Source organism: Homalodisca vitripennis, chromosome 5 (genome assembly GCF_021130785.1).
Source record: "Homalodisca vitripennis isolate AUS2020 chromosome 5, UT_GWSS_2.1, whole genome shotgun sequence".
NCBI lineage: Eukaryota > Metazoa > Arthropoda > Insecta > Hemiptera > Cicadellidae > Homalodisca > Homalodisca vitripennis.
This window is the reverse complement of record NC_060211.1, coordinates 170,618,534-170,679,481: the sequence shown is the minus strand read 5'-3', so window position 1 is coordinate 170,679,481 and position 60,948 is coordinate 170,618,534. Positions and strand designations below refer to the sequence as shown.

At 37.3% G+C, this 60,948-nt stretch overlaps 1 protein-coding gene across 1 annotated transcript; it reads left to right on the top strand.

The window, feature by feature from the left end:
- Positions 1 to 2,174: 2,174 nt before the first annotated feature.
- Positions 2,175 to 22,997, top strand: LOC124363151 (peroxisome biogenesis factor 10-like). The gene is made up of 5 exons (XM_046818291.1): positions 2,175 to 2,262; positions 5,366 to 5,507; positions 9,423 to 9,577; positions 13,508 to 13,750; positions 21,774 to 22,997. The coding sequence occupies exons 2-5, from the start codon at positions 5,393 to 5,395 to the stop codon at positions 22,122 to 22,124; spliced, it is 864 nt and encodes a 287-aa protein (XP_046674247.1). The 5' UTR covers positions 2,175 to 2,262; positions 5,366 to 5,392; the 3' UTR covers positions 22,125 to 22,997.
- Positions 22,998 to 60,948: the final 37,951 nt, after the last annotated feature.

Genomic DNA, 60,948 nt, shown 5'->3' with positions numbered 1-60,948 from the left:
TTTTGGTGGTGAATTGAGTAGCTGCCAATATCGTAAAGCACAGTATATTGATAGACAGAAGCCAATGAATTGAAGACATTCAAATAGAACTTGCAACAACCACTGTTTAAGGAAAAATATTAGGTCCCGCACAACGCAAACAAAATGTTCTTAACGTTTTGGTGGTGAATTGAGTAGCTGCCAATATCGTTAAGCACAATATATTGATAGACAGAAACCAAGGAAAGAAATAAATTAACCTGTATATAGAATTAACATCAACCACGGTATAGCAAAAATATTAGGTCCCGCCCAACGCAAAGAAAAGTGCTTAACGGCTTTGTGGTGGATTGAGTAGCTGCCAATATCGTTAAGCACAGTATATTGATAGACAGAAGCCAACGAATTGAAGAGATCCAAATAGAACTTGCAACAACTACTGTTTGAAAAAAATTATTAGGTCCTACAAAAATAATGAGATCTTCCCTGAAGTTGTTGGTAGTGAAATTAGTAGCTACCATTAGTTTTATATGAATTATTGTAATTATTATCAAGAACCCTAACCCTACAACTAACTACCTCATACGCCATACTTAACCCCGAAATATACTATACCCGACTTTCATCACCTCATATCTTTAGAAAAGAATCCTTCTACAACCAGAACATGCTTAGACGATGGTAGTGACCACACAAAGGAAGTGTCGCTGTCATGAGCAACATGTTCTCCTCTCCATGACAACATGGTTTATTGAAGTGGTAAAGGGACACACTTGTCCCTCAGATTGATATTTAGATTGAACGTATATTTAGATTGTTTATAAAAATACTCTTTACAGGTCTTGAATTAAGTAAAACATTAATTAACAAAAAGTAATTTTTAGAAATTGTAAATGTTTTACAGCCATATTTTTCGTCATTGTTTATTGTATGGGAATTGTTTCATAACTGACAGAGTGCAGTGTACATACGGCCCTTCTTATCCCATACATGTGTTAGCGTAAACATTTCCATCCACGAATATTTTAATTGTTTTGCTTAAATCATGGCCTTTAAATTCATTCACATACTGTATCATACATGTATATAGACATTTCTGTAACAGTTTCTGCTATTGATGTTCGTAGAATAGGTCCATAGTTGCATGGCAGAGTAAAATTTGTTGGTGTTGGGTATTTGTAATATAAATTTAAAATACATAACATATGTTTTAAGGAATTGTAATAACATATTCGTTGGTATTATCTTTTAAGTTTGTACCCGTTGAGTTCTAGAGTCCAGAGAAGAAAGAAGACAAAAGAAGAAAGTGGCGTTTTTTAGTGGGTATGCCATCAGAATACTATCTGGTGGAGAACCCCACACTTGTTCGCTTGGTTACGGTAAGACCAAGCGTTCGTGCAGCAATGCATTTTTTCACCACCTCAAAAAAAAAAAAAGTTTGTGTAGGTATATAAAATATATAATCTTACTTTTTGTTGTAGTACTCATTATTTTAAAATTTCCTGACTACATGGAAAGACAGTACGAGCATTGTCTGCTAAAAAGGTAATGTATTACTTAAATAAGTACAAAACACGAACAAATTCAAATTTATTACAAATTCTGATTACCCAAATGGTCTTTTGACGGTCGAAGACTAGATCTGTGTACAAAGTTTTAATGCGGGCACTTGTTTGGGTTAGTCTCAGGAGTGACTTTTATTCGTGAACACACGTCTTACGGTGCATGTAATTTAGACTATAGGACCTCTGACGACTGACACCACCTTTTTGACGTTGGTATATTAAAATTCAGCATACACAGCATCTGTGTACAAAGGTTCATTGCGGGCACTTGTTTGGTTTAGTCTCAGGAGCAGCTTTTAGTAGAGAATGTTGTGGCCCATTTAACATTTAACATACATTTTCTACGGCTGTGTTATTATATTTGGGATTTTTATTTATTGTGCATTTAACGGGAAACTTTTCTTGAAAATAATAAATACGAAAATCTGTGTAGATTTTGTGTAAGATCTCTTTATAATATTTAGCTTCATAAAATATATTATCTTAGTTTTTGAATTTTTGTGAGCGCCTTCAGATTGATAACTGCAACATTTATGCACGGAATACAAACGGACGATAACTTTACGGTGTGGACGATAAAGGGACGTTAACTTCACGGTGGTGTGTTACTTGAGGAGCTCATCTTTGACATTGACTTACTGTCTGTTGACTGTTCGGCTCACGATCCCGGTCTATGAACGTAACTTAATGGAAATTGACAAGTTACTTAAAGTGGAAGGTATGGTAATCAATCGTATTAGACAATAATTTTAAATTCATGATAAATGTGTTTATGTTTTTGTTATTTATTATTGTTTTGAAATTAACTAATAGTAGCTTAGTATATTAGACACAGGTAGTGAGAATTAGGTTATGTTGACTCATAATTTTTATAAATCAACAATAAATACACCATAGATACAGAATTATATCAAGCTTTAACTTTCCAGTCAAGAATATGGAAGTGAACTGAGTAGTATATGAGATGAGCAAGTTACAAGTGTAAATTTCTGTGTTAGTCTGAAGTAGGCCTAGGAGGTGACAGATTCCTAATACCTAGTAGATTTAGGTTAACTGAGTATTTCCTTTTTGGACCAGGCAGCATATATTACTGTATAATGTAAGCAAAAAGGGTAGGGTAAGATAAGTGGACCTGGTTTTTATATCAAAGAATATAATCATCGATATCTAATATACGCATCTGAAATCCTGGACTCGTCAATTGATATAAAAGTATATATAGTCCTGGGTAGGGTACGATAAGCGGACCCGGTTTTTTATATCAAAGAATATAGTCATCGATACCTAATATTCACATCTCAAATCCTATCCTAGACTATCAATCGATATAAAAGTACCTATAGTCCTCAATAACAATCATATGTTTTAAATTAAAATATGAATTTAACCCTTTGGACGCCAACGTCCGGTTGATCGGACCGTCGAAGTCTAATCGAAAAACGCCAACGCTCGATCGATTGGACTGCCGAGGTCCGGGCAAAAAGCGCCAACGTCCGATTGATCAGATGTTTGTTTATAGTAGTCTGTTTCGTCCGAGAAATGCGCTAGTATCTAGGTAGGCTAACATTTCACATTTTTTTACGGATGATTTTAAATTTAAGTTATATATCTTATATAAAAACAACACGGACAATCCTGTATCAAGGCTCGATTTTACAATTGCACTGCTTGAAGGACTTGCAGCCGAGTGGCTTGGTGACCAAGTGCCAGTTCAAGTGCAGCGCGTGGGTGATGAACCGCTTGACAAATTGCCCAATTCCAAGGAACGAAATTGTTCTGTGTGCAGTAGACTAAGTACAGTTCAAGGTGGAAAAAGAAGAAAAACAAGATGTTTTTGCACAAATTGTAAATAATGTGTCCACCCATTGTGTTTCCCTAAACACACATGTTAGAAGTGTCGGGGACAAATATATATATATATATATATATATATATATATATATATATATATATATATATATATATATATATTTGTAAATAATTATTTTTATTTTTTTGACAAAGATTTTTCTTACTTTTTTGAAGAAAATCTATGATATAGACTTATAGTAGTGAGAAGATGCTCTTATTTTAATACTATGTAAGTATGTACAACATATTTCCTACTGTAAAATTAATTCTAGTTACAGTAAATTTTTTCTAATATCAACACTAATTAAAAGTATTTTTTTGTGAAACTATTTTTCAACTTTCAGTTTTGAATTTTTGTGAGCAGTCTTATATATAATATCTGTAACGAATAAAAATATCACCGATAGGTAAAAATATTTTTTTTCGTACCAATATTTTGGCCTGAAGTGAAATTTTTATGTAAACAAATGTTTTGGTTAGGCATTACCACATCATAAACAATGGAGTTCTATTCTAAATGCTATTTATAATAACACTATTCGATAGCACATATAATTTCCTACAAAATAAAAAAAACATTCAATTAACATAAAAACTAAGGATAATACAGAGCAAAGCGTAATAGGTTACAAAAACCTCAAAACAGGGCTGGCGGTTTTGGCTAGTACAGTTGGTTCGGGCGCTAGCGTGATGGGTTAGGGCGGCAGCCTTGGGCGTTGGCATCCAAAGGGTTAATATTTACAGTGATCAAACAAATTATTATAACCAAAATTAGGAAAACTGAAGACGACCATATTTACTCCTCTCACAGTTAAGTTACAGTTGTTTCTTTCCCACAAATTTCACATAATGGGTTTTTCGGTACAAGTCCAACATGTTGAAGCCACGAAAAAGCAACGTCGTGTAGTTTTCTAAAATTGATTGCCATTTTTAATAATCAGAATTACTTATGTAAAATTGAAATATTATCTTACGTGTATTATTTTAGAGTTTTTACAGCTGTTGATATAGATTATTTAGGTTAGTAGTTCAAAATAATTAATCAGTATCGATTGGATATATCGATGGTTATGATTAAGTAATATCATTTGCCAATTTCGATATAAAAAAACTGGGTCCGCTTATCGTACCCTACCCAACTTGTGTGGGTCAATTTTTGGCATAGAATGGAATTATCGTAAGCAATGTATTGTTTATACCTACATTTGAGGAAAATAAATCATTCTTGATTCTTGATATTTTGAAAGTATTGTTGTTAGACTAAAGTTGAGTACGATGTTTCTCAAGGTTTAATACTGGGATTTTCATTATTTTTAATCTGTATTGACATCATGATTTGCCTAATATTTCCCTAAAAAATAAGTTATTTCACTCTTTATTCTTAATATACTGCTAGAAGAACATTTTGAGAGACGCAGAATTTGACAACAAGCATATGCATGGCTAAAGTATGACTTTATATGATCCACGCCGGTAGCCACGTGTCAGAAATTTCTGCTCGCGTAATCCGCGTAAGTTGCAATTGAATTCATGTGATAGCATCACAATGCTTTATACAGCATGGTCACTGCTGCTTTGTATGATGCTGGTTCATCAGTGAAATAACAGCAGTTATTTGATAATGAAATATGACGCTGTGAGTCTGTAAAGATGTACTAACTTGTGTGTCATTGACATTCAGGTGGTAAATGGAGTACATGTCATGTTTGGTTTGCAAGTTGCAGAAGTAGCCTGGTTTTGAGGTAACAGATCATTGAGGTTGGCTATGGCTGAAAATTACAATGTCAAGGCCAACTACTTAATCTTTGATGTAAATCGAACATTTAACAAGTTTTAGGTACCCTACTACTACCTTTTTATAATATAATTCATATAATAACATAGTGATTCATACTTATCTGTTACTGTATTAAAGTACACTCAGCCTAGTTTTAATATTTTTGGTTTTCAACATATTGTTCTTATTACAGAAATTTAATGAGAACTGATCCAAAACAATGAAGAACTTTACCTCGGGTGGACCAGCAGAAATTGTTCGAGCAAAGCAAAAAGATGATATTTATAGTGATAGACTCCAAAAGTTGTGGCTTGATGTTTTACTGAAATGTGGAGGTAAGGATTTATAGCATTTTGTCAACTGTATATTGTAACCCATTAATGTAATGTTATTAATTAGTCTACTGTAATTTATTTTATAACATTAATTTGTCTAATTAAATCCTAACAGAAGCTATATAATATCATACTTGATTTTGACATTTATAAAAAGAAGTTAATAAACCCATTTCCATAAAATTTCTGAACGGTTAAAATAATATTTACTGTTAATACGAGGTGTGTTCAAAAAGTATCATGAATTTTGAATTTTCGCGGGTTACGTATATTCGAATTTCGATTTTTTTGTGGCGTTATGTTGGCACATATGTCTCTCACTTATGTTGAAAATTTCGGCCATTTTGAATGTTCAGTTAATTGTTGACAGCTGCTTTGCTTGCACGTGTTTTGGTTCGTCTTCGATTTTTACCTATTCAAAAAAATGGAACAAAGAACCTGTATCAAATTTTGTGTGAAAAACGAAATTAAGTGCGCGGATGCATTCCGAATGTTGACTGTGGCATACGGAGAAGCTACTTTGGACAAAAGCAACGTTTATCGGTGGTACAAAATGTTTTCAGAAAGCCGAGGAGAAGTGAACGACGAAGAGCGTGCTGGACGCCCGAGCACTTCAACAACAGACGAAAAAATGGATGAAGTAAAGAAAATGGTATTGGCCAATTGTCGAATCACCGCTAGAGAAATTGCCGAGGACCTAGGCATATCGATTGGCTCGTGCCATTCGATTTTAATCGATAATTTGGGCATGAGACGGGTCGCCGAAAAATTTGTACCAAAATTGCTCAATTTCGATCAAAAACAGCATAGTATTGCTAATGAGATGTTGGAGTCTGTCCGCGACGACCCGAATTTGCTCCAGAGGGTCATAACTGGTGACGAATCGTGGGTTTATGGTTATGACGTGGAAACCAAAGTTCAATCATCTCAATGGAAGCTGCCGCACGAACCAAGACCGAAAAAAGCACGCCAAGTTCGGTCGAATGTGAAAGTTATGCTTACAGTTACAGTTTTCTTTGATTGCAGGGGCGTGGTGCATCATGAGTTCTTGCCACAAGGTAGAACGGTGAATAAGGAATATTACCTGCAAGTTATGCGCAATTTGCACGAAGCAATCCGCCAGAAACGCCCTGAATTTGTGGAAAAACAAAAATTGGCTTATGCACCACGATAACGCCCCTGCTCACACATCGCTGCTTGTACGCGACTTCTTGGCCAAAAACAACACACTAATGATACAGCAGCCACTGTATTCCCCAGATCTGGCCCCCTGTGACTTTTTCTTGTTCCCGAAACTGAAGAGGCCCATGAAAGGACGATGCTACGTCACGATTGACGAGATAGAGACGGCATCGAAGGAGGAGCTGAACAAGATACAAAAAAAACGATTTTTTGAAGTGCTTCGAAGATTGGAAAAAACGTTGGCACAAGTGTATAATATCCCAGGGGGATTAATTTGAAGGGGACAAAATAGATATTCACAAATAAATAAATAATTTTTGAAAATACACAAAATTCACGATACTTTTTGAACACACCTCGTATTTCATTTACTTTACCTGTTACACATTCAAATCCCATTAAAACACTGATTTTCATACAATTTTAAGCAATTACACTGTTATAGGCAAACCGTTTACAAAAAGATCCTGGGTGATTTGAGTTCACGCAGGAGGGAGTAGATACCCCTCCGTCGCTGTTATGCCGCCCTCTTCCAGTATCCTCAGTCGATCTTGTTCACTGCTGCGATTCGTTCAGTCGAACCAGTCAGTACACAGTTACTGAGCCTTCCCGCTTGAGCGTGTTATACTGGTCATCGTGTTGACCGAACAAAATGAATGAATGAATGTAATGACCGAGTGAAAAAAAGGATCCGCTTGTAAAAAATTGTTTGAATAGAGGAAGAAACAGCATATAGTACAGTGAATGGATAGATATATAACAATAAATGTATCGTTTCAGGAATCTAGTAAATGTAAATATAGCCTATCTATTAAACTGATTCAAAAAATTGTATTGTAAGTTACCAGATACATTACTAAATATTTTAAATGTTAATACTTATAATCAATGGGCTTGGTTGATTGATATGCCTTTAATTTATCATAAGTAAGGTTATTCCCTTACAAATGTTTGAAATAAATTACAAAAAATTAAACAGAGACATTGCTCGTTTGAAAATAATTTATTTTTATGAATAAAAAGATATTTTATATCCAACCGATTAACTTCCCATCACTTTCCATAATATTCAGACTCCCTACTCCCTCCGTTGATTTATAAGATTACGGTTTTATTGTTAATCGGTTAGCAGTGAACAAAAGGAACGACTGAACAATTTTGGGGAACTAGTTTTTTAATGCATAAACTTTATAGTTTTAGTTAGTTCCATATGAAGTTAGGCTATTTTTCATGGATAAGGGTTTTAAAATGAACTTGATCATAAGTTTTAACGATTATGAAAAATAATATATCTGATTTGAAAAAAATTCAAATTTATTCAGTAGGTTGGAAAAAGTGAACAAAACATTCGAGTTGAACGGGTCTTTTGAAACACTCTGATCCGGATCACTCGTTCACTTGACTGACCTGTTCGAATTGAACTGCGCGGCTTTTATGCTTAGACTGCGACACTTGTATATGCCTAAACACGAAAATAAAATATAGTTGTAGAACAGGTAAAATAGCTGCAGTGTAAACAAAACTGTGCAAGCGATGTTTATGATTTAACTCATCCTCGACTAATATCTTAAGAATGTGCACCATTCTTGGCACCATTGAAAAGAGAAACTCATAATGTTTGTTGTCGGCTGTTTGATATTGTCAACAATGTAAATTATATCATGAGTAACCTTGATTACAAGAAAGCACTTTGTGTGTTACATTTTCACATCAACCAATCAATCAGTTGTTTTAATGAAGATACTACTGTACCAGAAATAAGCGCTCTATTGTTTGGAAAAGTGAACAAACATAATGTCGGAATATGAGACTTGGAGAAGCCCCACACCTATATCACGCGTGTGCTTGATTCACAAAAAGTTAACGAGTTTTTTCTGTTACACACAACCAATTGTATGGCCCATTCTTCTTTGCACAACAAACAATATCTAGAATAAGTTTCTCGTACATTTTAATGGAATGGCTTTTTCCACAATTAGTACAAGATTCCCTGAATCTCATACTCAACCAATCAAATACCAGGATTTTCTGCTCTAACCTTCTATTTATTCTGTGTTTCCTTTTGTTGATTACTATATAGATATTCTTTATTAAAGTAGTAACATAAACTACTACAATATGTTCCTCTAAAATTCTAATTATTTCTCATATAGGATGGAATTGTGTACAATGATTTGTGATTATTTCTTATCTCGACCACAAACTGAGTGTTAGGAGAAACTCTAATTTTTTTGTTACTATCCCTAATAATAGTACAAACAGTGGACGCCTTTTATAAACTACAAAATGGACAATATGAAGTCTATATACTTCTGTAGCACTTATCTGTATCACTTGTCTACCAGCCTACGCATGTAGAAAGTATTCTTTAAATATTTAATCTCATGTTAAGCAATTATCCAAAGCTACTGTTTATTTATGAAGGTAAGCTCTATTTGGAAAAAAGAATACCAAGCATTTAGTTTCTGTGTGGAATGTAATGAAATTCATTATTTATCTGGTATTTTGCTAAGATTAAATTATGTATGATGTTATTTTAGCTGTTGCCACTTACATGTATTCTAACAATGTCAGAATAATATTTTAAGTCTTATTCAGGTAAATAAGAATTATAATTAAAAATGTAATAGGAAAATTTAGAATTTGATCCCGATGAACACCACTTTTCAACTGCTCTGAAATGCCTTGTTAAGTTGTCAATGTTGTTTTATGTAAGCTCCAATAATGTTTTAGGCACTCAACTGTGGATGCAGTTAAGGACCACCATACCTGTTGGACATTTTTTATATGGGGTGGCAACTACACTCTCAGGACTCCAAACTCTTGGGGAAGAATACACTGGTATTGTTCAAGTAGACTCTACTAAAACTGCTGTGCCCAGATTTCTTGTAAGTAATTAATTTGTGTAACTCAGCATTAATATATATATGCTTATTTTACCTTCAAGACCATCCATTTTACACGATAAATGAATTTTTAAACAGAACTTTCTAACCTGATGTAACGAAATAAAATCTGACGATTGTACTGTTCTCTAAGAATATGTTCAATAAAGAATAATAATAATAATGTGTGTAGTATAAGTAAAAAGTAAAAGTAAAAAAAACTTTTAAACAGAACTTTCTAACCTGAAGTAACAAAATAAAATCTGATGATTGTACTGTTCTCTAAGAATATGTTCAATAAAGAATAATAATAATAATATGTGTGTAGTATAAGTATAAAGTACATTGTAAAGTTTAATGCATGCCACCCTGTTACCGGTTAGTATGTAAGGACCATATTGGAGAATCAATCTACTCTAAATAAAATCTCACCTGGCAGTAATAAATAAACTCATGCAAGGGCATCGCAAAATGGTCATAGCTTCAGCAATTATATCATTTATAAATATAACAATTTGGTTTGACAAGCAGGAGTAGTGGGGTCCTTTACTGACAACTTTTATCTCGGATACTTCTCATAGATGCTAAAGTTTCATCATTGCCCTGAAGTAATGTGATTGTTTCAAGCCCTCCATGTAAACACAGTAAGCAACTAGTGATGTGAGATATTCACTGCCCTTAAGTTTTTGGAAAATTCTTCAACCAAAATCTTTACTTTCACAAACGTCTCTTCACATCCAGCTAATTCTTGATCTAAGTTGAAATTCCCTGCGACTTTTTCAATAATGTTGGTGTTTACGTCACCCGGTTAAGAGCTCCTCCAATAATTAATATTATCTCATTGTACGAGGGGTATCCAAAAAGTAAGTTTCCCTGTTCTGTAAAAAGACGCGTACGTAACACAGCGTGCAGCTGTGGGCGGGGATATGTAGCGCGGTTCGGTTGGCAACAGGTGCGCCGGTCACTGGCCCATTGTCACGCTTCTCAGTCAGTTGCTGCCCAAACATCATGGAGACTCCACTGCGTTCTGCCGCCAGTTGCGAAGTCCGTAGTGTTATTCGTTTCTTGACCGCCAAAAACGAAACTGCCGTTGAAATTCATTGTCAGTTGTGTCAAGTGTATGGTGAACATGTTATGTCCGTTCAGATGGTCCGTTGTTGGCGTGCAATGTTTTTGGAAGGAAGAGAAAATGTTCATGACGATGAGCGTAGTGGCCGACCGGCCAATTCTCGGCAACCTGACGTCATTAATGCTGTACGAGCAGTTATTGACAATGATAAGCGAGTGACTCTCGATGAAATTATGGATAAACTGCCGTCAAGTGTTGAAGTTAGCCGGTCATCTGTGCACAATATTCGGACAGAAGATCTTCAGCTTGCAAAAGTGTGTGCAAGATGGGTGCCTCGCTTATTGAGCAATGCCCATAAACAACAACGAATGGCTGCTGCCCAGTCTTTCTTGCGATTGTTTGACGATGAAGATGAAAACCTTTTAAGTAGAATAGTCACTGGTGATGAAACATGGATTCACCACTCAACTCCAGAGACCAAACGCCAGAGTATGGTGTGGCAAAAAAAAGGAGAGGCAGCTCCTCAAAAAGCCAAAGTTTTTGAGTCGGCAGGAAAGGTAATGGCTACAGTTTTTTGGGACTGCTGTGGAGTGTTATTGATTGAATATCTTCCTCGTGGCGAAACCATAAATGCAGAAAGGTATTGTGAAGTTCTCACCAGACTTCGGCGGGCAATACAGAATAAACGGCGCGGACTTTTGTCGCACATGGTTCTGCTTATTCAAGATAACGCCAGACCACACACGCTGCTCGTGCAACAATGGAACTTTTGAGGAAATTTAAGTGGGATGTTTTTGGTCATCCTACATACTCACCAGATCTTGCGCCTAGCGATTTTCATCTGTTTCCGGAGCTGAAAAGACACCTTGGCGGTCGGCGATTTGCCAACAGCGATGACCTTCAAAATGAGGTGGATACTTGGCTTAAAAATTTGGCGGGTGAATTTTGTGATGCTGGAATAAAAAAAACTACTTCCTAGATACCAAGAGTGCTTAGAAAGGGATGGTAACTATGTAGAAAAATAAGGTATGATGTAAAAAGTTGAATAAATGTGTTTCAGTTATTTTTTGAGTCTTTTTAACTTTTTCATAATTAATGGAAACTTACTTTTTGGATACCCCTTGTATTAGTTACACGGGAGATAAATCTTCTTACAGACAACATGTACTGAAGTCCAGTGCTTTTTCAAATGCACCACGTGACGTTTATTTTTACCATTCATTCTTTATTACCTGATCTTTTTCTTCTTCTAAGGGGCGGCCTATTGCTATGCCAAGTCTCAAGGAACCTTTGCACACCCCGGAAGTATACCATGAGGCCGACCAGTCTATGGTTTCAGCAGTTCTACAAACCGCTGTAAACAACTGATCAGGTCCTCGTGGAGAAATTCACCACCCCTTGTCCAGACTACCAAAGGTGGCGTACTACTCCCTTGCAATTGCAGGACAATCAAGAGCAGGTGTTCAGCAGTCTCCTCCTGTTTGTCACACATTCTGCAGAGCGGATCCTCTCGAAGAATGCTGACTCTGTGAATATGCTTCCTCAGGTGACCGTGTCCCGTAATTGGACCCAAAACCTGAGAACACACAGATCTACTTAAGGAGAGAAGGCCCGATACCACTTTAGGGGAAGGTGACTGCAGGACCATTCCGCTCATTCTCAGACCCGGATGCAGTCTTCATTTTCTCTGATGTTCAGCGTGAACCCAATTCGAGACAGCCCCAAAGAATTTACACCTAGAAATACCACAGAACAGTTGTAGTCCCGTCGTGTTGGACACTGAGTCCAAGTTGGCCAGGGTATTAGCTCGTTCATTCCCAGAGATCCCCCTCATGTTCAGAAACCGCCCCCCCCCCCAAAAAAAACAGTCACATTGTTGATTCTGCCAAGGGAAGAAACGATTTGATAGCAATCTTAGACAAGTTTGGAGGTGAACATACAAGAGTCCAACATCTTTAATGCTGCCTGTCTATCTGTGAAAATGCTAATTGTCTTGCTCATATACTGCAGACGAAGCTTCTCAAGTGCACATTCCGTAATGGCTGTGACTTCTGCCTGAAAGACTGTGGGATAACGACCCATAGGGACCATCAGCTCCCTACATGGTCTCACTACCACAATTCTGGCACCTGTGCCACTTTTTGTTTTAGAGTCTTCCGTATACCATTCAAGCTCCGCTGGTGGAAAAGGTTTCTTTTCCTTCGACCGAGCCTAATTTCTTTTACACTCTGATATTATTAACACACTAGAATAATATATACCTAAAACATGCCTATTTCGGCTTTAAATCATCATAAGGCTCCATCATATTACATTCTAAAGGTTTTTACTATAAAAGTTCCGGACTTTTAATTTATTATTCCTTCAATCTGCCTGCAATATTTCAAGTGTTACTAAAATCAACAGAGATATTCTAAAAAATATCGTGGAATGTTGCAGAGAAACCTGATTTATATCATTGATACTTATAAAAACAGTTTTATTCTTTGAATTTAAGGTTTAAATACTGCTCTTTAAACTTTTCCAAAAGTCCAATTATTTATTTGAAAATGAATCAGAGGATTGGAATATCTTCCAGTGGCCACCACTTATTACATGAGTGTTTGGTATGTTTGTATAATTTGCTTATGGAAAACGTTCAAACGTATCGTGTAATTTTGTACATTTACTTACTCATCCTGTTATGGGAACAATGAGTGTACTCCAAATCATGTTGCAGTTAACTAAACTGATTTATGTAGCTACATTTACGCCCAGTGATACTACAATAATGTACAATCACATAGCATAACAACAGCCTACTAACAGGTTATTCTTATGTTATTGACTATACGTTACAATTTAAAGACGTTGCTTGTTTTCAGAACCGGTTACTTATGTTGGTCCTGGATAATTTTGGGAGCGTACTTCTCACTTTCGGACTGAACAAGTTGGACAAGTTTGTTCAGTCGAATCCGAATCTTCAACCACAAGCAAAGAAGGAAATTTCTGAGACAATCAGAACATTGAAAGCCATATTGCCATTTCTGGAGCGCTGCCACAGAGCGCTGTTCTACTGCGGTGGCCTTTACTACCAGATAAGCAAGCGCTTCACCAGTATACAATATGTGAGTACGGGACGTACTTGGTTTAAACTGAATACTATAAAAGTAGATAAGATTCAGTCCTGGGCAGCCATAATTGTTTAAGCAGGTTTGTTTGTTTAAGAGATGCTTGCTTGTAATTTCACGTTGATTCTTCATAAACCTGAAGGGTGTTGGAAGTAGATTGCTGGGAGCAGCAGTATATCTACTTGATTACATAAAGTTCACATTTATAGATACCTCTATTAGTAAGTGAATAAGCAGAATAACAGATTTCTTAATCATGTGATCCATAATTTTCTTTTGACTATTACTTAAAGAAGCATTGTGTCGTATATATTTAAATAAGCAGTAGTATATTTATATTTCAATACAATATAACGAAATCTACATATTTAAATTGTGATTTTTCGTGCCTTCAGACCCAAACAATATATGTTTTTACAGAGGAGTCTAAATAAAATGAATTTATTTCTCAAATGATAAAAGACTAGGTACTTATAACAAGCTAAGCAGTTTGTATCATCAAAGAAAACATATGTGCATTGTTCATCATGTCAATTCAGAGTGTTGTATAGGATAATAGGATAATAATATAAGCTTTGGTAAGTTACATGCAAAATTTTAATTAAAGAACTCAATTCTTTTTCTTCATGTGTCTTGTGGATAGTTAGGCTACACTGGCACTCAACCAAACCCCTTAGAGGGAAATATATCATCATTGAACTCAATCTTGTTTATGCAGAAATGAGGTTATGTAAAGATCGTCTATAGCTCAATTCTTTCTAGAGATATCTTGCAGATAGTTAGGCTACACTGGCACTCAACCAAAACCCCTTGGAGGGAAATACATCATCATTGAACTCAATCTTGTCTATGCAGAAATGAGGTTATGTAAAGATCGTCTATAGCTCAATTCTTTCTAGAGATATCGTGCGGATAGTTAGGCTACACTGGCACTCAACCAAACCCCTTGGAGGGAAATATATCATCATTGAACTCAATCTTGTCTATGCAGAAATGAGGTTATGTAAAGATCGTCTATAGCTCAATTCTTTCTAGAGATATCTTGCAGATAGTTAGGCTACACTGGCACTCAACCAAACCCCTTGGAGGGAAATACATCATCATTGAACTCAATCTTGTCTATGCAGAAATGAGGTTATGTAAAGATCGTCTACAGCTCAATTCTTTCTAGAGATATCGTGTGGATAGTTAGGCTACACTGGCACTCAACCAAACCCCTTGGAGGGAAATATATCATCATTGAACTCAATCTTGTTTATGCAGAAATGAGGTTATGTAAAGATCGTCTATAGCTCAATTCTTTCTAGAGATATCTTGCAGATAGTTAGGCTACACTGGCACTCAACCAAACCCCTTGGAGGGAAATATATCATCATTGAACTCAATCTTGTTTATGCAGAAATGAGGTTATGTAAAGATCGTCTATAGCTCAATTCTTTCTAGAGATATCGTGCGGATAGTTAGGCTACACTGGCACTCAACCAAACCCCTTGGAGGGAAATATATCATCATTGAACTCAATCTTGTTTATGCAGAAATGAGGTTATGTAAAGATCGTCTATAGCTCAATTCTTTCTAGAGATATCGTACGGATAGTTAGGCTACACTGGCACTCAACCAAACCCCTTAGAGGGAAATATATCATCATTGAACTCAATCTTGTTTATGCAGAAATGAGGTTATGTAAAGATCGTCTATAGCTCAATTCTTTCTAGAGATATCTTGCAGATAGTTAGGCTACACTGGCACTCAACCAAACCCCTTGGAGGGAAATACATCATCATTGAACTCAATCTTGTCTATGCAGAAATGAGGTTATGTAAATATCGTCTACAGCTCAATTCTTTCTAGAGATATCGTGTGGATAGTTAGGCTACACTGGCACTCAACCAAACCCCTTGGAGGGAAATATATCATCATTGAACTCAATCTTGTCTATGCAGAAATGAGGTTATGTAAAGATCGTCTATAGCTCAATTCTTTCTAGAGATATCGTGCGGATAGTTAGGCTACACTGGCACTCAACCAAACCCCTTGGAGGGAAATATATCATCATTGAACTCAATCTTGTCTATGCAGAAATGAGGTTATGTAAAGATCGTCTATAGCTCAATTCTTTCTAGAGATATCGTGCGGATAGTTAGGCTACACTGGCACTCAACCAAACCCCTTGGAGGGAAATATATCATCATTGAACTCAATCTTGTCTATGCAGAAATGAGGTTATGTAAAGATCGTCTATAGCTCAATTCTTTCTAGAGATATCGTGCGGATAGTTAGGCTACACTGGCACTCAACCAAACCCCTTGGAGGGAAATATACCATCATTGAACTCAATCTTGTCTATGCAGAAATGAGGTTATGTAAAGATCGTCTATAGCTCAATTCTTTCTAGAGATATCGTGTGGATAGTTAGGCTACACTGGCACTCAACCAAACCCCTTGGAGGGAAATATATCATCATTGAACTCAATCTTGTCTATGCAGAAATGAGGTTATGTAAAGATCGTCTATAGCTCAATTCTTTCTAGAGATATCGTGCGGATAGTTAGGCTACACTGGCACTCAACCAAACCCCTTGGAGGGAAATATATCATCATTGAACTCAATCTTGTCTATGCAGAAATGAGGTTATGTAAAGATCGTCTATAGCTCAATTCTTTCTAGAGATATCGTGCGGATAGTTAGGCTACACTGGCACTCAACCAAACCCCTTGGAGGGAAATATACCATCATTGAACTCAATCTTGTCTATGCAGAAATGAGGTTATGTAAAGATCGTCTATAGCTCAATTCTTTCTAGAGATATCGTGCGGATAGTTAGGCTACACTGGCACTCAACCAAACCCCTTGGAGGGAAATATATCATCATTGAACTCAATCTTGTCTATGCAGAAATGAGGTTATGTAAAGATCGTCTATAGCTCTATTCTTTCTAGAGATATCTTGCAGATAGTTAGGCTTCACTGGCACTCAACCAAACCCCTTGGAGGGAAATATATCATCATTGAACTCAATCTTGTCTATGCAGAAATGAGGTTATGTAAAGATCGTCTATAGCTCAATTCTTTCTAGAGATATCTTGCGGATAGTTAGGCTTCACTGGCACTCAACCAAACCCCTTGGAGGGAAATATATCATCATTGAACTCAATCTTGTCTATGCAGAAATGAGGTTATGTAAAGATCGTCTATAGCTCAATTCTTTCTAGAGATATCTTGCAGATAGTTAGGCTACACTGGCACTCAACCAAACCCCTTGGAGGGAAATATATCATCATTGAACTCAATCTTGTCTATGCAGAAATGAGGTTATGTAAAGATCGTCTATAGCTCAATTCTTTCTAGAGATATCTTGCAGATAGTTAGGCTACACTGGTGTTCATCTAAATTCCATGGAGGGATATATACCTCCATCAAATTCTTTGTTATCTATATAGAAATGAAGTGTCATGCAAAGTATGGTACTTTGTTATTATTCGGGGGCAACTATTTTTGAAAGAGTTTTCTCATCAGGGACTTAAAATAACTATATGATGAGAAATAACAGACTTTATTTGATTGACTGTAAAAATTACAAATGTCATTATAACAATCAGTTCGTTTTCTACCTCCCATAAGTAACCAATGCCTTACGAGTCTCCAGTACACACCGAACAGTATCAGCTGAGGCAGCACAAGTATTGAAGGAATTGCACCCATCGACCTACAAGCTGAAGAACGAAATAGGAATTATAAGAACCATAGATAGGCAAGGAAACAGAGATGATCTTTTCAGCGCATGGCAGGAAAGATGGCAAGGGAATACTGCAGGAACGGCGCACAGGACACAAACTCTCATCAAGGACACAAGAAGTTGGACAGAGAGAAAGCATGGAGAAATCGACTTTTACATGACTCCGTTTTACTACATGGCAGCTATCTGAAGAGATTTCACCTGATAGATGACGATGGTTGCTGGTACTGTGGAGAGGTGGACTCAGTATACCACACCTTCTTTCTATGCCAACGATGGGAGGAAGAATGGGAGCACTTGAAGAACATGACTTCAAATCATCAACTAGCCCCAGACAGTATTGTGCTCCATATGTTGAATATATTTTTGTAAAGTATCAAATGTAGTTAATTGCATTAATTTGTTTACTAGTACTTGGTTTCAGTGTGGTTAAGGAGGTCTAGAGGGTCCACATTTACCTAGACTCTAGAGAAATAGTAAAATTTGTTACTTTTAGTTTGATGTAAAATATTTTGAATAAATAAAACACTGTTTATAATATGTGATGCGGAAAGCGAAAAGGGCCCTTATGTTGGAAATTTTCAAATCAAATCTGTTTTATTGCTGAGATAATAATTACATCGTATGGCAAACGTCAATTAATAATGATATCCTAAAATTTCAGTCATTCATGCTATAATTTACATACAGACATACAATCTTTACAATCACACCTCTTTCATTCATCGCCAATGCAACCCACTTTGAACAGCGGGGTCAGTCTTCTAGTTAGGCAGCCTCCCAGTTGAAAGCCAAAAACTCATTATAAAATGCTTGAGACACCAAGAAGTGTTTTAGGCGAGTCTTAAATGCCTTTGGTGTTGGAGCATCTTTGATTGAATTGGGCAGTCTGTTGCAGAAAAAGTAAAATAAAAAGCAGTAAAATTAAAAATTGAGTAATTGTTATATCCGAGTACAGCATAAAATTCTGAACATTTTGACACTAAACATATTTTGATACGATGCAATTTGACAAAGTTATGGCAAGTTGTTATACAAACATTCGGAAACTAGGTTATTAAGAAAAACTCATTTAAAAGTTCAATCTTTTACAAAATCTTTAATTTCCATATTTAAGAGCTCAGACACACATATTTTTTTTTTATACTTTATAGAATAAGGAAAATAAAACATATAGTTACTTAATCCAACGAAATAACGTTGAAAAAATACTTAACTTTAAGACAATTACAATGTTTTGGCAAATTTACTCTTATATTGCTTAGACTGAGCGCTTCCGCTTGTTGCGTCTGGCTTTTGTAGTCTCCTTCACTTGTGCTGCATTTTCTGCCGGCCCATTTGGATTCCCTTCCTCTTCTTGACTGGCATTGTCAGGAACTTCTGGGCAAATAATATACTGAAACTGTTCTTCGCAATACTGACGGATATTTTTGAAAAGGTATTGTTTCCTCTGCAGAGTCAATCCATTTGGGAAACCTTCCAGTGTACGAAGTTCTGTCTCATCAGTTGTAGTTGGAAATATATTGTGTACAACAAATATTTCCATCAAGAGTAGTTTTGCAATTCACTACTCCTTTCTTTGAATTTAGAAATTCAAAGTGATTGTAACTTGTTAAACGAGGGACTTTCTTACATCCTTACTCTGCAAGAAAACTTAACCAGTCAAGTATCGGGACATGAGACATACCAGCTTTATTACAAACAGACACAGCTGAATTAAATTTTGATATTGGCGTTGACTGTTCAATGGTTTCAGTTAAATCACTCACTGAAGATACATGACATGTTCTGAACCTTTTCTTCAGAAGGCCAAATCCCCAGTGGCAAGAAAATTTGGTGTGTCCAACTGGCATGACTGACAGAACAATATTCTTATTCATATCATGAAAAACTCTCCAGGTTAGGTAACCTATCATTATATTGTTTTTATTTCGTCCCACACAATTGTCTGCGTGAACATACATTGTATCCTTACCATGGCTGAATTTACTAAGGTAGTCATGAAAAAGGTGCAAGGACCTGGTTGCATCGGGACACTTGGAATATGGACTTCCTGTACCATATCAAAACTGTAGTGCACTACTTTCTTAAGAGCAGCACTATTAGGTTCACATCTTAGATTCACATCTGTCTCAAAACTACCACGTGACTCTTTAATAGTTTTGTGGTAAAACCCTCTTTCTTGCGACACAAGTTCAAGGTGACTACTCATTTTTTGCAAGTTCTGCATTTTCTCTTGAACTGTTGCTCGTACCATTTGTGCACCTGATGTGTATTGTTTTCTACACGCCTCACATATATCAGATCTTGGTTTCATCACAACAATGTATCCACAGGCCTCCCTCCAAATATTTAAAAAAAATTCTGTAGGAAACTGGATTTTCATTCATATCATTGGTAAAAGACGCAGTGTATTTGTCGTAAACAGAACGTTTAGTTTCATTGGAAGGCAACAACTGGAGATTAGCATTAAACAGTGCTTGCTCTACAAAGCAACAAAATTGCATTCTGTTCTGAAAAATTTTGGAGAAATTGGACAACAAATAGTGCTGACTGAAAACTCGTAACGTTTTTTGCTACTTTTCCAGCATTGCCATGTTTTTTTTCCCCCTTGGGGCGGCCTATTGCCATGCACTTAAGCCTCAAGGGCTTTTTGCGCACCCCGGAAACACACCATGAGGCCCACCAGTCTACATACAATGCCAGGTCACGATACATTTTAGTTAGACGCTTCATTCGTTTTTCTTTAACATTTTGAGCAAACTTAAAAGTATTTTTACATACTTCCTCCCCTTTTAGTAAATAAGATGCTCTTGCCCGTTTTCGTTCAGTTTGCTTATGTTTTGATCGCGCAGTTTCACTGGAATATATATAATGCTAGAGAGCGAAGCTGACTTAAAATAACCTGTTCAAGTTTGTTTACGTGAGATTCATACAAATCTAGTTCTGCAAATTCTTGGCGTATTATTACTATATATATACTAGCAAAATCTCAACTTGACCTTATCTATAGAATCTGTTTGGAACCCAAATGTTAATTTTAATATTCTAACAACTGTGAATGTAAACAAAATTTCGAATTGAAAAACATAGTTTTTCACATATTTCCCTGATTAGGCTACAAGATTTTTAGCTCTGTTTCTTAGCGAGCACAAATATACTTTTGGATATTTCCTAATGAATCAGTCAAAGGCATTTAGCTTTTATGTATATAGATAACATGAAAATAGACAATAAAAACGTTAAAATATTTGGATTGATATAAGCCTGTTGGTGTTGTAAAAACATTATTCATAATGGGCGGTTCATGTACTAACTCCATATAATAACACAGTAACAAATCTTTTAAGATATATCATATAAATTGTCTTAACATTAGCAATGTAATAGTAATAATAGCTGTTTCCATAGAACTATTAAAATTTTTTTAATAGATGAAATGGCTGTTTTTAGTGCATTATTTCAATAAATTTTCCGGAGATGTGTCCCTGGATTTTTCTTTATCTGGGGATTATTCCATACTCAAAGGACCTCCGGCAGATCCCTCAAACACATTTTTTTTCTTCATTACTGCTTGGTTTATTACCGTCGTTTGTATTATAGTTCTAAGGTCCTTGAGAGGAATGTATAAAAGTGATTGTCATTTTTTGTTTGTAGTTGTGAAAGCTTTAGGTTTTTTTTTATCTGGAACGATTTTAAAGAAATTAACCTAACCTCAAAGTTTTTAGATACAAATATCTCATGATAAGTTGTTCATAAGCCTACGTTATTTATTCTGGTCACACTTGCAGTTCTTTTCAGACCAAACAATTAACTTCATGGAACTGTAACTATTCTTCACAATATAAAATCAGTAGTAGTTGTAGTTAATTTGAGCAGTAATGTAAGATTTTTGTAGTTTAGTTGAAAACATCAAAAAGCAAGTTGAGATGTTTAGTTGAAAACATCAAAAAGCAAGTTGAGATGTTACAAACAGCTGGTTGCAGTTGTTTGTATGGAATTAAAACAGTTAGACAGAGGAAAGGAAATTTTATTGTAATTGGTCATAAATGGTGAATAACAGTTTGTTTCAATAAGTACATTTCTGCAAATCCCACTAATATAGGTGAATTTTTACACGTTTAAGCTAAATTGAAGTTTTATTGTAAAAAAGTTTGCTCTCAAATTTATACTTTTTTTTTAGTTTGAATTTGCTAGTTAATAAAATAAAAATGTTAAAAATATTATTTTAAGCTTGTAATTTCTCATCAAACATGCTTTACAAATAATCTGGATTCTCCTTTAGGTACTTGTACGCAGATGGTTGAAAGATTACCAGTCAATGTACGGGTTCAAACTACTCGGCATCGTTACAGCTATTCATCTGATAGGCACGTCCATGCATGCAAGCTGGAAGTGGTTCTTCACACCGAAGACGAGCGAGTTCGCCGCTGTGGAGGAACCTGCGTCCCAGTGTGCTTCGGCACGGAAATGCCCCTTGTGCCTCGAGGAAAGGAGAAATGTGAGTGCCACACCTTGCGGACACCTCTTCTGTTGGTCATGTATCCTGGAGTGGCTTCAGACACAAAACCAGTGTCCTCTTTGTAGAGAAAGAGTAGAACCTTCAAGGATTGTTCCTCTTAAAAACTATCTGTGATAGATTGTTGTTATGTTGCTAATTACTTAGAAACTGGAGGTATTTATTACACTTATGGTAGGCTATTCCACCCAAGCTAAGAATTAAAATTGTGGAATTTTTCATAAAACAAGATGGTTGAAATGTATTGTAAAAGAAGTTTGTGATATTTAAAACTGGTAGAGTATTTGTTATTTTTCTAATTTTATCTTTACATCATTATTAAATAAAGCAGTTATATCTACATAAGTACTTAACCTCTTAGGTCAATGTTATGGCGTTATATGGATGCTTTATGTGGTTTGGCGTCCGTATAACATGCAGTTATGATGTGAGTAAACAAAGCAGTGATATTGTCTTACTGGGATGTATTTCTAGATTATTTATGATAGTAAAATTTTATTTTTGTATTTCTAGGAAAGTGTTTTATATTGTGTTATGTCATCTGAAAGCTAAGATAATTTGTCAAAAACAGCTCAGGATAGTGAAATTGATTGCTGGATGGACAATTTTATTAAAAGCATTCAAAATAATACATAACAAAAATATTGTATTAGATTTATTGCAGATTTCATTATAAGAATTTGTTGAAAAAATCATGAGATCTGACCAAAATTAGCTTGGTAAAATATTGAGGCTTTGCTATACCTTTGAGTGTTCATACTAATTTTGTCCAAAAATGTCCTGCTGTAGCAGATGCTACCCTTGCCCTATGTTAAAGGGTTAAATGCCTAATGAAAATGTTGACTGGAAAATTGGATCTGTGAACGGTTTCATATTCTTGGCAGTACTACCTCAGATGATAAACTTTGTTAAAGTCAAACTATTAATATTGTTAATGTTTTTTATATTTTATTATTGTTCTTATTAAATAAATATACTTGATGAAACTTGTGTTACTGGGTTCTTAAAATGTCTATTGTACTTTATTGCTTTAAGTATATTTAGATAGAAAACTTGATACACTTAAGAACACATTCTTGAAAGCACTCATTGGTAGAATAATGAATTTTGATGTTTTAACGTTTTTTTATATGAGTTTTTCAATGTTTTTTAAAGTAGTAGAAATGTAGGTAAGTTTGATTACAAATTGATTATGGCGTTTGTGAGTTACATTATTTTTGATAACTGCCCAGTTTGATTCACGTCAAGTCTAAAAACAGATTTTGCTGGTTTGGTGTAGAATTCCAACGATTGTGAAAAACACTGAAAATTGCACTAAACCATTGATCATTAGTCTACTTTTCTCCAAACCAGATACTGATTCTTTATATTATCACATTTTGAATCATTGGCTACAATGCATATAAATGTATACAATGCTTATCTAAGCTTTACTAATCTAAGCATTGCTTTTTTTCTGTACATTTTCATAAAAACAACAAAATCATAGAAACATGTATTATATGTTTTATCAGTTTGGGTCATTAGTGCTTAACATTTATTGTAATTTCTAAGTAAGTTCTTTCAAAATGTGTACTTTGGTTACCACATACTATAAGTAATTACCGCTAATCTGAATTCTTTCCTGTTGGTGAATTATATAAATATGTAATTTACCAACAGCCCCCAATCGTCTTTTCTGTATAGTGTCTTCGTCTGTCTTTCCAAGTATAGTGCAACATCGTTAAGTCGGACCTCCTTTTGTCGGGTCTCTGGGTAACCCAGATCAGTTCAGGAAAATTGTAAATTAGGTTTTATTGTCCGCCCAGACTGAAAGCGCGGGAGGTCGGATGTTTGTTTATCAGTAGACGAGGAAGTCAATGAGTCAGCCGGAAGCACAACAACGTGGGGTGAGGGAAGGAATAGCCTACCTGCTCAGTTCAAGTTGTCACTTTACAGTTTACGTGTCCTGATTCTTTTCACTAAAATATTGTGCCAGTTCAGTTTGTGTGTGCGTTCATTTATAACGCCAGTAGCTTTTCTCTGTTATAAATAAACTGCAGATAACAACTACAACTTTTGTTGCAGTTCTGTGTTTTTAAGCAGTGGCAACAAAATGCAAAATGTTGTAACTATAGAAAAACGGCTCGGAAATTTTGGACAAATTGATAAAGGTGAGCCATCAAAATTAATTGCATCTGATTACGGAGTTGGAACTTTACGGTCTTAGCCTGGAAGAAAAATAGAAAAACATAGGAGAGTTTTGTTTTAAAATTTTGTCCAAAGACAGTTTGGATAATAAGCGCAAAGCAAAGAACGCTAAAAATGAACCGCTGAATGAAGCATTACTCGTTTGGTTTTGTGCAGAAAGGTAAGGTGGTTTACCATTATCAGGTCCCATTGTACAGCGAAAGGTTCTTACTTTGAATAAGTATTTGCCAGGTTTGATCCAATATTTATTACTGGCTCGAAAGGTGGAAAAAATACCATGGTATTCACCAACTTACTGTAACTGGCAAAAGCTTGTCTGGCAATGTTGAGGCAGCCGATAAATTCAAGGAAGAGTTTGAAGATTTTGTAAAAGTTGGAGAATTTATTAGCAGATTAAATTTATAATGTTGATGAGAACATTGAAGGAAGGGAACATGAGAAGGAAAAAGGATTATTCCGGATATTTTACATCATTCAGTAATACAATATTGATATTGTATCACTCAAAGATGGAAAATATCCAGAATAATCTTAATTTCTTCACAATCCTTCCATCGTCAAAAACAAACTTTAAACAAAAAACTATGATCATGTCATAAAAAATAAAAGATACAAGCTGAATTTCTTTTTCGAGTAGATATTGTTACGGAGTGATTGGGCTAGAACAGTGCACATAAGTCGGCTACCGCAATGGAACTATCTCAATAGTGAAAATGTTCACTTCAATTGATTTTGTGTGTAAATTGGAAATGTGTGTACAGTATCATTTTAAATGCATGATGATGTGTACCACACCAAGTAATTCAGCTTGTATCTTATATTTATTGACAAACACTTATCATGACGTATCACAACGTTATAACCAGGTTGTAGCTTTTACAACTGAATCAAACTGAAGATGGAATGAAGTAAAGTACTACAATATCAGTTTAGGGAGGCAGTAACCAATAACAGTGTAATTTCAAAAACAGGGTTTTTTAATGAGAAAACATTTGAAATAACAGTTGTTGGCCATAATCTTCTTATAAATAAAAATAAATGGCGAAATGTGTTGGTAAGCGCTAATCTCGATAACGGCTGGACCGATTCGGTTAATTCTTTTTGTAAAATGTCCATTGAAATCCCAGGAAGATTTTTAAGAAGAAAAAGTTAAGAAAGATGACCTGGAATATTTTGGAATTCAGAAAAAATTGTAGTTTAACATTTCATAATTCAAATTAAACTGGCACTAAACAGCTGTTGACAGCTATAGTTCGACAAAATTTCTGAAACATTTGTTTACATTTAAATTTTATCAATAATAAGTAAACAGCGCTTGATCGGTAGTGTAATGCAGATAGTAAATAAAACATTAATATATAAATTTTACTCCAGATTGCGCCAGTGACGAATTAAAATCATCTAATGCATTAAATACTGTTATAAAACTAACCTTAATGAACAAAGTTATGAATGTTTTCACATAAGTTACTTTAAACTGGTGGGCTTCCTTGACATTATGATATTACATTTTAACATTGGCTTATGGAAAAACAGAGAAATGAATACTAACATGCCTCAACGATTCATTCTTTCCCTGGCTAAAGTCCAAAAAACAAGTGTAAGGCAAAACTTTAATAACGATTATTTTGGAATGTTGCATAACCTTAATAAGGATTTCCCCCTTATACCGAAAGTACATAAGAAGTAGGTAGGACTTCCCCCTAGGTCGTAATAGGCTTTTCAGTCCTACTTATGTGTGTATTTTCTTCATCAGGACAAGGCAAACTCAATTATGTCAACACGATTTTGACCAAAATAGATTTCCGAGAACTAGATAATCGAACGTATATAGTATTTTGATCAAGGCATTATGGCAAGCTAAACTGTGACATAGTAGGTAAGTGAATTTAAACAGTCTTAAGTAGGCACTTTTTAACCGAAGTAGGCATTGGTCCTACGTAAGTATATATATTTTTACTTCGTAAGAACAAGGCAAACTCTACTATGGTACTGGAAATATCATAGACCTGAAATATATGACAAGGACTGGAAATATACGCTTTTTGACCGAAGTTTTCCGAGACCTGTGTGATCCGAGATTTTTTTTCCTTGGTCGGGATGACAAGTCAGATTCAGCTGTGACATTATGTATGTAATTAGAACCAAAAATGCTCCTACACATGCCAAACATGATATAATAATTAAGTTAAACTCTGATACTATTTACCATGAACTTAAATAATATCTACCTGATGTATGCCTATACTTACGTTTTAAAATTTTTATAGGACTCCCATCATATTACATCATAATTGCTTTTACTAAGTAATATAAGGACTTCGGTTCTAAAGATTGTGTGCTAAGCTGCGGGTAACAGCTAGTATAAACTTAAAGATTATCACTGTAGTATATTAAATGAAATATATCTCACCTGCCTTTACCTTTAATTCAAAGAAGGTAAAGAAAAACAGGTAGATAAGCTTTAGAAATTATAGGTAATTATTACAATTATTATAGAAGTGATGGGTGGATGGCCAATAAACTGACTGTAGCGAAGCAATGTTGGCTTTTCCACCGGATTAATATTTTAAACCTCATGCATTTTATGCCCTTAGTTTTAGTCGCGTTTTTGAACCTCAAAAATTGTCCTCCGCCCATCAAATCGGCTTCCATTCAGTTTATTTTTGGGAACAAATAAAAGTCCCAAAGAGCATATTAGGTGGGTTGTTGGCCCTATGTAATTTGATACTTAGTGTAAAAACTACCGGACAAATAGTGATTTGTGTGAAGCATTATCATGACAGAGTTGCCAATTGCAACTATCATGCTTTTTGACCTGTTTTAACAAATGGTATCCTGGCATAACACTCACAATAATATTCTTTAGTAACTATTAGAAACATAAGGTGAACTCATAGTGGAAGATATGTGATTAGATATTGTGGTGCCAGTCCATTATCAAGATACCTTTAGAATATACCTCATAAATTCAAAATTATTGTTAAAAAATTAAAGTTTAATTTGTAGCTCTCGAAAAACTACTGTGTTGTCAATAGTAATGAAGAGAGAAGAGGAGTATTAAATTATTAAAATATACACAAAAACCAGTAAAAAAAAATTAACCATACCTATTCCACGTTTAGAGGACAGTATTGTGTCACATATTATACGTCTCTAGAGGTCAGCAGTGTGTCCACTAGTCCCATGTGTCTCTCGAGGTCAGCATTGTTTCCACCTGTCCTATGTGTCTCTAAGAAGTCAGCATTGTGTCCACCTGTCCCATGTGTCTCTAAGAAGTCAGCATTGTGTCCACCTGTCTCATGTGTCTCTAAGAAGTCAGCATTGTGTCCACCTGTCCCATGTGTCTCTAAGAAGTCAGCATTGTGTCCATGTGTCTCTAAGAAGTCAGCATTGTGTCCACCTGTCCCATGTGTCTCTAAGAAGTCAGCATTGTGTCCACCTGTCTCATATGTCTAAGAAGTAAGCATTGTGTCCACCTGCCCCATATGTCTAAAAAGTCAGCATTGTGTCCACCTGTCTCATGTGTCTCTAAGAAGTCAGCATTGTGTCCACCTGTCCCATATGTCTAAGAAGTAAGCATTGTGTCCACCTGCCCCATATGTCTAAAAAGTCAGCATTGTGTCCACCTGTCCCATATGTCTAAGAAGTCAGCATTATGTCCACCTGTCCCATGTCTAAGAAGTAAGCATTGTGTCCACCTGCCCCATATGTCTAAAAAGTCAGCATTGTGTCCACCTGTCTCATGTGTCTCTAAGAAGTCAGCATTGTGTCCACATGTCCCATATGTCTAAGAAGTAAGCATTGTGTCCACCTGCCCCATATGTCTAAAAAGTCAGCATTGTGTCCACCTGTCTCATGTGTCTCTAAGAAGTCAGGATTGTGTCCACCAGTCCCATGTGTCTACTAAGTAGTCAGCATTGTGTCCACCTGTCTCATGTGTCTACTAAGAAGTCAGCATTGTGTCCACATGTCCCATATGTCTAAGAAGTAAGCATTGTGTCCACCTGCCCCATATGCTACTAAAAAGTCAGCATTGTGTCCACCTGTCCCATGTGTCTCTAAGAAGTCAGCATTGTGTCCACCAGTTCCATGTATATCTTGAGGTCAGCAGTAGTTCTCAAACTATAATTTGAATATGAATCTGATAAGTGGTTCTTGGAATTGTTCTCAATGCTTCAGCTATAGATCTTTAAGTCAATCACTGCTGGTAGGTTTATGGTTTATCGTAGTTTTTTATTGGCTGTGCACGAATGTAATAAAACAACCCTGTTTTATCGAGTAAAACTTATCAACTGGATATAAATTCTTTATTGGAGACAATCATTGGCTGAGCTTTAGCAATGTCTTGAAAACGAACTGAACAATAGACTTGGAAGTTGTGTTTTTGAGCTTGATTATGGGGAATTTCACATCATGGGATTTGGCTGGACTTCAGTGAATATTTTTTCATCGATGATAAGGGTAATAAATTAGGATGGCAACAAGTATATAGCAGAATAAATACATTTGTAAACAAACTCAATATATATAGGAGATTTTAACAGTGGCACATGTAGCTTTATTAATCAAATTCATCTAACATCATTTTATGTTGACTTGGTGTGTAAACTTTTATTATTTAAGTAGTAATATGAAACCAAATTTAACGAAAAAGTGTGAATGTATCCTATGGCAAGATAACTAAAGAAATATTTCATGTGTACACTTGAAACTTTACATGAAACTTAATTTTTATAGTAAAGTTTCATTCATCTCAACAAGATGATGGATGGACAGATTCATGAGTTCTATGATGGTGGATGTCCAATCATGCAATTTGGCTGCTGAGCATCATTGAAGGCTCAGGAGCGCTTTTTTGTACTCAGGAGGCTGACACAATTTTTATTTTGTTTGCTGCGGGATCTAAAGATTTCATTGCTGTGTGTTTTCTCATTCTATCTGTCAATAATGAAATGAGCTAAAGACTTGAAATTTTACATTGAGCTTCAGCGAGCCTGTTACACGACGTGTGGTGTACTCCTACTTTGTTAAATAAAAAAGTACTAGTTTCTTTTTTGAAAAAAAAGAGCCTTGAAACCTTTAGTCCAATATTCAAAAGAAAGCCAGTTTTAGCTTTCTCTCAGCATTTTTATACAACCCAAGATGGCCGACAAGTAACATTTAAGTGAAAGTGACCTCTTAAAAAGTGTAGTATTAGTGGTGTTTTAACCAACAAATATTCACAACTATACTCACATCATTTGCAACTAACAACTGTAAGTCTGTTCCATAAGTATATAATAACAATTACTTACCAAGAACTCTGTAAAAGATAAAAATCATAACTTCTCATTCAAGTCAAGAGAACTGTTTCATATTGTAATTATTGCAACACTCGACACCTGAGCTACACCATTACCAGAGTAGCACAGCTGGCAGACAGACAGGACAGACACAATCGCTGACACTGCACTAGTGGCTCACATACCTACAGAGCCTACCTCAAACTATCCCCGCATAAACAACTGCCTACTGACTAACAGCTCTACACTGGCTGTTCTTACCATGCAATAAACAACAAAAATTTGCCTCACTCAATTCAATTGCTTCATTCATTTGGAATAAATTAATGCCAATCTGACAATGTTTGAAAACCCAATATAAATATATTTTTCTACTGTATAAAATGCCACCAACTAAGTATCCTTGTGGTGTATGTAGTATTGGGGTCAAATTTTCAGGAATACAATGCACAGGTCACTGCAAATTGTGGTAACATGCAGGATGTATAGGTGTATCTGATAAAAAAACTTATAAAGATGTGCAAGTCAGATGTTGAATCCTGGATTTGTATTGACTGTAAAAACAGTTAAAGTTTCTGGAAAACTCCTTGGCTAAAGACAACTCTTATTTATTGATGAATAACAACCATTCGACCTCAGAGCTTGAGGAGGTGAAGTCAAAATTACAGGAACAAAAAACGCTAGATGAAGCTGACCTAGAGACTTCACTTACTTTGGCTGCAGAGGCTGGGAATGCACTATTACATGAAAATAACAAACTTCGGCAAGATATCCAAAGCAAACATGAGTGTAACTCCAAACTAGAGATTTACCTTGGCTAGCATGGAAGCCAAAATGGAGGATCTTCTAGCAGCTGAGGAAAAATATGTAGAACAAAAACAAATTGAAACTCTCCAAGAAAAACTGCATGACACACTATTAGAATTGGAAAAAAGTAAACAAAACCAATCAGAACTACAAAATTTATTTGAAGACCATGACTACACTCAAAACCAAACTGCTCACTCACAATATTCACAAAAGATAACCAATGTTGAAAAAATCAATTTTGAAGATGAATAATGAAGAAAATTGTTCACATGAAAGTGCCAACAAACTGCAAAACCCAAAAATCGTATAAATCAACAGAGACCCAAACATACAAATGAAACCTTGACTACTATCTCAAAACTCATCATTTCTCCTGGAACTAGCTAAGCTAAGACAGAGGCAAGATGAAGCAGATCTTAAGATTAGGGATATTGCTGCTCAAACTTGACAATAACTCCAAACAACTTGACAAAGAAAAAACAGCCTCTAGTCTTGACTACTGTAAACAAAATAAAGAAAAAACCGAAGTCACAGGGCCAGACAAACACAAGTCTCAGAAAATCAAGAGCTTTTAATGGAAAAGGCAATGTTTTCAGCATCTCCCTGCAGGTGGCAAAAAGTAGACCATCAACTACTACTTTACAGGAAACAGGGTTAATTGGGGGAACAAATCCACCTACGACTAAAAAAACTGCCAACAACACTGACAGAGGTATCCAGCCAACTGACAACCCTACAGGCATCTGAACCTAGCTTCTCGACAACTCTACAGGCAACAGGATTAACGGAGGGAACCAGTCAAACCCCAACTAAAAAACTGTCTACACCAACATTGACAGAGGTATCCAGCCAATTGACAACTCTCCTGGAAACAGGAATTAACGGGGGGAACCAGTCAAACCCCAACTAAAAAACTGTCTACAACAACATTGACAGAGGTATCCAGCCAATTGACAACTCTCCTGGAAACAGGATTAACGGGGGGAACCAGTCAAACCCCAACTAAAAAACTGTCTACAACAACATTGACAGAGGTATCCAGCCAATTTGACAACCCTACAGGCAACTGAACCTAGCCTCTTGACAACTCTACAGGCAACAGGATTAACGGAGGGAACCAGTCAAACCCCAACTAAAAAACTGTCCACACCAACATTGACAGAGGTATCCAGCCAATTGACAACTCTACTGAAAACAGGATTAACGGGGGGAACCAGTCAAATCCCAACTAAAAAAACTGTCTACACCAACATTGACAGAGGTATCCAGGAAAATGACAACCCTACAGGCAACAGGATCCTAGGTTAACGGTTTGGACTTCACTCCAAGTGATGACGAGGACTTCAACATCATTGTAGTGGAGGCAGATGTTCACCACCTAAACCCCAACTCCACTTTTAAAACTAGCAGACTAACTGGCTGTCTGAAGACTTCATCTGCTCTCAACTGCAAACCACCCCTAAACTCAAAAACATTAGCATAGGACCAAACTCTAGATGACTTCTTTAGCAGTAATATAGCATTTTATAAAGAACATATGGCTGTACACTATAACATCATGGCAGATCATAACAAAAAACACAATTTTTTAGATACAACACACAGGAAAAAAGCAAAACTGAAACATCCGCAGAAACCAAAAACCTTTACAAGAATCTTCATAAACTCCCAACTGAAACTAAAAGTATAAACCCTCTAAAAAAGCTAAAAATACTCCACCAAAATATTGACTCATTAATGAACAAGACAAACCAGCTTGACCACTTACTTCACACCACAAAACCTCATATTGTAGTCTTGACAGAGCATAGTCTAAAAGATTACCAACTTCTACATACCAAACTAAGAGATTACATATTAATTGGGGGGTTTTCCAGAAAGTTTTCTAGAAAAGGAGGAGTGGCCGTATACGCTCATGAATCACTTGGAAATGTAGTAGAAAGTAAAGACACAACCTCTGAAGAACTGATTTGTGAACAATATGCAGTCAATATTAAAGTGAAGCAGAAAACTGTATACCTTCTTGGCGTCTACAGACCTCCAAGTTCGAACCTTGAAGATGCCCTGAATATAATCTCAAGTGCCTTAGACAAAATACCTACATGGAAATGCCCTACCATCATCATGGGAGACATAAATATAGACATGCTGACACAAAACCAAAACAGAAACAAACTAGAAAATATGTTGAGCAGTCATAACATCGAAAGACTAGAGCTACCGCCAACTAGAGTCACCGCCAACTAGAGTCACCTCAACATCAGCCACATCTATTGACATGGTATGCTCTAACTTAAACTCTAAAGACATCAACGTAGATGTCATCACTACAGGACTGTCGGATCACAAAGCGCAAATCAGCACAATCAACGTCCAACCCCAGAACGTGAGACTCCCATCCTCAACACGTCGACAGTATAATCAGGAAAATCTCAATCAACTAAAAATTATACTGTCAAACGTAACCTGGTGTGACGTTTACAACAAAATAGAAGTTGATCAGGCCTATGACAGCTTTAATAATACTTTGATTTTAGCCTTGAATACAGCATGTCCTACCAAAAAATTAAGGTCAAAGAAAAAAAGAAAATTTGGTGTAGTGATTGATGAGGATACACAAACACTAAAACACAACTACTTACAAGCACTGGACAGAATGCTACTTCATAGTTCAGAAGAAAATAAAACAGAAACAGCTGCTAGAAAAAGGGAATATGACTTAAAACTGAAGGAAAAGCGAAAAGAAATCACATCGAACTACATTCAAAACTGTAAAAACAAACAAAGAGCCCTTTGGGAGGTGATCAACTACGAAAGGTGTAAAAATACAAAAGATTCCGTGTAAAAATACAAAAGATTCCATCAACCTTCAACTACTAGTCAAAAATGAACTGATTGAGGAGCCGCTTGAAATTGCTTAACACTTCAATCAACATTTTGTCTCAGTGGCGGAGAAAACTCTTACTGCTGCTGGCCAGATACAACAAAGGCCACAACTAAATGAACTAGAAACTGACTATATTCCTGACTTGACTTTTCTACCAGTATCAGTCATCGAAGTAACAAATACCATATCTTCTTTTAAATCCAAACCGTCCTCTGGAATTGATGAAGTGTCCTCCATACTACTAAAACACTGTAAGGAAGAAATTGCACCTCCACTTACATTCATCATAAACCTATCTTTCACCCAAGGAATTTTTCCCAAAGCATTAAAACTAGCAAAAGTCTTTCCTAAACTCAAAAAGAATCCGAGCACCTCAATCGATAACTACCGCCCCATATCCCTCCTATCAACAATATCCAAAGTAATTGAGAAAATTGTCCTTGTCAGACTCTTGAACCATCTGACAGTAAACAACATCATCACAAGCCAGCAACATGGATTCCTCAAAGGCAGATCAACAACTTCTGCCATAATAAATTTCACTGAGCTTGTGATGAATGAAATAGAGGAAGGAACTGCCATCAGTGCATTTTTCCTGGATTTCAGTAGGGCGTTCGATTGCTTGGAGCATGATCTTATATTAGAAAAGATGAAGAACATGGGGATAAGAGGGATTTCTGGAAAGTGGATGTCAAGTTATCTAAAAGGCAGATCACAAACAGTAGAGATAGCATATACATTAAACAATACAATTTATAAAACTAGATCACCACCACTTTTAACTGACAGAGGTGTTCCCCAAGGCTCAGTTCTTGGACCAATGCTTTTTATTCTGTTAACTAATGACCTCCCAAAATATCTACAAGAGTTCTGCCAAGTCATGATGTATGCTGATGACACAGCCTTGCTGGTGCCCGAGAAACAAATACCAGAACTTGAAATATCTTCCTTTGTAGCCCTGGACATGGCAAAGCAATACTGTCACCAAAACAATCTTATATTAAATGACCGCAAAACCCAACAACTGAACTTAGGAAGAGCAAGTGCTGTAATACATGGCTTGCCAGATATTGAATTGAAAAATGAAGCTAACTACCTAGGAATCATCATTGACAACAATCTAACCTGGACTCCACATGTAGACCAACTCTGCAGAAAGCTCAGCAGTAGCCTATATGTATTAAAAAGAATAACAAAAATGAGCAATCTGGACACAGCAAAAACTGCTTATTTCTCACTCTTTGAAGCACATCTAAGATATGGATTAGTGGTATGGGGAAACTCTTCCATCGGGAATCTCCAACGGGTACTAATACTTCAAAAGAAAGCTGTGAGAACATTGGCAGGACTAGACCCAAAGGCTACTTGCCGGCAAGCTTTTCAAAATCTTAAAATCTTGACTGTGATATCTCTGTTTGTGACTGAAGTGATCTGCTATGCTGTCTCACAGAACATTACAAGGCTGGGAGAAATGCACCATTACAACACCCGGAACGCCATGAACTATGCTCTGCCAATTCATCGTCTTGCTCTGTACGAGAGGAAGCCAAGCTATGCAGGACCTAAACTCTTCAATATTCTTCCACACCATCTGAAAATAAACAGTGGACAGAAATGCTTCAAGAAGAAACTCCAAGAATGGTTTCTACAGAGGACATTTTACTCCCTTGAAGAATTTATAAACTGGAGGAACCATTAATCATAGTGCTTAAAATGGTTTATCCACTGTTTTCTACATTGCTGACTAATATTCTAAATTATTACCTTTACCTACTTGACGCCAATTCTGTAACTCTATGTACATGAATAAAGAAACTGTCTATTGTCTATTAATAATCATAAAAAAATTAATTTACCTTAGAAAATTAGTATCGCACGGTACAGTCAGTAGAAACTCTTATTCATGTATGTAAATTAATATAATGATTGGTTTCATCACCACATTGAAAAATAATAATAGGAAACGAAAATCGGTATAAAAAAATCATAATTAAAATCTGATAAATGCATATGTTATAAATTGCAATTCCTTTCAGATTCAATAAATTGTAACCAGGTTATGAACTTTGAAGAGATCACAGTGTCAGTTTGAAACAGCAGCGCAGCCAGAGATTTCTTCTAGAAGAGATTTGGCCATCTAACTAGCGGTGGATGAAAGAAAAAATGAAATGAAGAAGAATGAAATAAAAAGAAGGGAAATGAAATAAAAAATTAAATGCCATTTTCTGCTACTCCAATATTTAAATGAAGTAAACTTAGCAGGGCCGCAAAAGCCTACAATAGCATGTGTGGTTAGCCAATTAATGAGTGTATAATGAAGTAAGGCGTTCAAGATACTATAGTATTACACCACTCTATTAATCTATGTACAAGACTATCATGTTATGTGTAAATTAAACCACAAGGGTGGTCGAGGTTGTTTGACACCTGTGCATAGGGTTAGGATCGGCAGTATTTCAACCCCGTCAGTCATCTCCTGCACAACCTATATTATATGGATTTGTAGTTTTATCCTAAGATAAATTGTGTATAAAGACTGTAAACATAAGAAGAATAATACTACAGAAAATAAAATACGCTGAAATTGTACTTAATTTGACGTAAAATAACACATTCATTTAGCCTTGTTCATAGGATTACAAATAACTTTTACAAACAAAATCAGAAGTTAACCAACTAGGTACAGGCATTGATTGCGCAATACTTTATATATATATATATATATATATATATATCTTTTTTTTCTGGTCTCGGGAGGGGGTTTAACCCTACCACCATACTCCTCGTTGCGCCACTGGCAATAACAGATAAGAAAGAAGAACAGTTGAGTAAACCCATATGCAAAACACGTTATTTCCATTTTTTCCGAAATTGAGATACATTGGTATCCCTGAATTCTGTTCATCAAGACCTATCAGAATATGGTGTTTTCAAGTGTCAAAACCCGCCATTACCGTCTTAAAAACGATATAGAAAACTAGTCAAATTTCCAAAACACGTTATTTACACTGCATAACAAAAATACGCCAGTTCCAAAATGCGTGAATTCCATCTACCATTGTTTTGATTTGCAAAGTGCGTTAAAAACTATCAGAGTAACATGGCCATATCAGAAAACAGATCCAAAACCTGTTTCCAATTTGGTGTAATATGTAAAAATACTCTAACATTTAACTTTTTATAATAAAAATATAGATTATTGTGTGTATATTTAGATTTTTAATCAATTTTTCAACTCAATTTCCTTTGTTTTCATTTCATTACCCAATAAATAACAGGTTTTGCAACTGTAATAAGTACAAAAAATGGCTGGCCACACAATTCCAAAACCTGTTAATAACACTGTAAGATTCAAAACCAGTTATTTCCAAACTTTATTGTTAAATATCTTATTAACTAAAAATGTGACATTATATAATTTTCCATCAATAACAAATCTAATTTTTCTTAATTTTTTGGTAAAAACTTCAAGTGGTTACCATAGAAACAAACTCTTGCAGAAGTTTTTTTGTGATTTCCCGAAATTTACAAAAATTATGGTTGCCTGTAAAGTCGGTTTTACGGGCGAAGATTTTACGTGACGTCTTTTTCTCGGTAGAATATTTATTGATATGAATATTATTAAATTACACAATAGGAACAAGGAATTGAATGAAAATAAGAATTGCACAAATTTTAACTATAGAAATATATTTTGTTTACTAAAACATTGTACATAATTTGAAATTAATTAAAATTTGTTATTGTAAATGGTAAAGTTGAATAAAACATTTACTAAAATTGGAATTTGAAATTCTTGCTAAACACAGTTAAATTCTAACTCCGCGCGTGGTGATTGGTCGGTTTAGTTCGTTTGTTTGGTCGCACTGTTATGACAGGTTAGAGGTTATAATTTGTTATTTTAAATGTTTGACTAGCAATACGCGCTGTTTCTTCTCAATCGACTGAATTACGATTGATTGCAGAGTGATTTAAACTAATAATTTACTTAACACTATCAACATTTGTCAATAGTATGACATAACCTATAAACTCAGTTTCTCAACTTTTGTGTCAATCTAACAATTAATCAATCAATCATAGTTTACGATAATGAAATATCAGTGTACAATTATTTACCTTTATTGTTGTAGTTGTTGTAAATGACGAATCTTAGCACTCCACATTTTCAGGAATAAACATAGTTATCTGCTTTATCCCGTGCGGCTCGTAACGTTACCGGGCGTTACACTTTTTCATGAGTGACTCCGAGCCGCAACCTAATTTAAGACGTTGTCACGTCAAAAACTGGAAATAACGTGTTTTGCATATGGGCTACTCAGTTAAAATCTAATAACTAAGTCAGTTCCACCTATGTATGTCAATGTCAGCATACCTAACATAGTATGATAGTACGAGACATATTGTCAAGGCGTTGCCAGCTGTAACTGAACAATAACTAGAGATTGGATAATCGATTGAATTCAACAATCGAGCCATCGGTACTGCTCATCTTCACTACTCAATTGTATTTACTCAATCCTTTACTTTCACGATTGAAGTTAACACGTGTTTTACACTATGAAATCAAACAAAAAATGTCTATTATAGGTGAAGTTAGGACTATAAAGTCCTCTCTACCACTTAACCTCAACCACTAACCTCTTATGACACAGGACTTATGAGAAAAAAATATTAAAACATGAAGAATAATTTAACGCCGAAGAACTAAAATGATGTCAACAACCGGAACGAAGCCAGACATCGTCGCATCGCCTTATACTGAGAATCAGCTGATAAGACAATGTGGACACGCCACAGGGTGATGGGGAAGCGGGGTGCGGTGACTGCCCACAAGGCCAGTCTTGCAATGATATGTCTCATACTTTAACGTGGTTCACAGAATTGCTCCCAGAATGCGTCTACTGCCTGCCGTTACTCGAGGAACCTTTCTCGTATGCTTTAATAATCAAACAAAACCTGTGAAACAATAAAAGAATTTAAACTAATGTATGAAATAAAAATATACTTCTTGCAGTGATTAAGAACCATTATTTAGCCTATAATCGTGCCTAAAAATAACACATCACGATAGACTGTACAAATAACTAACTACAGCAAAAAGTTTACTATAGCCATGATGATTCTGCAGTAAAATCGATAACGATTAGGTCTTGAGAAACTTCGGAAAACTTTCCCATCAGATCCCCTTTGACGACCTTGCAAATCGATCAGATGCGCCTGAAGGCGAAGAATCAAGATCGGTTCTAATGCCTGACAATTTAATCACAGTTTAAAAGCACAATTCAGCGGACATAATAATTTAAATGCTAATGTTATCGGGTTATTAGGGTTAATAACGTTAAATTTCAGTGTGTGAGCAAGTTTTTTTCTCACTTCTTTGGGAAACCACATACATTTCCACATTTACGGAAAACTAATCTAGCCATTAGAGTAAATAGTGATGAAAGAAACTATTATTACATCTAACTAGAAAGGTAAGATATAAGGTGGCCGCACCATAGAAGAAGAAGAAGGCTAGATCATTTTATGTCACGAGTTTTTAAATATTTGTTATTTGCGTAAATATACAATTAGAGTTCATATTCAGAGTGATTAAGGAAGTGTGGTTTTGAGTTTAGAAAATTATTTATTGTATTAAATTCATAGCACTTTACGACACAGGCATTGAAAGTAGAAAGCTTATGCAATTTTGCAATCACGTCCGTATGAAAAAGGCTGAAGATCACTTACTGAACGAAATTATTTATTCCTTTTTACTTATAAATAAAAAATTTTTCGAAGGTACAGTAAGTTAGTGTATCTTTAAGTACCTACCAGACTGGCTGTTCAGTCCAAATTTGACGTCTAATTAATAAACTAATATTTTCTGTGATTTCCATTACGTTTTGAGTATCTTTGAGAGCTTTTGATGCATAACTCATATATAGATTAAATTGACTTTACAAAAACGCACTTCAGTATTGTTTGTGTATGTTTTATTTTGGTGCTCATTATGAGAATTTAAAACGATAAAAATCACGATTTACAGCAAATTGAGGTAGACAGAGGGAATTATGAAAATCTATAACATTTGCTTTATGTCAAGAAAAAACACTTATTTGAGTGGTTGTATTGAAAACCACGTCATTAAAAAGGTAAAGCAAGCAAAGTTCGACACATTACTACTGAGGCTAAACAATAATAAATTTTTAAATTGTAATACCTGAAATTAATTAATTCAACCCTAACTTCCTCCTTAACTAGTCTAGCTTTAAAAACTAGTCTAGATGACGCATGACCTTCACGTTTTGGTTTGTTTTGCTACGAGGCCCGGGCTTACCCAACTTTTTTTATTTTTTTACCCAGTTTATAAGTCAAATCCTTGTTATAAAAGAGTGCAACATTTTCATGTGCGAGTTTTGAGTGATTCATTATTAAACTGTTTGAAATAGGGTGGCAACACTGCTTGTAGTAACGTCTGGCAACAGTCAGTGTTAGAAACTTAATGCCTAGCGGGAAACAGCTGTTAGTACAATGACAGTGACAGGAGATCGGATTTTCATAACCTAAAACTACTGTTACGTAAATATACGCTTCTCGGCTTGGTTATGATTCTTTCTTCAATGAATTAGTCTAAAGTTCTGTGTCGTGGAAAAGTTTAAAAAGGATTCTTCAAAGAAACAACGAATAATCAAATACTTGTGATAATGGTGAGTCTTCCAGTAGTTTTAGTGTTGATAACTTTAACTTAGAAGACACTAATATTCGTAAAAAACCTAACGAAGATGAACATTTCACATCTAATCAAAATCAACTGAAACGACCAAATGGCCTTAGCGTACATGCTAATAATGGACAAAAGCAACCAAAGCCTAATTTTCCTAGACGAAATATACGAGGAAATCGGTCTTTCCAGAGTAACTGGTATGATAAACATTAGTGGATAGAATGATAGAATACTCGGGTGGAAAAGACGCTTTATTTAGTTTATTCTGCCGACATTACTCTGTCACAGGAAAGGATTACTGGGAAAATATACTCGTAGCTAAAATGGTAGACAAACACGTACAACACTCCAACTCTCATAAACTTAACTATCCTAGTACAAGGGGTGGTTGGATTCACAGAAAACTGGACCTGTTTTCCATTAAAATCGATGAACATAGGACTCAAAAATATAGAAACACATTTAAAACACTTATAAGTACCGTGATATTTTGTGCTCGTCAATACATTGCTTTGAGAGGACACAGGGAGGTTCAATTTAAGAACGAAATCAAGATGACAATTTATGTGATAATAAAGACAGATGTGTAAATGAGCAATACCCAGAAGGTAGGTAAGGTAGTAATCGTGGAAATTTTCAAGAATTGACGAATTTACTTTGTTTGGTAAATAGCCAGTTTAATGCCAATATCAAAAACATGCCGGGATATACCAAGCATACAGCTAAAGGTATAAAAAATGAAAAACCACAAAAAAACCAATATTTTGGAAACGTTACATTGACGATATATTCATGATATAAACATATTATACTAATGAACATTTACACAATTTTTAACAATCACTAATCACTTTCTGCAACTTAAAGTTTACGTGGGAGATATCTGATTCAATTGTGAGATTTCTGGATATAGATATTTTTATTGAAAATCAGAAGTTAAAAACTAAAATCAATAAAAAAGCACAAACACATTTTAATACCTACATTATGACAGTTGTCCGTCCCGTGTCAAAAAAGCCATTCCAAAGAGTTTAGGAAAAAACGCCCAAAATTTATGCAGTGAAAAATATCACTTAGAACAATATATTGATAATTTATTATCAGCGTTTTTTTAAAAGGGGTTATCCTCGCAAACTTCTAAACAACAAACTGAACACTAAATCACTATCAATTGGAACGAATAAAACTAAATTTGACAATAATGGTCCAAAGTTTTTAACCAAATACCACCTAGGACTTTATAAAATTAACAATATTCTTCGAGTAGCATGCGGTTTATTAGACAGCTCTGCTGCAACTAACATTTTAAAATAATAAAAATAAGATTTATAAAACCACCAGTTTTGAAAGATATTATTTTTAGTTCGCCCAAAATTACCTAAGCACACAGAACAAGAAAACGTGACAGTTGGATCACATCCAATCACAACCAATAAACCCAGGTGTTTAGTATGCAACATGTGCTCTACTTCAAAAACATTTACAAGTAGTTCTACACAAAATTCGTACAGTATATTAATATTGAAGACATCTTGTGAATAAAAAAATATTGTTTATCAAATTCAGTGCAAGTTATGCCCACTTTGCGCCACGTGGTGAACCATGACCTTCCCAGCAGCTTATGCATGTGGTACGTGGCTGATTGTTGACTCACCTGACCCATGTTTGTTGTCCTGGTAGTACATTGCCACCACACAAGGCCGCACTAGACACTGTATCAGTGCAGTTTTGCGCCACGTGGTGAACCGTGACCTTCCCAGCAGCTTATGCATGTGGTACGTGGCTGATTGTTGACTCACCTGACCCATGTTTGTTGTCCTGGTAGTACATTGCCACCACACAAGGCCGCACTACACACTGTATCAGTGCAGCTTTGCGCCACGTGGTGAACCATAACCTTCCCAGCAGCTTATGCATGTGGTACGTGGGTGATTGTTGACCCACCTGACTCATGTGTGTTGTCCTGGTAGTACATTGCCACCACACAAGGCCGCACTAGACAGTGTATCAGTGCAGCTTTGCGCCACGTGGTGAACCATAACCTTCCCAGCAGCTTATGCATGTGGTACGTGGGTGATTGTTGACTCACCTGACCCATGTCTGTTGTCCTGGTAGTACATTGCCACCACACAAGGCCGCACTACACACTGTATCAGTGCAGCTTTGCGCCACGTGGTGAACCGTGACCTTCCCAGCAGCTTATGCATGTGGTACGTGGCTGATTGTTGACTCACCTGACCCATGTTTGTTGTCCTGGTAGTACATTGCCACCACACAAGGCCGCACTACACACTCTATCAGTGCAGCTTTGCGCCACGTGGTGAACCGTGACCTTCTCCAGCAGCTTATGCATGTAGTACGTAGCTGAGTGTTGACTCACCTAACCCATGTTTGTTGCCCTGGTAGTACCTTGCCACCACACAAGGCCGCTTAGCCACTGTATCAGTGCAGCTTTGCGCCGCGTGGTGAACCGTGACTGACTTCTCCAGCAGGTTATGCATGTGGTACGTAGCTGAGTGTTGACTCACCTGACCCATGTTTATTGTCCTGGTAGTACATTGCCAGCACACAAGGCCGCACTAGACACTGTATCAGTGCAGCTTTGCGCCACGTGGTGAACCGTGACCTTCCCAGCAGCTTATGCATGTGGTACGCAGCTGAATGTTGACTCACCTAACCCATGTTTGTTGCCCTGGTAGTACATTGCCACCACACAAGGTCGCACTATACCACTGTATCAGTGCAGCTTTGCTCCACGTGGTGAACCGTGACCTTCTCCAGCAGCTTATGCATGTGGTACGTAGCTGAGTGTTGACTCACCTAACCCATGTTTGTTGCCCTGGTAGTACATTGCAACCACACAAGGCCGCACTATACACTGTATCAGTGCAGCTTTGCGCCACGTGGTGAACCGTGACTGACTTCCCCAGCAGGTTTATGCATGTGGTACGTAGCTGAGCGTTGACTCACCTAACCCATGTTTATTGTCCTGGTAGTACATTTCCAGCACACAAGGCCGCTTAGCCACTGTATCAGTGCAGCTTTGCGCCACGTGGTGAACCGTGACCTTCTCCAGCAGCTTATGCATGTGGTACGTAGCTGAGTGTTGACTCACCTAACCCATGTTTGTTGCCCTGGTAGTACATTGCAACCACACAAGGCCGCACTATACACTGTATCAGTGCAGCTTTGCGCCACGTGGTGAACCGTGACCTTCCCAGCAGCTTATGCATGTGGTACGTAGCTGAGTGTTGACTCACCTGACCCATGTCTGTTGTCCTGGTAGTACATTGCCACCACACAAGGCCGCACTACACACTGTATCAGTGCAGCTTTGCGCCACGTGGTGAACCGTGACCTCCTCCAGCAGCTTATGCATGTGGTACGTGGCTGATTGTTGACTCACCTGACCCATGTTTGTTGTCCTGGTAGTACATTGCCACCACACAAGGCCGCACTACACACTCTATCAGTGCAGCTTTGCGCCACGTGGTGAACCGTGACCTTCTCCAGCAGCTTATGCATGTAGTACGTAGCTGAGTGTTGACTCACCTAACCCATGTTTGTTGCCCTGGTAGTACCTTGCCACCACACAAGGCCGCTTAGCCACTGTATCAGTGCAGCTTTGCGCCGCGTGGTGAACCGTGACTGACTTCTCCAGCAGGTTATGCATGTGGTACGTAGCTGAGTGTTGACTCACCTGACCCATGTTTATTGTCCTGGTAGTACATTGCCAGCACACAAGGCCGCACTAGACACTGTATCAGTGCAGCTTTGCGCCACGTGGTGAACCGTGACCTTCTCCAGCAGCTTATGCATGTGGTACGCAGCTGAGTGTTGACTCACCTAACCCATGTTTGTTGCCCTGGTAGTACATTGCCACCACACAAGGTCGCACTATACACTGTATCAGTGCAGCTTTGCTCCACGTGGTGAACCGTGACCTTCTCCAGCAGCTTATGCATGTGGTACGTAGCTGAGTGTTGACTCACCTAACCCATGTTTGTTGCCCTGGTAGTACATTGCAACCACACAAGGCCGCACTATACACTGTATCAGTGCAGCTTTGCGCCACGTGGTGAACCGTGACCTTCCCAGCAGCTTATGCATGTGGTACGTAGCTGAGCGTTGACTCACCTAACCCATGTTTATTGTCCTGGTAGTACATTTCCAGCACACAAGGCCGCTTAGCCACTGTATCAGTGCAGCTTTGCGCCACGTGGTGAACCGTGACCTTCTCCAGCAGCTTATGCATGTGGTACGTAGCTGAGTGTTGACTCACCTAACCCATGTTTGTTGCCCTGGTAGTACATTGCAACCACACAAGGCCGCACTATACACTGTATCAGTGCAGCTTTGCGCCACGTGGTGAACCGTGACCTTCCCAGCAGCTTATGCATGTGGTACGTAGCTGAGTGTTGACTCACCTAACCCATGTTTGTTGCCCTGGTAGTACATTGCAACCACACAAGGCCGCACTATTCACTGTATCAGTGCAGCTTTGCTCCACGTGGTGAACCGTGACTCTTCTCCAGCAGCTTATGCATGTGGTACGTAGCTGAGTGTTGACTCACCTAACCCATGTTTGTTGCCCTGGTAGTACATTGCAACCACACAAGGCCGCACTATACACTGTATCAGTGCAGCTTTGCGCCACGTGGTGAACCGTGACTGACTTCCCAGCAGCTTATGCATGTGGTACGTAGCTGAGCGTTGACTCACCTAACCCATGTTTATTGTCCTGGTAGTACCTTGCCACCATACAAGGCCGCTTAGCCACTGTATCAGTGCAGCTTTGCGCCGCGTGGTGAACCGTGACTGACTTCTCCAGCAGCTTATGCATGTGGTACGTAGCTGAGTGTTGACTCACCTGACCCATGTTTGTTGTCCTGGTAGTACATTTCCAGCACACAAGGCCGCACTAGACACTATATCAGTGCAGCTTTGCGCCACGTGGCGAACCGTGACCTTCTCCAGCAGCTTATGCAAGGTCTCAAGGTCGCCTCTGCATCAATCAAGAATTTGTGAGCTGTCTCCTTTCTCGCATGTTTTAGACAGGTTTGGACAACCAGCTTGAACTACTCTCGGATTAAAAAGTACATATTTTTCTGTTCGAATTTTAACCACAACCTAACGGGATCAACACTCAATGTGGTCATCGTTATGAGTTTTCAAAGATGCCGTTTGGTTAAAAAACGCTGTAGTCCGGTATCATTTTTCGTTCCTACCGACATAAAAACTTAGTTACTTTGTGGTTAACGGTCAAATTCAAGCATTGTGCTTTAATTCATTGCATGATGGGTATTCCTACATGTATTTTAAGTGGTTTTTAAGGTCTTTGACATGGTTGACAACTGAATTCTTTTAAGGTGACCCAACTGGTTTTCAGTTTTCGAATTTTGAAAAGACAATTTTGTTCACTTCTCTTTAAGATATCATTTCTGAAGACATGAAAAATTGAATCTTTTTTACTAATCCACTATTAGTAGTAGGAATTAAGAGTTTTGGAACATTTCGTATTGAAGCACAAAAAACACTCAGTAACGCTTGTAGCTAAAAATATGAACTTTTGACAGTAACTAAATACAAAAACATTACTGGAAGGAGTGACTTTATGAATGAATTTATTTAAATTAACATTCAATGTTATTTTCGTAAGGAAATCATTATTAAAAATGTGCCATTTACTTAATAACTTGAATTTTATCGAAAAAATGTCTTAAATTTTAAATAAAAAAATAGCGCCTAATGTTTCCTGGTGTTATAACTTGCAAACGCGTGGACGTATTTTAAAAATGTCTTATTTTTTTATTAAGCCATTTATCTTTGGCTATGATCACAAAGTTTGCTAATTTTCTTATTTTGTATGTACGTTATTGCTCGTGGTGTGCCTACTTCTCTGCCTTGCGAGAAGTTATCTCAAAGGTCTATGAGTTTAAGATAAACTAAATACTCCCCCAACAAAAATAGTTTGCACCACTTTAGTTGATTGGATTCATATACGATGTTCTCATTCCTACTTATAAAAATCTTAGTGGAATTCCTAAAACAACAGACTTCCATGATTTTATTACAAGAAATAAACAAAACTATGCTTTCTCCAGCATAAAACAACCAGGTTTGAGAGGAGTTCGTTTTACTTTAGTATTCGGTTGTTCAATAAGTAACAGAAACGAATTAGAGCTGTAATTTATCACATAAATGTTTTATATTCCATTTTTAAAGGATGTGCCAGAAAGTTCCGAGATTTACTGGCTAGCTTCAATCTGGGCTGGTTGTTGAATTCACCAACGAGAGTGTTTGGTGGTTCTCAAACAGCTATAGATAACGTTGTGACCGACGTACCCGGGACGTTCGTGTCCGTTATAGCCACTGCCATATCTGACCACGATGCGCAATTAATTAAAATCAGTCAACAGGTTAAAAAAACACAAGACGTCACTTTATATAGAACACACGTCCTTCTAACATTAACCTGTTAAACAAACGGTTGAGTCGAGAACTTTGGCAATTCAAAAAAACCCAAAACTCGTGGGAAATGTTCGATTATTTAAATTATTACTTCATTTACAATCAAAATGTATATTTTCCATTAAAAAAAATTAATTATAAAGAGAAAAGAAAAACTAATTGGATTACTCCAGGAATAATTGTTTCTAGAAATAATTTACGGTTGTATTGGGAACAATCAAAACTATCAACAAGTGTAGAATTCAAAGATTTTGTAAACAAGTATAAATTAATCTATCGAAAGGTTATTAAAGCGGCCAAAGCCTATGAATTTAATAAAGCAATTAAAGAAACAAAAAATGTTCAAAAATCCGCTTGGGGTATAATTAATAAGCACAAACCTAAGGCACCCAATAAACCTATAGAAATTGAAATCAATCGGGAAATTATTAAGGACCATTCAGATGTGGCAAACATTTTTAATGACTATTTTTCTAATGTTTCAAATCAAAATCTTAGCTGTTCTTTTGAAACGAGTCAAACAGCAAGTCCCGTCATATCAATGGCGTTAACTCCTGTAACAGAGGAGGAAGTGGCTGGCGTGATGCGTTCTCTAAGGGCGTTGAAGTCAACTGACGTAAATCGCGTGTCGACAAGGCTTTTCAAGCAATTTTACATGCCTCTGCTGAAACCACTGACAATGATAATCAATACATCTTTCTAAGAAGGCATGTTTACTACAGCACTGAAAAGAGCTGTAGTAATTCCAATTTTTAAGAAACATGATCCGTTGAAAGTAAATAATTATAGGCCAATCTCAATCCTACCAGTGCTAAGTAAGGATTTTGAAAAACTTTTCTTAAGTAGGATGCTAAATTTCTTTGAGAAGAATAATATATTATCTCCAAATCAGTTTGGCTTTAGACAAGGTAAATCCACAATCGATGGAATCACGCACTTAATTGAGCTGATTGTTGATAGCTTGGACAAGAAAACAGTAACGATCAGCGCTTTCCTTGACTTGACTAAGGCTTTCGATTGTGTGGATCACACCATTCTCCTCAACAAATTGCACAGTAACGGTATTAGAGGTTTGCGGCTGAAGTGGCTTCAGTCATACCTCTCTGATAGAAAACAACAAGTATCAGTTCAAAATTCATTTTCACGTACAACCAGTCTTGGATATAGGGTCCCTCAGGGATCCATCCTCGGACCAGTTTTGTTCCTGGTGTACGTAAACAATTTGAATTCAAAGATTCATAAAGGACACATAGTCCAATATGCAGATGACATGACTCTCTCTTTCACACGCAAATCAAAATTTGAAGTTGAAGTTCAAGCTTACGAAGAATTAAATTATGTACACAATACTTTGAAAACATAAACTTGAAACTTAATTGTTCGAAAACAAATTACATAGTTTTTGGTGGAAGCACTGCACCATTTCAGTACAGACCTACTGTGATGTTGGACGACAAGGTCCTGGATGAAGTTGACTGTACGAAACTCCTGGGAATACACCTCGATAGGGGGTTGACTTGGAGGAACCATGTGGACAGTGTTTGTGCGAAACTATCAAGTAATATTTATCTCTTGAGAGGTCTTGCCGAATACTGTTCAGATCAAATAATAAAAATTGCAAATTACGGTTTGGTCCACCCACGTTTATCCTTCGGTATTATATTGTGGGGTGGCTGTTCAAATGGCGACTTCCACAAACTTTTTGTCTTACAGAAGAGAGCTATCAGAATTGTTGCTAAATTAAACTTTAGAGAGTCGTGTAGAAATTAATTTAGGGAGCTCAAAATACTAACATTGCCATTTTTGTATATATTGGAGACTACTGTACATTGTCGGTTTAAGAGCCAAATGGTTCCAGGTCGTGACATTCACAACTACGATACAAGGTATCGAGAAAATGTCAGACCTGCTCAGCATAGATTGAGAAGATACGAGCAACTTCCTTCTCAAGCCGGCATAAAGTTTCTAAATGGGCTCCCTGAAGAAATAAAATTAATAAATGATCTAAATCGGTTCAAAATTACATTGCGACACCTTTTAGTGTCTTATTCTTTTTATACAGTTGGTGAATTCATGGACCATCTCACTAGCTTCAATGTGCGGTAGTACAGGGGCGCTGACATCCAAAGTTATTTTTTATTATATTTTAATTTTACTGCTTGACGACTTTTATTGTTAACTAAAATCGATATTGTTTACGATATTTTAAAAATTAAATCGTTGGCATAAGACATTTTATTATTTTAATGAATATACAATTATTATTATGTGACGCATGCTATGCAATGTTAAAATTGTTTCTGGCAATAAAAGTATTATATTGTATTGTATTGATGAAATGTTCATTTACTACGCAATAATATTGCGTGCGAAAACAGCTGGTAGTAGGTATTTTAGAATGTAAATATGATTTTCGTTTGAATAAAAATGATTTCGTCAAAGGTCTAGTTTATTATTTTGTTGACAAGTGAAATATTGACAGAATGTATGGGCAGATAATGGTAAGCAGCAGTCCGAAATCTTTGGGCGGAAATGAATTCAAATCTGTGAATTCAAATAAAATTCATGTGAATTTCAAATTGGAATTCAAATGAGTGTTTGAGGATGGTGAGCCAGCCGACTGTCTCTGAAGTGGCCTTGCGTTTTCCCCTAGAACAATGTTGTCTCAGCATTGTGCTCCGTTATTTACGAGGGGCACATTATTATTTATATATATATATATATATATATATATATATATATATATATATATAAAATAAGTTAATTGTCAAATAAATTGAAAATAATAAGTTTTGAAAAATTCTACGTTAACTACAAGGGAGTAAAATTAGTAGTAGTAGAGGTATTTTTATGAGTAGCCTACATATCTGGAAATATTAGCATGGAACCGTTTATTATATTACTTCAGTCTAGGGGCAGGTAGTAATGTGTTAGAGGGTGTGAACGCGGTTCTAAACCGGATTCGAACGGTCTATACATTAGTTCGTTCTCCAGTTATCGCGTGGAAAAAAAGACATAGTCAAAAAAACAGACAGAGATCATATTTTTCCAGCCCCTCACGTGATAAGCTGCGTTAACACTAAGCCAGTAATGGGAATTATAAGCTAATCTGACTGAAGTGGAATTTATTTGATCTTGGCAAATACAATTTACAAAAGTCTTAAAACTACAACAGTTGTATTGTACACGTGACGTAACTAAGGTGGGAAGGGTTGATTCAATGCTATGTTGAGTTCAGCTCCAGTTCACCTTCCTCTTAGTGCAGCGTCTGGAATCTGACGCTGCCACAGACTTGACTACTTGAATCTAGAGTCATGTCCGTCTGTAGAGATCCAAAACAGTCTGCGGCGAAAAATTTCAAAACGAACTATTTGTTGTACAGTTTCAACATCAGAGACACCTGTCTGCAAAATAATAGTGTAATCTAGGTGAAGAGATATTCTCATTGTCTCCTTAGATGCACAATTGGATCTCTTAGACAGATACAATTGGATTACTGGACAGTCGCATTGCAACTAACAGCGAAGTGTGAGGTTCATTAAACAATAGTACAATACAACAGTGAATATTGAGTTCAACTCCAGTTCACCTTCCTCTTAGGTCAGCGTCTGGAATCTGACGCTGCGACAGACTCGACTCCTGGAATCTGGAGTCATGTTCATCCGAAGAGACGTTAGTGACGAAGAAGCTCAAAATGAAACTATTTATATCTTTTCGACATTATACATAACCTGACTATAAAATATAGTGTAATCGAGGTTAAGATGTATTCTCGTTGTCTCTTCAGTGCACTACGATGATTTAGACACGATCTTTAAGTAACCGAGTTTTCAACACAACGAAGATATCAAATTGTGCACCGAATGAGTTAACAAGAATTCCTACATTAACCTATATTTTGTAGTCTGGGTGCCTCTGATGTTGAAACGATGTAAAAGTTTATTTTGAGCTTCTTTGCGGCAGAGTTTCTTTAAGTTTCTTCACACGAGCATGATTCTGAGACACGATATGAATTGTGATACACGTACGTGTCTTATGCTCTCAACAGACAAATTAAAAATTGTTAATGAAAATCAACCACTCGAAGGGGTTGAAATGGAGATGCAATCACTATGTAATGAGTAAACTTTCCTGATATCCTTCAACGACGATATTTGACAAAAATGTGCTTTATACTCTTAACTGTCTTAACAGACAAAAAATACTTTTAATGCAGATCGTCTATTCTTAGAGCTTGGAATCGAGTTGTTGTGATCCCTAGATGAACTATATTTTTGTTTTTCAATATCCTGATGGCCTAGAACGATGAAATTGAAATACACCTGTCATATGCACTCGTCAGACTATGAACACCGGTAGCAAGTTCGTATTTTAGGCCAGAAGTAGACGCTTTTAGGCCGAAGACTTCAGACCCATCTCGTATGTATTGATATGATATGATTTTACTATATCAAGCTCATTTTCTCTCTGATGTTTGGTTCATGCAAGCAAGACTATTAGGAAATGGTTAGGGTATTTTTCCAACGGACTTAACTAAAAAGTATACTAACACTGACGGAAGCCTGAATGTTTTAGGAGGACATTTTTTCTTCGAAAAATCTTTAAGAGTATTATTATTGAATTAATAAAATTGCCCAGTACGAACCAACAACAGAAAGTCAACACCTGGAAGTCCAAGTCGGAATGACAGTCCATGCGTCTGAGTCTCACTTTTGCGAGCCATAGTCGCCGACATACATAGGCTACGGGACACTAGGCCGCGACTTCACCTTAAACTGAGTAGAATTTGGAATGTATTCAATACGAGTAGGAACTAATGAAGGTGGTGTTATCAGTTTCGGTTGGATTCTTATTTTTTATTTTCAGCCACGGCTCTCTATAGTTTCTTCACTAGGACATTTGATTCCTCCAAGAGAAATTAAATAAGAAGTTAAAGTTACGGAAGAAAATGAAAACCGTATGAAAACGTAAAGGGAATTTTTAATTAATACAGTAAAGATTGACTATCGAAAAATAAATATACAAATCCTTAATCTTGCATTTGCAATGCCATAGCTTTCATTAAACGTGTAAGGAATGCAAGCTTCAACAGGCTTGATTCGCTCTTAGTCTAAACTTTAAAACTAATAAAAAAAAAAAAAAAAAAAAAAAATGCGTTTGGGAGCATTCATTAGGCACAGGAATGTACTTAGATTTTCTTCCAAACGGTCATAGCATTGTCTAAAACCGTAAGTAGAAAATGGCCGTGAATTTTCAAAATGATGTCATTATTTCGAGATTTACTTATTGAAGTTGTTTTGGAATTTTCATACATTAATTAGAAAAGAAACTAAATCAAAATCCAACAGATTTAAAGTAGAGTAAAGTAAAGATAAATTCTTACTTAGCATGTTAGCACAGTGAAATTACGTATTTATGGACGATATTCTTCTTAAAGCCAAACCCCACTATATCCTGAGGAACGGACCTCGATCAGGTTTGATCTGGAATGATCAGGTCAACAAAGTTTACTTTGAGGTGACATGAAGCACCTCAAAACATATCCTCTAACTCTTAAGAATGGTCAATCTTAGCTTTATTTACCTTCTTTGGCCATGAAACAAAGATTATTGATCTGTATAGATGTGAACGAGACTAATAGAGCATAGTGTGTGGGGGAATAGTGAGCGCCAATACAGATACGAAGACTTTCGGTTAAAAAAGAATTGGAATCTGAGATATCTCTAACCTCAACTCGGCCCCTTAGGAGCAATCGTACTTTTAACGAGTGGTCTTGACTTTACTACAGAGTTTCAGTCATCAAAAGAAAAAAAAAACTCAGCCTTTCACGGGGAGAATGAACATACTTGTTATAAATTATATTACTACAGAGTTTCTGCCATCAAAAGAAAAAAAAACTTAGCCTTTCACGGGGAGAATGAACGTCCTTGTTATAAATTACATTACTACAGAGTTTCAGCCATCAAAAGGAAAAAAAACTTAGCCTTTCACGGGGAGAATGAACACCCTTGTTATAAATTACATTACTACAGAGTTTTAGCCATCAAAAGGAAAAAACTTAGCCTTTCACGGGGAGAATGAATATCCTTGTTATAAATTACATTACTACAGAGTTTCTGGCATCAAAAGGAAAAACTTTGCCTTTCACGGGGATAATGAACATCCTTGTTATAAATTACATTACTACAGAGTTTCAGCCATCAAAAGAAAAAACTCAGCCTTTCACGGAGAGAATGAACACCCTTGTTATAAACTACATTACTGCAGAGTTTCGGCCATAAAGAAAATAAAAAAACTCAGCCTTTCACGGGGAGAATGAACACCCTTGTTATAAATTACATTACTACAGAGTTTCGGCCATAAAGAAAAATAAACAAACTCAACAATTTACGAAAAAATAATCAACTCTATTATACAGGTACATAATCCGGTTTAACGAAAAACCGAATGACCCAATATAACGCAATTGAAGGTTTACCAATCCGATTATAACCAATTTGACTGTAAGGGTAACCAATTTGGTAACTTTGTTGTCTTTTGACCCCATACATACATGCTCTACATATGACTATATTCATATATATATATATATATATGTATGAGGCTATATATATATATATATATATATATATATAATATATATATATATATATATATATATATATGTATGAGGCTATATATATATATATATATATATAAAATATATATATATAAAAATATATATATATATATATATATGAAATTAAATAAGGCTATTGCCATTTATACAATTTAATGTAAATAAAAGTCGTTTGACAGGTATTTGGTCTTCCGATCATATGTTAGTTTGCTTATTTAAACACATAATGTGACAGGATACGGCCAAATACAAAATAATTGAATCGGAAAAAGTAAGCGCTCTGTGGTGTAATGGAAGCACATTCACCGGCAAGTGATATATATACTACACACACACACACACACACAGAATATATGAGATTTCCAAAGGGCAGATGCTGCCGATTAACCTTTTGACAATCAAAAGAATAGATTATCTTCTTGGACAGTTTTACTGCACAGACTGCCAAAAAGACATCGATTTTACACATGATCTGCTGTATACTTTATCTGTTTTTGGGTAATAATAGAACATTATTTTATTGGACTTATAGTAGTGTGGCAGGTAAAAACGAAGTACGAAATCATTAATAATACCGAACTACCGATTTTGCGTTCATTATTTAAACACAAAATACAATAGAGACTGAGATGGGTAGCAGTATTTGTGTGTAGGGCATAATACTACAGCAGCCGTTGCGTTGTTGTTACCCAAGTAGTTCACGGACATTCCGCTAGATTGCTCTAGGAATCTTTATCCACAGCTATCATTGCAAGGGCCTTATATAGCACATAAACAAAGTAATAAATTGTGCTATATTGCAATAATGGTGTTGTTTAATTACGTTTCGATGTTTGATTATTAAGTACTATTTCCCTGTTAACATTTAACTTTATAACTACACGTATATAATGATCGCTTCAATCTATCTAAATACGACTACAGCATGCTGCCGTTGTGTTGTTACCCGAGTAGTTCACGGACATTCCGCTAGACTGCGCGAGAAGTCCCACAGCTATCATTGCAAGGGCCTTATGTAGCACATAAACAAACTAATAATTAGTGTTATATTGCAAGAATGTTGATGAGTAACTATGTTTTGATATTTGACTATTAAGTACTATTTCCCTGTTAACGTTATAACTAAATGTAAATAACACTCTCTTTGAGAACGTATACCGGTACATTAGATTTCAAAATTTCAGAAACGAATCCTAAAGGGAAGACTATTAGCTTCGTAGCTAATAGTCTTGCATTGTAAATGCTAATTTCCTTTTTTATTTTGAGTAGGTATACTAAGTTACAATAAAGCAACAAAAAGCCGCCATTATTGACCGGGGTCAGGAATATTAAGAACCGGCAGTGAAAGTATTAACCTATATAATTTGAAGTCTGTAAAAAGCCACAATGTTTGTTATATTATTTTTATGTTAGTTCATTAATTTATTAACGTTTAACTGTATGCGAAACTTGATTTATGTACTTAAGAAATTTTACCGACTCATATACCGCCATATGATAAGCTGAGAACCAAAAAGACACGTTATACGATTATACAGGGTGAGGCAGACCACCCGTACAGTACGTATAGCGGCCAAACCAAACGAGGTAGATTATTCGTAACAACTTAAACCCCCCTATTTTCCACCCCAAAGAATTTGGAGAAATTATTTTGAAATCTCTAAAACTCCCCAAAAGGGTAGTTTTTGGGGGGTAGGTGTGGTTTTGAAAAATTTTCAAATGTAAAGGTATGTTGAGTTATACCTTATTTTAAAGGTATTTCTTCACTGGTTATTTTGATGCTAAAAGTTTGAACCTATCTTGCCGCTTATGTACAGGGTACACCAAAACGTTAAAAAATCAGGGGTTTGTGGGTAAATTTATTGCAAATACCTGCACAAATGTGACGATATTTTTATTCAAAGCTAATGATGAGACGACTGAAACCGCACATCGCCGCTCGCACACCCACAGCAGACCAACAGGGAAACGCGCGCCCATGGTGGCGAACGGGATGCCGGATCAAAATTAAACTAGGTAAAAAAAAAAACACACCGTGGTCAGTATACTCAGGTTCATTTACTACGAAAACACAGGCCTATCCAGTCAATATAATTAAGTATATAAATATATTATAAATAAAAAAATAAAAAGTGCCTGCAGTAGTATATACCTCGAACAATTCTTGTCAGGTGCACCTGTATACAAAAAATTAGACACGCCATAATTTGAAACAAGAAATGCCAATTCCACCCGGTATCCTTCGGCTAAGGGCGGGCTCCTAATGAAATCCAAGAAATAACTAAATAATATCTAAAACTAACTTAAAATTAAATAACAAAATATAAACTATATAAATGGCAACAATAACAATATCACAGGGTATCACAGATGTTGACTGGTAGAAATGTCCATCATGGTGGCCGTCCCTCAGCAGAGCGCAAAGTGAAGGTTCTCTGCGACCACGCATGATGGAGAGATGACAGGAGATAAACAGCTCATCCCTTGGACCTCATCAGTGAGGGGCCGTAAACCTAGCCGCACATGTTAGAAGGAAACAGCTCAGCAAAATTCCAAAACACTTAATTAAACAAAAATATTAAATCTGGAGCTACTTCTAACCAGTACACCACGGCTCAGAGTCTCTACCACTCTACCGGAAAGGCCAAACGCCTTCAAAAGGTCAGTCGCCTCTGCAGCCAATAAACCACACACACCACTATATAAAACACACATGAGCCGGGGAGATATAGGTATTGAACCGGCTCAGACTCCCCCCCCAAAAGGAGGAACTCCCCTCTGTTAATTTCTTCAAAATGAAGAACCAAACGAAATGCCTCTCCCCCCCAATGGTTGAAGAATTATAAACCGGAAACCCTGAAGTCTGCAGAAGGGAAAACCAAGAAAATCCAGTTGGAGGCAAGAAATCACTCCAAGAGTTGCGTGGGTACAAAGAAGAAAACAGGAACCTTGATCAGGAAGAAGGAAGCAGAGGTGATCAGGCCTCTGGACCTAAAACCCTCCCGCACAGACTAAAGAGAAATCACGGATGACTCCGGCAAGGCTTCAGATGGGATATGTGCGCCTTCCTGAAAATCTTCCCGGACTGAGGATCTCCCAGTCGGGCAGTCACCGGAGTCAGAAACTTCAAGATGCGGTGGGGACCAGTCCACCTGTAGCAAAGTTTAGCAGCTCTTTTTATCCACAGCCGAACTGACTGGGTGAGCCTTGCAGTAAACTAGATCCCCCACCTGGAAGGGATTGGCAATACGACCTCGGTTGTACTTCCTCCTTACTAACTCCCTAGCCCGAATGAGATTCCGCCTGGCTGCCTCCCAAGTGGCTTTCACATTGGGAGTACCAGGAGGTGGCAGAAGATCGCTAATTTTCCAAAGGTTCGCCAAAGGGTTGTTTGGCGGAAAGCCAAATAATAACTCGAAAGGTACCGCCTTGTGACTTTCATGCTGGGCCGTATTAAAGGCAAAATTGGATCCAAGGTAGTTGTTGATCCCAGGTGGTCTGATTTTCCGCATGAAAGGCAATGAGAGCAGATCGAAGATTGCGATTAAACCGTTCGGCGTGAGAAGGCTGAGGATAGAAAGGGGAAGTAGTCACATGGCGGATTCCGTGCCCAAAGCACATTCTTTTAAAGATATTGGAGACAAACTGTGAAACCATTATCGGAAAACTAAGGTGGCGGGGATTCCAAAGTGTTGAAAAAAATGGTTACGAAGTGCTTGCACCGTGAGCTGCGCGGTAGCACTCCGCAATGGGAACAACCAAACAAACTTGGAGAAGGCATCCAACACAAACAAGTAGGAACTTATTTCCGGACTTGCTACGCGGGAGAGGCCCAACATAGTCAATGAAAACCTTCTCCAAAGGTTTTTTTCCTTTTTTTTTTCCGCCACCTCAGATGACAAAAGACCCAACTTGGTATTTTGAGCGGGTTTGCTTAGCGAGCACAGTTCACAAGAACGTACTCGAGCTGCAATATCCCGGTCCATACCTTTCCAGATGAACTGATCCCTAATCTTCGCGATGGTCTTATGAATTCCTAGATGTCCGCCCACAGGAGAAGAATGAAAATACTGAAAGACCATCGGTACAAGAAAGCTTGGCAGCACTAACTTAGGTTTTTCTCCGCTGCTTGTCACGGCAGCATAGAGCACCTCGGTACAGAAAATAAGGAGGGTGGGCACCTCCGTTTTTTAAGCTCATTGATGATAGCAGTCAGCTCGGGATCCTTAAGTTGGTGTGGAAACAATGTCCGAAAAATGCCAGAGGAAAGTCTAGGAGCACGCCCACAACATGGCGGCTCTGATAAATTCTGGTGGTCGTTGGGTAAGTGATACATGCGTGACAGAGTGTCCGCTATGATATTTTGGGTGCCTCGCACGTGCTGCAACTGTGAACTTAAGGGCAGAAATTTGGACTACCCAGCGACCAATCTTCCCGAGCTGACGGGGGTGGGCAAGGAGCCAAGAGAGTGCCTGGTTGTCGGTTTCCAACAAAAATTCTTTATGTTCTAGGCAACGCCTGAACTTATTAATTCCAAACACGACAGCCAAACATTCCAGCTCATAAACAGAACAACTCTTCTTCTCACAAGGGGTTAACGTGCGTGAAGCATAAGCTATGGGCTGCCGGATACCATCTACTTCTTGTGATAAAACAGCAGCAAACGGCTAAGGAGGAAGCATCAGTTTGCAAGACGAACTTACGACTGAAATCAGGCATAGCCAAGACTGGAGGCTGCATCACTGCCTCTTTCAGCTGCTCAAAAGCAGTCTGTTGCGCTTTCACCCCACTCAAACTTGGCACCCTTTTTCCTAAGAGAGTTCAGAGGGGCCGCCACTTCAGCAACATTGGGGATGAAACGACGATAAAAATTTATCATTCCCACAAAACGGGCAATCCCCTTGGCATCCTTAGGAGGAGGAAACTCCCTGATTGCCTGGGTTCTCTCTGGATCAATACAAACACCTCGAGAAGAGACAAGATGACCCAGAAACGATATTTCAGGCTGAGCAAAACTCACCTTTTTCAGGATTGACGGTAAGGCCAGACTCTCGCAGCCTAGTTAGAACTTCCTCCAGATGAGTCAAGTGCTCCTCATAACTCTCACTGTACACAAGCAGGTCATCCAGATAGTTGAAACACGAACTTAAATTTGACATCATGAAAGATAGGAATCCAGGAGTCTGGTGAGTGTTTGGGCTCCCACAGCCAAGCCCATTGGCACTCGGGTGAACTGGTACAAATTCCAAGGCACACAAAAGGCAGTGAGAGGTCGAGACTCGTGTTTTAGAGGAATCTGATGGTATGCCTGATTAAGATCAAAAATGGAGAAATACTTGGCCTTACCAAACCAGTCGAAAGCAGAATGCAAATCGGGGAGAGGCACGGAGTCAATTTCTATCTGAGCATTGAGCTTTCGATAATCCAGGACCAATCTGGACTTCCCATTAGGTTTCGGCACTAGAAACGCTGGACTGGAAAAATTTGAGCAAGACGGCTCGATTACCCCACTCTTAAGTAAATCATCGATCATATTTCTCAGAATTTCCATCTTGGGCGGAGCAAGCTTATATGGATGGGAACGTACAGGACGGGTGTCTGTAAGACGAATCTCGTATTCCAAGAGAATTGGTCGTGCCCAGTTTGTCAGTGAGGACTTCAGGAAAACTGGAACAAATCTGCCTTATGTCCTCAGCCTCTTTCGGCGTAAGATGTCCTAGTTGGTCAGGAGGAGTCAAGCTCTTATCTTCCATCTCTAAGGCAGCAGTCCCACGAGACTCGACATCAGAAAAGGGAACTAGCAACCCGCCTGGCGAAAGCAAAGAAAACATGACTGGAGGCCAAATCCAAAATCATGCCAGTTTTTCCGATAAAATCTGCTCCCAAGATGAAAGGAAAAGTCAGGTCCTTAGCCACCAAAAAGCTCCAATCCCAAGAGAAATAATTAAATTTTGATGTGAATCTGGGCACTACAGATAATAGGTAAAGGTGTGCGTGAAGCAGTCCAGCAGATAAGTGAACTAGGCTCAACCTGCCGTATTAGCCCAGAGGATTTTAGATCTTCAAAAAACGACAAAGAAATCAGGCTGCGTGCTGACCCAGAATCAACCAGGGCCTTCTGCACCACATTCCCCACAAGCACATCCAGTTGTGGGCAGGTTGAGCGGGCAGCCCTTACTCCCTGCGCGGCCAGAGCAGCAAACCTCCCCTCTCGGCCAACGATGATAACTGTCCCCAAGTCTATTTCTTTCTGTTTTCTTTCTGTTCTGTATTAAACCAGCTACCCTTTTACCATCAAAATTATGTACATTTTTGCCCTCAAAATTACCTTTACGGCACGAGTCGGGCTTACTCGTCCGCAAGCTTACTAGTTTTTTTTTATTAAGTGGACAAAACGGTCTAATATGTCCCACTTGCTTGCAGCCATAACAGGTAGGAGGCTGCCTACGGGAAGGAGCAGCCGCTGGCTCAGACCGCACCGGAGCATGGACCGGCCCCGGAGGCAAGTGAGGAAGATGCCTCGACATGGCCTCCCTTTGATCATCCGCATCCTGAACCCCTCTAGAGATGATGGAGAGGCGGTCCAAATCCGCAAAAGATGCGGGACGGCTACAAAAAATCAAACGGGAGCGTTCTTCAGGTTTAATGCCCTCCAAAATAAGGCTCACCAACTCTGTTTCGCTCAAGCTCAAGCGCAACACCCGGGCTACATCCCGTATCTCCCCGACAAAATGGCTCAACGTCTCGTCTGGTGCCTGAGGACGGTAAACGCGTTCCACCCGCAAGCGCTCCCTAACCCGAGCAGGTACAAAGAACTCCAAGATCTCGGCGTGGAACTGGTCAAAAGTGGCACCTCTCTTAAGGCAGTCTAGAAGGCGATCAAAAAGCGGCCTTAAGGAAAACTGCGCTAAAATCTGCATAAGCATGGCATCTGTCATACCAGGAAATTCTCTCAGCTTAAAAACTTCCAGAAGGAAATGGATAAGTAAATTAGTGTCAAGCCCATCAACTCTGGGGAAGTGTTGTAAAACACTCCCCAAAGGATGGGGCAATTTGCCAAAGCTAGAAAAGGAAGGCACAACTATAGATGATGCCTCACCAGCCGCTTCAGGGGGCCACTACCCATCGGAGACATAGTAACTCTGGGAGGCTCGAAAGAAAGAGCCGGAGGACGGTTAGCAAAGGTAATGGTAGTGGGAACCTCCGTTGGAGTGACAGCGGTAAATAGTACCCCCTTCTCTTTCACCGAGCGCACCTCACTCAAACCATCTAAGGCTTGTTTTAATTTGTTACTGGCCGAAAAGGCCCAACTTTTAATATCAGAGTCTAAACTAGGAGCTGACATAAGTAAAACTATTCTGTCACGCCAATGTAAAAGTTGAGATGCCAATCTAGCCTTCGCTGACCCGGACATGGGAAGTGACTCAAAATTAATATCGTCTTCTAACTCTTCCATTCGGGTTTTACAAAACTCAAATTCAGTATTAATTTGGAACTCTGCATTCCAGCTGCGGTCCAACGCTATACAATCCCGTAATTGAGCTCTTAATGCCCTCACATCTCCCTCGGGCTTCTGTCCTCCTCGCCAGGACCTCAAAAACCAACTCGGGCTTGCGCAGATGTTCAGGCACCAGGGAAAACGCCATACCAAACAATTAAGAACAAAATAAATACAACAAAGCGTACGCAACAATTACTTAGTAAACTAAGTGGACTCAACTCACAAAGGGCTTACACTGACGAAGGTCCAAGTGAAGAACTCAATACCTGCCACCTAATAGAAGGATACCCTGCAAATATACACTAACCACAACCTACAAACACAGAAGCAATAAATATAACAAAACAACACATTGATAGGGGAGAAGTAGAGTACAGTTAGATAAATTTAGCGGTTAAGCAATTTAGAGTCCCTTGCTCCCTGCAAAGGGTAAGTCTGCAGGAAGCAAGACACTAAACCAATTCCACCC

Excerpts from the sequence above, each read along its gene's own strand:
- LOC124363151 (XM_046818291.1), top strand. The coding sequence starts at position 5,393 with ATGAAGAACTTTACCTCGGGTGGACCAGCAGAAATTGTTCGAGCAAAG. Across the intron at positions 5,508-9,422 it reads TGTTTTACTGAAATGTGGAG|GCACTCAACTGTGGATGCAG; the intron begins GTAAGGATTTAT and ends ATAATGTTTTAG. Across the intron at positions 13,751-21,773 it reads GCTTCACCAGTATACAATAT|GTACTTGTACGCAGATGGTT; the intron begins GTGAGTACGGGA and ends ATTCTCCTTTAG.